Source organism: Pithys albifrons, chromosome 5 (genome assembly GCF_047495875.1).
Source record: "Pithys albifrons albifrons isolate INPA30051 chromosome 5, PitAlb_v1, whole genome shotgun sequence".
NCBI classification, from domain to species: Eukaryota; Metazoa; Chordata; class Aves; order Passeriformes; family Thamnophilidae; genus Pithys; species Pithys albifrons.
Window position 1 is genome coordinate 51,112,571 of NC_092462.1, and position 71,189 is coordinate 51,183,759.

Below are 71,189 nucleotides of genomic sequence, written 5' to 3' on the forward strand. Positions count from 1 at the left end.
CAAGCACTAATGTAATACAGAACATTTTCTGCCTATCTATAATAATCTGCTACAGTATTTGTCTGTGGTATTTTTAAAAATATATTCTTTTCACATTACATTTTTAATGTTTTAACTACTTTTCAGAATGTTATTTATTTAGAAATCTTGCTTATCGACAGACATTTAAGCAACTTAAAAATGTGGGCTAATGTATTCACCAATGGTTACAGTCCACTGCAAGAATTCTGCAGACATTAGAACAGAGCACGTTTTTTTCCAAAACATGTTCAGTATAGCACTTCAATAATTTTCAGTCTGAAAGAGTTAATTCATTTTCTATTTAATTCACTCCAGCTCCCATTTCCACAATTAACATTACTTACCCTCCACCCACCAAACACATACCTCACCAACAAAGCTCCATTCTGAGATTACACCATTACACTTAGCAGTAAAACTTAAGTTTTCAGAGGACAAATACGTTTGTACCTACAAGGCTGAACACCATATTAGGACATAGTTAAACAGAGGCACTGATCTTCAGTATGTGAATAAAAAAAATATGAGTTTTCCTAGGGGTGGGAAGAAGGAATTACCCAACTATCAGAATATTGCTACAAGAAAGAGGATGACATACTACCTAGTTTTATGCATTATAATAAAATACCATTTCTTACTGGTTTTTTTTTCCTTTTCCAATCATCATTTCTCATTTCTGGATAAGTTTTTTAAATTGTGTTCATCTTTTCCTATTCCCAAGTGCTTAACATCTTGGGTCTTTTCCTTCCTTGTGTTCTTTTCATTTTACCACACACTTTGAGTTTATTTTCCTTTCCTTCAGCAAAGCCTGGCTAAGTACAGTTTCTATAGTCCTTAGAATCGTTTAGAGCTCCTGGCACATTTTATTTTCCTCAAAGGACATGCATTTCAAAATCCATTGTGTTTTGAAGCCTGGATTCCCATTTCCTTTTTTTTACGTCACAAATATTTATGTCTCACTAACAAAAAAGGAAAAATTATTTAAGGTACACAACCCTTCTATATAAAAAAAAATCTTCTTGGTACATCTCGATTTCTCATTTACATTATGCAGGTACACTGCAGGAGAGATGTTAGTGGCACCCTCTATACGGATCTAGAAATAAGAATGGAAGCAGCACAATACTTAAGCTAGAAGAAAAAAAGCACATTGCCATTTTATATTCACTTTTGCAAGCCTTTAGGAATGCACGGAAGTGCATGTTTTGTACAGGAATCAATATTTATCAATTGTTTTACCAAGCCAATATACCTTAAGAACATATGACAGTAAAAGGAAACACTTTGCTTTCAAATCTTAAATAATATCCTTCTGTGGTTTCTTCTGTAAGGAACACATCTAAACTTTAGAAAAAGGATTACTTCATTTAGATTTTTCAAATATAACCACACTTTCAATGCACAAAGGCCCAAAAACTCTTTGCATGATGCCTGTATTTGATGTACTCATTATTATTAGAGGTACTTCCATAATGTGTACTTTTTTTGTCTGTTACAGAAAACAGAAAAAGCAGCTGAAATCATAAAAAGGAGAACACAAAACTCCAATCAGTGTACAATCTAGACAAAACATACCTAAAAACCTTTCCTGTACTCTCCTATCAAAGAGGGGGCCGTAAAAGTCTCTTAATAAAAACTGAGACTGCAGATACAGCTGAGAAAACTACTCTGCCATGAATCAGAAAATTCTGTTTTGGCTAATATGGTTTGTAGCTTTTAAAACAGCAATCATTGTTATGAACTATAAATGATCAAGAAGGACATTACAAAATCGAGACCAAGAATAGAATTTAGCTCTGCTATTAAAAACATATGATGCTCATAATGGCTTGCTCTTCTAAAAGAGTCACTTTTAAAAAGCAATAAAATCTGTGTGAAAATTCAAGGACAGAAAAAGACAGCCTAAAAAAAGAAGATGAAGGATGGAAACTTGTCATTAAGAAATGTGTTCTCCTGTTCCATGAGCCCCCCCCACTGCTTCTAGCCTAGAACACAAAACAGCAAACAGTCCCTTTAACACAGTGGCCCACTGGAGTATTTACTGCTACCATATCCTTTACATGCTTTAGAAAGTGGAGGGGGAGAGGGAGACCACATCAAATACTGAATTCCAGCATATAAAGGAGGAAATTTAGACTTGAAATTCATTCCTGGGAGAAGATAATCACTTCAAAATCTTATCTTTTACAGAAAAAATAAATTCTATAGAAAAGCATACTATTAGCATCCAGCCAACTTGGACTTAAAATATATTATGATCATTCAGTATATTGGAACACGAAGACAATTTTTATAAAGACCTCAAGTTTTACAGAATTATGAGACATTGCACAGCATGTAAACAACCTTTCACAAAGCAGAGAGGGCAATATTATTTTGAACACAATTTGAAAATATAGAACTTGCGAGGCCAGTCTACAAAAATAAATTATTTTAAACCACCACACCTTTATTGAAAAAGTCCTAGATAATAACTTTATGGTTAGGTAAATCCCTACTGCTTTTGCCTAAAATCAATCCAAAAGAATCATTACATAATTGCATTTGTGACAAAGAAAAAATCCACTCCTCCACACTTTGTAAGTTTTCTTTAATTCTATAATGTAAATGTACTTGCTAATAATTTCCCCAAAAAACATTAAAACAAAAGTAAACTAAGTTCTGGACCCACATCACCTCAAGTTTCTGACGATAAATGCAGTTAAAGAAAAAAGCAGTAAAAATGTCAAATCTGTTAAAAGCAGTCTGCAAATTATAACATATAAATTAAAATGTAACAGCTTGGAATTACTTTGCCTTTCCAACCTGACAGGTTCCACCAATCAGCACTTTCATCCATCTGCACAGCATGTAAACTTACAAGGTACTGACAAAACCAATCTGCAATGCCTGTACATCACCATCCAGGTCACTTTAAAAAATGGAACTGGGTCCTCAAACTCTTTGACTGTAATGTACCCAAAAACATTCAAATTCTGGCTTCTTAAATTTAACATATTATGTTGCTATAATCCATAATGTAACTGGTAGACAAGGAACTGTATTCTATCTTGGAATACAAAAAAAAGGGGTTGGATGGGTATTCTTCTGTCTGAAATAAGGAAAATAGGATCAGAATTCAGATGAATTACATCTCTGATAAACAAAACACCCATTTCTATAGGCTTTTGGAGCAGATGTCCTATAAGAATGTAAACTCATGCCTCCTCTTGAAAACGATACAGGAACACTTTGCTATGGAGGTAACATTTACTAACCTTGCAGGGAAACCTGCAAGTGCATCTGACAGCATTCATCAGTAACTCCAGCACACAAGCCACTTAAATCACATTGGCTGTCTTCACTAACCTCCGCAGGAACAACATTTTCACAGTTTTACTTCTCTTCAGGTTTTTAAGATTTCTGGAATAACTGGCTTATTAACATGTTTATTCAAATTCAAAATTCATATAAATATTCTACGAAGAAGAAAACAGGTTATGCATTACCAGATTCCAGTACTCTTCATGAGTAAGAGTAATACCAGCAGAGTGCATACTGAGATGAGATGAATTTTACATGGCAGGACAAGAAGAAAAGTAAATATTTATAATGTGCAAAAATAAACCTTATTTGCTACAGAAGACTTCCAAATTACCTTTAAACTGCATTTCAAATCATCAGGTTTAAATATACTAACTAGTTTTACAATAAAAGAAAACCAGATAAAGAAGTCTTCTTTTGAATTAGCCGTAATAAGGTACTGTGCTATAAAGAAGCCACCTGTGAATTATGGACACGGGTACTGAAGAGATCCTTTCACCCACAATTACTGTATGGGAAATCCCATCTGTAACTTGGAATGTTTTTCTACTTAAAATGACCAGCATGCAAAGTGCTTTGCAGTTGCCAAAAAGGCATGCTATTTTAAATTCTCATAATTCACTGGTAAGTGACATTTAGTATGAAAAAAACATTCTAAAAAGCTTTTAGTCAAATCTGGACATATTGGTCTTCACAATTATCTGCTGCAATGTTTATAATTTAATCTTAAATTGATTTTTGAAGACTTGTGTTTCATATCAGCATTTCTTCTTTCAGCAAGTCAGTTATTATTCAGCAACTGAATTACTAGGATGGTCTTATTTACTACCTCTCACCCATAAGCAAATCTTATATTACGTTAAAGTGCATAAAGAATTTGCCTGTGTCATTTATATACAGTCATTCCACTTATATTTCAACTTGCGTGCTCAGTACTCATGGCCTTATTAACAAAGACTGGGTCTCAAAGAACCTGGTACAACTTGGGTACCTACTGCAGAAAGCCTTGAGGCCAATTATATATAATGCCAGAATTTCACATTTCAAAGTAATAAACTAAGCACTTATCTCAGTATCGTTGAGGACCACTGGTAGAATAACCTTACTTTCCCAAACAAGTACAGTCAACTTTTAAAAAACACAGACTAAGGTGGTTTTGATTTCAGATAACAAATAATATCTAGAGGTAAATAAATTAAAAATACAATGTATTCATTTGTTTAATTATAAATAGTTCATTTTTTACTATTGTATATTCCAACTACATCTCTCGCATCTTCTAGGAAAGACCATATCTGGCAAGAGAGCCTATTAAAATATAAAGAGCCAAAAATGCCAAGTAACTTTTAATAAGCACTACCATAAATATCTCCCAGATTACATCTGAAGATACTTACAAATAAGAAAATAGGTGTCAAAGTAGGGAAAAAAGAGTAAAACCTAAAAAGAGGAAGTGCATCGAAATTCGTACACAGTAATTTTTCACAGTAACTTAATATACTCTGGCTAAACCCATATGGCTGGCTCCACTGAGGTGAAAAACCTTATTTTTCTGAAGTGCAGTTGGTAATCTTGGTAATCATAATGGTGGCAAAAAGCAGATTTCCAGATCATGGTACTTGAGAGAAGGACAGTGCCTGTTTGAAAGAATTTATCTCATAGAAAAGAAAAACTGTGAAACAATTGTAGAATTTAAATATTACAATTAGTTTGAGGTTGGCAGGTTCCACTGGAACAAACTCTTTCTAGCTAATCTTAATATCTCCCAAGAACCTTTAATGATATCTTGAAAGAAACTAAAGAAGTGCAAACTGACTGCAGCAAAGGGACACAAACGGAAAAACTAAGTGTGTTGTGTAGTTTCAGGCAGCTGTATTTGCCTAACTAAACGTCCAGTCTTAACTTCTGGATCACAGTAAATATCTCAGACAGACCCTCCTGTGGAATTTAACTCAAGTAGCTTTTTAAAACTGATTTTGACATGGAAATTTCTGTCTGCTAGTCTAGCATTCTTCCAGAAACAGAAGCAATGCTAACAGTCCAGGAAGCCTACAGCAAAACTAAGCAAGGTACGGCGCTGAGGTCACTGCAATTTCAGAAGCTTTTCAGCCCTTTATGTGACTTCTTTCCAAAAGAGTAGCAACCTGAAGATTTCTCCTGTTCAAGTCTATAGTATCTCCAAATCCACGTGACGAACATCAGGATTTCGTTGCTGAAATAAAATTTTAAAAAAAGTATTAAAAATAGTTACATTTTTGCACATATTACACCAATAATATATTTCGGGCATGATGTTCAGAACCGGATAACAAATCCCTTCTTTGGGTAACAGGAACTATTTTAAAATGAAGATGACCTTCAACAACCATTGCCCGTACTATAAGCCTTTTTTTGAAGGCTAAGTCATATTTTTATTTGGCAAATATTTTACAGCATCACAGATAAGTTAGTTTTTATGCTTTATGACATATGAAGCAGCTCTTGATTTTAAAAAAGCAGTTAGTTTTTACAGAAAAGTGTCCAAATAAACATATATATATATATACATATCTCACTTCCTTAATGTTTTAACAGATACTTTCCTGAATAACAGGTGATATTGCTAAAATAATTGTTCTTTGCCACTAAAGCTATTTTTATAGTTTTAAAATACTGTTTCTATTAAGAAATATGCATTTTCTGATACTGTAGAAATATGTTATCATCATTATGCGGATTGTATAATCCATGAGAAAGTCACTGACTTCAAAGTCATCCAGCATGTGAACCTGACTGGAGTATTTAGCAAAGCATATTCAACACCAGCACAATGACTGAAATCCCTACCTATACCAAAAACAACAGTTTTCATGCTTGTATAATAATTAGTCATGATCCTACTCCTCAAGAACCACAAAGAACTGATTCTGCTGGTGCAATTAAATTCAAAAATAATATTTTCATTTTTAAACAGCACAACCCTAGGGACAGAAACTAAAACTAGAATATTTATCAAATATAATAAGCAAGGACAAACATGCTCTGGAGAGGTGTCTCAAGGCCAGAAAAAGCAGTCATGGCAGGACTATTTGTCTGGTAGTCAGTATACTTGTAGTTCTGAATTCATGCCAGAAAGCTGATTGACAGCCACAACATACTTGTAACATAAAAAATGGAAAAAATCCTTTGCTGCATCAGCCAAAGGATATTTAAATTGAAGAATGAAAAAAAAAGTAATTATAAGGAAGTTAAGAGACTTGTAAAATAAGTAAATACTGCACTGCTTCAACAAAAGCAAAAGATGTTAACACTCCCACCACACAGATACATTCGATTAAATGCTAAGCACCAGATTAAAAAAGAAATTGAAATTTGCTTTTTTGCAGCCAAAACAGAATTCAACAGGCTATTGACATTTTGAGAATACAGTAACAAAGACGCAATCGGGTCTATTTAATGAAAATATTTTTCCATGTTGGCATGAAATGGAACAAAATACACAACAAGTGGATCAGTGGCAAAGTGAGGGTTTGCTGGTGGTCAGAACTTAGTTAATAATATTATAGGAACAAAGTCTGCATTAGGAATATCAACACCTTCCCTCTCTCATATTTACAAATGAAATTCCAAAAAAGTAGATGCAATGATATTGTTTAAAATATAACACAGAAATAAGCACTCCCTATCAAATTTCACCTTCAGGTCCTTTTCAAGTCTGTCTACTTCAGCTCCCAGCGTGTCAATTATATTCTCACCATGCTTAAGCATGAAGGCTTCTAATTCTTCAAGGGTTTTTACTTGCTGAATTTCCTAGGAAGAAATTAAATGTAAAAGATTGAGATGAGAAAAAGAAAATAAAGGAATAACACTCCAGAGGATCTTGACATATTTCAATAGGAGGGAAAAAACCCAACTAAAAAAAACACTTCAGATTTTGCCACTTCCTTTCAAAATATCATCTGTTCTTATGTCTCAAAGACACAGAAGAGTACCATCTATTCAATAAAAACAGCTGGCTCTACTAATACACCTGCATTTTATATAAATCCTTCTTATATCTTTAATCTATTGCCTCCTTAACTTTCCAAATAAATTTAGAGAATTTCATTCATTTTCTAGACGTTTCTGGGGTATTCATTGCTCACAGCAAGGCAGAGCAAGGTACCCCTGTGTTATTCTTTCCCATTTTCATACATTCTTGCTATTCCATTACACTACAGACTCTGGGCATCACATAATCAACTCGTCTGAAAATCAAAAAGGATTACTACAAATGCTGCTGTTAGTACAGCTCCTCTATAATATCAAAAACTTGAAGATACTTGACAGGAACTCAGACTAGGAGACTCACAGCATATGAAACTGAAGGAACGAAGTTAAGGAAGACAGGATATTATACTACACCCTCCAAAAAAACACAGACATCACCAGCATCAAAACAGATATTACAGTATTGCCACAGAATCATATAATGGTTTGAGGTGGAAGGACCTTAAAGATCATCTAGTTGCATCCCTGCTGCCATGGGCAGGAACACCTTCCACTACACCAGGTTGCTCAAGGCCCCATTCAATCTGGCCTTAAGCACTTCCAGTGATGGGGCATCCGCAACTTCTCCAGGCAGCCTGCTCCACTGTTTCACCACTCTCACAGTAAAGAAATTCTTCTTATATCTAATTTAAATCTATCATAGCTTGATATGAGCCATGAGCTTTCCTTAGAAATCTCACCCTAGGCTGGCCCTGTAGTATCTCAGCCATAGTTTAGGCAATACAGCTGCAGTATGTTTAGGATAAATAGTTTGTTGCAAACAGACACATTAACTGCTAAATAGATGATAGTTCTTCTTGTGTGTACAATTACAACACAACACCAATTTTTTCCCCCTACCCACTACTCTAAAAGCAAAGAGGAATAACATAACTGAGCAAGCTTAAAAGATATCTCGACCACAACAACCAACAACTACAATCACATCAAGTCTAACAAGAAAAAGAAATGAGATAATCTGAATGACAGTATTTCAACCAATATTTTAAAACTGTAGAAGAATAATGTTGACAGCAATGCTAGTTGAATGGGCTAGTTATTCGAACAAGTGCAGATCAAACAGCAAGCATGACATCTGCCTTTCTGACTTCAGAGGGCAGAGTCCTACTGAAAGCAGCAATCCTTCAACAAGGGTTTCATAGCTGACACAAAGTTACTACATGAAATTACAATGACCTGTGTAAGAAACAGTTGCCAAACTAGAAACACTCGGAAAGATCTTTCCCAACAATACTAGAACAGGAAGAACTAGTGAAGGTTGTATGTAATCGTGAAAGGGAATAGCAGGTAAAGAACAGGAGCTAACAAAGACTTTGAAAAGACTAGCTGACTAAACAATGGCAACAGCAAAGCAACTGGCAATAGAAAACCAAGCAAACCTGCAGTGCCTCAGTGGTCTAAAGCTCTTCTTCTCAAAAAATACATTAAATTGAAATCCAATATATGAATAGATCAGATATTGCACTATATATACATACAATACATCCTTATTTTGACATGAACATGTTTTAAAAACTTGGATATTAACTAATGGTTTAAAAAATTGCAGTGAAAAATTTAAAGGTAAACTCAGGTAACTTTTAAGTTGGGTCGAACAGATATAAAATGCAGACACTTGACATCTACATTTCATTTTGAAAGGGTAGCTGAGAAAGAAATCTTGTAGGTACACAAGCAAACATATATTAGGAAGGTATCAGTGAAAACTGGTAAGCAGGCAAAACATTTTGCTCACAACTCCTTTTAATTTAGATAAATTATTATTTACTTCACAGTTCACAGCTTTGCCATATAAATACAGCTGAGAGCAGTTTTCCATCTCTGTATTAAAAAGAGGGATTAAGAAAAGCTACTCTGAACTACACTGAGAGACTGACACTTACTTAAAGATGATTAATTGTTAAACATCATCAAAATGCTAAATCATGTAAGCAATCTATATTCAAGCTAAGTCTGAAAGACCAGACCTGTAAACCCTAACAGTGCATCATCAACAGCCAAGGCAAATGGCTTTGCCAAAAAACCAAGGTTTATTTGCAGGTAACAGGCTTTCTAGTTTTAACTGTAGATCTTTTAATTCAATAAAAAAATTTATTGGAAAAATTATATTCTCTTTTTTTTTTTTACAAGTCTGCATTTTCTAACAAATAATGAATTAAAAAAAATCTGACCCTCTCCTACCCGGCCCTACTCAGCCCAAAAAAGGTGCTGTAGCAGCAGCAGATTCCATGCACAGACATTTAAAAAACTAACACAAAGTAAGAACATCTGCAACTCTTCAAAATAAAAAAGTGACCTATATCTCACCTACTTGAAAATCTTGGATTTAGAGATACTTGAAATTGGAAGTAAGCATCAAATACTGGACTTACAAAATAGTTTTTTTAAAACATACTTGTAGCAGCTGTTCAATGTCTTGTTTTTCCAGGTAAGACCGCGTAACAACACGTCCATCAAAGTCTACTTCTGCCTTGAATCTTACTTTACTCATTCCCATGTCTGTGGCTTTAACATCATGAATTGCTCTGAAACACATAATTTTTTAAATAAAATGTAAAACAATATAAACCAAACCACAAGCTAGTTTGACTTCTGATGTTAACAATATTGTCACAGGAAAATGATCCTGTAATTTTAAAAGGCCCCTGTCTTTGAAAATATATCCTTGTTTTGCCACCACATATTTCCATTAAATACTGATTTACATTTAACTGGTAAAATGTACCAATTCCACAGGTTTCTGCAACACCAACACATCTATAAATGGATCACTGCAATATAACACAGAGTACAAGAAGCATCACAGACTGAGAACTAGACTAACAGTATGTTTTTAAAAAAACCCAAATCCTACAACTAAAAATGTGAGAACTTCCCTATTCTCTGTTAAAAGTTTAAGTTCAACTTACTTGCTACTGCACAGAGTTTTTGTGTGTACACATGACACTATGTAACCATGTTTAGTACCCTCAATTCTGAGATAAGGAACAATAATGTATTGTTAATTACTGAACCATTGAAATTATAGAAGTGTCCCTTCCTGCAGTTGGTAAAGGCAGGACCTTTTGAAAAAAATTTCAAAGATACATTTGATATAAGAAAAAGTTATGGATATTGTGTTTGGAATTAATTTTTGATTGTAGTGAATTGTTGATCATGACTTAACAAAATACACCCATCTGTAAATGCTGAAATTGTATATTTATTTAAAGGTTCCTAAAAATACTAAAATATGAATGCTGTAACATGTTTGTATTATGGTCCTTTGAAAAATTCTGGTTTTCTATAGCAAAGTTTTGTTCCAGCTTCTTAGATAAACTCAGTGATGTGTGAATATAGGTAGTAAACAAAAACCTCCATATTTTTCAGGGATAAGAAGGAAACTCAAGACCAAGATATATTGTGATACATTTGAACAGCGAAATAAACATAAAATAAAATACTCATTTTTTTTCTAATTAGATTGACAAAAACTTTTTTCTTTAAAGCTAAGAGAATTTAAAACTGCCGCTGCAGAGTAAGTGACTAAAAGGTGACTAAAATAAGGTATATAAATCACACAAGTTTCAGATTTTTGACATGTTTGTCTCTGACATGTCCAAAACAAAGTAAGTATAAAATATTCCAGAGACTTTCAGTTTTATTAGCAAAAAAATTGCAATCTTGACAATTTGTTCAATTCTAACACAAAATTTGAAGTGAACTGCATTGATGAATCTGAAGTACCAAACTTAACCTCCGTTCATTTTGCTGAGTTGTGCAATTTCACAGAATCCTTAACATTAGCATGCCCTTGCCTTAAACAAATTTACTCCTTCCAACTAGAAATGTTTCTTTTCATCTGAATGTTTATAAATCAGAACTAATTTCACAGTTGGTGCAGGAAGAAAGAAGGCATGTGTCTTGCAAGGTGCCTGCTAGAATGAACTGATGAGAAAAAACAAGAGAGAAGAAATTTTAAGATGAAGAACCACAGGAAATTTTTATGGAATACTCTTGCAATACTCAGGGTAAAGGAGAGGAAAGCACACTAAAAAACATCATGAACTAAATATACAGACACCAAAAAACAGATCTTCGTAAATATTTAAGCAGATCAAAAAAACCTATCAGCTTCCTGATAACAATATAGACTTTCCAGCTCCATTCAAATTTACACAGCTATTCTGTGGAAAGGTACCAAATCAAAATAGTATTGCCTGGAGTAACCTAGCTGGCATCAAACTACCTCATCACAAAGACAGTATTTAAGATAACAGATGTGGTTACTGAATAGAAATTGAAGCCATGTGATTCAAAAACATTGAAGACATATCAAGTGCCTTCAAGAGCTAAGCAAGAGGATAACAAGTGGTATTTGATATTCTCATTAAGCAGTAACCTGGTAAAATGCAGTGAAATGACACATATTCTGCTACAGTGAAGGGAAAAAGTCTACTGCATATAATCTGTCCAAGAAAGGCAAGACTGAGTCAAGAGGAGAAAAATCAGTAATCATTCAAAAATACAAATGTGTATGCTGAAACTTAAGCTAGAAAGCTTGCTTATGGAAGCTTCTGGGAGGTTAGTAGACAGCATCAACTTAAACTAGGGAAAAAAATCAAGTTTCACATTAAAGAAAACTTTGTCAGAGAACATCAAGTTACTGGGTTTGAGCAATCAGTTGTAACATTGTTTTTCCTCCTAATTCAGAGTGACAGATTTTCCACTGTAACAGCAAGAGCTGTTAAAAGGAATTAAAATTAAAGATGAAACCACAAATAATAGTTTATGCCTAGAAATCTGTGATTACATTGCATAAAAACAGAATCAGGACAGTCCGTACAACATCACATATTTTATTTCACAGTTCTGAAAGGCTGATCTCCCACACTCCAGGTTAAGTTGAACACAAGAAAGATTTATGCACAAAAGGTGTGAATGAGACTTAAGAATGGAATGTTTGTATATCAAAAATAAAATAACATCATCTTCCAGATCAGAACAACTCTGAAAGCCCATTCTGGATCACAACTTAGATATGTGCTATAACTAGAAAAAAAAAAAAAAGAAAAATGAAAAGGGAAATAAATAGCCATGAGCCTAAAAGAGAAATTATGAAGTCCAACAAACTGATAGACAAAACATAATAAAAAGTCATTGAAAGCAATACAAACCAACTGTTTTTAAGAGACTGGAAATTCATGTGACGAATGGCATACAGAAACGGGCAACTGTGCAGCTACCACGTGAGCTCTGGGAGATGGTTTACAGAATCACAGATTATGCCAAATTGGAAGGGACCCACAAGGATCATCAAGTCCATTTCCTGGGCCTGCATAGGACCATCCCCAAGAGCTCATACCACATACCTGAGAGTATCATCCCAACATTTCTTAAACTCCACCAGGCTTGGTGCTGAGATCACTGCCCTGGGGAGCCTCTTCAAGTGCCAAACCACCCTCTGGGTGAAGAACCTTTTTCTAATATGCAACCCAAACCTCCCCTGACAACTTCAGGCCATTTCTTCAGGTCCTGTCACTGGTCACCAGAGAGAAGAGATCAGTGCCTGCCCCTCCTCTTCCCCTCATAAGGAAGTTGTGGACTGCAATGAGGTCTCCTCTCAGTCTCTTCTCCAGGCTGAACAGACCAAGTGACCTCAAACCCTCCTCATAAGGCCTCCCCTCAAGATCCTTCAGCATCTTTGTAGCCCTCTCTAAAAGCTTAGTATCTATGTTGCAGTGCCCAAAACTGCACACAATATCAAGGAGAGGCCACACCAGTGCAGAGCAGAGCAGGACAATCCCCTTCCTTGACTGGCTGGCGATGCTGTGCCTGATGCTCCCCAGGACACGGTTGGCCCTCCTGGCTGCCAAGGCACTGCTGATTCATATTCAACTTGCCATTGACCAGGACCCTCAGGTCAATTTCCATGGCACTGCTTTCCAGCATCTCATTCTCTAGTCTGTCTGTACATCCAGGGTTGTCCCATCCAGGTGCAGAATCCAGCACTTCCTCTTGTTTACCTTCATATGGTTGGTGATTGCCCAGATCTCTAATTTGTTGAGGTGTCTCTGCGTGGCCTCCCTACCTTTGAGGAAGTCAACAGCACCTCCCAGAACTGCATCCAAGTCATTTATGAAGATGTTGAAGAGCACAGGGCCCAAGATGGAGCCCTGTGGAACCGCGCGAGTGACAGGTCACCAGCCTGAAGTCACCCCACTCACTATTATCCTCTGTGCTTGACCCATGAGCCAATTACTCACCCACCCCATGATGTGTTTATCCAGCTATGGTGGACAGGTTGTCCAGAAGGATCCTGTGAGAGACAGTACTGAAAACTTTACTAAAACCCAAAAAGATTATAACAACTGGCTTCCCTTGATCAAGTAGGTGGACTACCTTCTCATAGAAGGAAATCAGCATGGATAAGCAGGACTTTTCTCTCATGAAGCCATGCTGACTCTGACCAATGACTGCATTGTTTTTCAGTACTTCCCAGACTGATCTTCTCCATAACTGTACCAGGCACTGAAGTAAGACTGGCAAGCCTGCAGTTATCACAACCCCTCTTCTTGCCCTTCTTGAAAATTAGGACAATGTTCACCAGCTTCCAGTCAGCTAGGACTTCTCTGGATTCCTAAGAATGCTCAAAAAATCATCAAGAGAGGTTGTGCAATGACATCAGCCCACTTTTTGAGGATACTCGGATGAATCCCATCAGGCCCCGTAGATCTACAGGGATCCAGCTGGAGCAGCAAATCCTGCACAATTTCAGTTGGGAGTTGATCATTCTCACAGTCATGGTCCTCCAGCTCTGGGCACTGAAACTCTCTTGGTCCATCATCCATGTTGAAGACAGAGGCAAAGAAAGCGTCAAAGACCTCTGACTTGTCCCTGTCCCTGTTTGTAAGGTGACCATCCTCCTCCTATAACAGGCCAGTGATATTTCTATACTGCCTATTGTCATTAATGTATTCTAAAAAACTCTTTATTGTCTTCCACATTTCTGGCCAGCTTCAACTACAGCTGAACTTTGACTGCACAGATTTTCTCTCTACAACACAACCTGACAACTGAAGGAAAAATAGTGACAAAGGTGGGGAGAAGCATTATATGTTAACAACATTAATCCTGGTCATTAAGGTTTTAGGGAATGCAGGTCTTGTCACAAAATCCTGTAAAAAAAAATTTAAAAATTAAGATTTGGTTGAAAAAAATACCAGCATCTCAGAGATTATTTTAGTAATACAGCAGTTAATATTGTCAGATAAATCAAAGAGTTTATAATCACAATGTTCACTAGAATGCTAGGTTAAGTGCTGGTGATGCTGATGGGGGCTGGAGGAAGTAAATATCAGAGCCCCTGGATCCTTTGGTCAACTTGGATCTTAGATCCCTTCTGACAAATATTAAATATATTCCCCTAATATATTCCCCTTCCTGTTTGGCAAAATGTATCTGAAAATAAACATTACAAACCCTGCCTGGAAGAAGAACATGGGAGGACGATCCTGGAAAGCAGCAATTGCAAAATGCATTGCATTGAGAACTCAAGAGTTTGCTGGCTGAAAACCCTGAAAGGCTGAAATAAAATGAGCAAGTAATAGTCGCATCTTTAAAAATACTAAAGCAGACCAGTATTCAGGAGCTTTTTCTTTTATATTTGGTGTTAGTAGGATATGTAAGAGTATGGTATGCTGCTAAACAGCTTCATTTAATAAAATGGGAGAGTCTGAATGTTCAAGAAAATGATGACACTCTTATGAGTCCAAAGCTTATGTTGATGTAAATGTACAAGTTGCCTTTTGAAGAAATACTTGATGTTAAAAGACTTCCTCATTTCACAGGAAAAAGCTGAAAACAAACAAACCTAAAAACGTCACTAATCGAAGGCTGGAATAAGAAATAAAAAGTTAGAGCATCTTTTTCCCTAAATTTTACTTAGTAACAAGCAAGGGTAGTGTAAGTTCACATCATAGAGAACTCTAGATCAAGACCACATGTTTTATTAGAAGATGTAAGTTAACTAACATAAAGATACTAGGCTTGTTATATGAACTTGGTCAAAGACAGTTGGCACTGAAAGAAATCAAAGCTGGTAACGTAATGGATCTAAGAAAGACAAAGTGCATACAGAAGGTATGAGAAGTACCTAAACATGTTTCAGCTTCTAAGCTCAAGAAAAGAACATGCAGTTTCTCGTGAAGTTTTAATTTCTTTTATTTTTCATGCTTTTCTAAGGTACTTGTTTAAAAAAAAAAGCCTACAGCAAGAAGGAGATGAACTGGTCTGTTTTGCTGAGAAGTTAAAGCCACCTACAAGATGGAATACAATATAAAATGGTGCCTGGCCTAGAAGAAATTTTATTACTTCAGCTTGAGACAAGCAAAAGCCTCCTATGCACTTTGGAAAGAAGAACTACAGAAGTAACATGCAAATAATCATGTGAACTCACCTACTCTAACCAAGCACCACTGACAAATGCTTCTCCATTCAGTCTAATGCAGGGTCACCACAAATACTTTAAAAGAATTTAGTTATTGACAAATGAAAATTTTAACACAATTCTAGTTCCAAATAGGAATCTTGTTTAGTTTCTGGAATGAAGGGCATGTTGTCCAGACCTCTCGCTTGCCAGTGAGATGATGCAGTACTTTGTTTCTTTCTGGTATTAAGTAATGGGCTTGGGGTTTTTTCCTCCACACCTCAGAAACAACTACAAATAAAAAAAGCACTAAAATACTTCAGCTGATTTATACAGTAATATACTCCTGAACGAAGATTAAAAAGAAAACAAAAAGGGGTTTGCTTCTAAATCAAGGTTGGTAGGGTTAAAGCTAAAACAGCTCCCTGAAAAGCACTGAAGCCAGATTTCAGAATTACAATGAGCTGTAACTTTACTAAAAATTGTAGAATTGCAAAGAAAGAGAAATTAGCATTGAGTTAATTTTTTAAGCATCTAATATGCAGAATCTATTACATCATAATACCACTGCAGCAATTCCTGCCAATTGCTACAGATTTCCAGACACTGAATATTAACAGTAACAGAATTTAAATATTTCAGTGCTAATAAACTATAAAAGCAACACAACAGTATCATTTAAGTGTTTGCATTTCATGCATTTGAAAACAGTTTTCAATTTCTGATGACTTTCTCATTAAATCACTGTCAGTTCCTGTATTTAATGTAACTCTTAAAACGTATCTGCAAGATTATTTCAGCTGTGGAATATCCAAGAGGTATGAGTATTCATTTACTGAAAGTTTTAGCATGGAAATAGAAGTTGGCAGTAATATTCTGAAATCTCAGTACAGAAGAATCCACACTCAAAATAATCTCATCAGACTTTTCTCATTTAAAGTGCTTGAACTACTTTTTCCAAATGTTCTTTTCTTGCTTTTTGTAGCTCAGTAGAGATCGAGCTGTCAAGATTCTTACCTCACTACAGCATCACTTTCCAGTAACTCAGTGAGTCGCTGCAGTTGTTCAGGTTCAATGGATCGTCCCAGCAGGGCTTCAGTGTTAGTGTAGATTAGAAATGCTGACACAGTTCCTAACAAAGTTCCAACACCAAGAGACCCCACACTGTCATAATATGGGTTTCCTAAACAAGATATGTCATATTAGTTTCACAGACCATTTCTGAAACATAGCAAAGAATTCCAATTTCACATGAAAAGAGGACACAATTTTGAGGGACTCTTTGGTTTTTGCTTTTTAGTGTGATTTTTTATTAGTTGGTGAGGTTTTTCTGGGTTTTTTTGGTTGGTTGGACAGTTTTTGAGTTTTTTTTTAATTCAGTGGCAATTCTTTCCTACTGAGGAAGAAGATGAAGGTGAAAAAAACCAAGTTATCTTAAGATAAAATCTTAAGTCCCTCCTGTCTCCCTGCAGGACTAATAAAGGAGTAAATTCTCAACAGTTATATGGATTTATATATTCATAGAGCTAAATTTATATACAAAGTTAAATACACCTAAATATAGGCAGTAGCACAAAAGTCAGTGTTCTTTTACAAGAAACTCAAAAAATTTTGAAGTATTAACTATTTCTGGCATACAGTACTTATATAATTCAAACTCTTATTCATTCATATTCAGATCTGTGGAGATATTACTGTATTTTTAAGCTGATGAAGGAAGTTAGAGATGAAAGAAAAAATATTACTTCTATATAAAAAATGAAACTTGCAATTAACTCATTAGAAGACACAAAGAAAAAAATTCCAGTATTTATTGTTTAACAAAGTCAATACTTAAAAAAGGATGAATAAACAATCATCCCTCTTTAGAAGACTTAACTGTGCAGCAAAGACATACTTTGAAATACTTGGCATACAGACCATCCAACCAGCATGAGTTAGCTTTGCCACACTGTTCAGGAGCAGCTTTTGTTACCTGAAGGTAACAGTAATACCACTACACATCAAAAGGAAGGAAAGAACTGCTTTCATAAATCCTCCCCACACGCACATGGAGCTGTGCACCACTTACTTACTTAGGAAGCTCAAATTATGCAATCACAACATGGCACAAAGTCATAACTCACTACAATAAATATTCCTTTAGTAAAACATAACTTAGTTTGTATGACAAAACAGCTCAAAAGGAAGTTAGACCCATCTGGCTATAGAGTACAAATATCAGGAAAAAAGTAAAGACATTTTTAAGTCAACTAATATAAACAATGCTCTGTGTTCTTATCGTTCACAGGGGGAAATCCACATCCTGCTTGCCTCTGTGCAGAATTTTACCTGTTAAAGAAGTCAGACCCATACATGTAGCAGCCACCGCCACACTCAAAACTGCTGCAGCATCCTCCAGCAATACCACATTTGTGCTAGGATCACGGCTCTGCACAACTGCACATACAACAAAAAAAAGTTAAGATTGCTTTGGAAAGCTTAGCTGTACTACATTATGCACAGTACTTAGAGTAGACTAACAGCAAGTTAAAAAAAAATTCCATAACTATATACGTGTAAACTAAATTTTGCATATGCAAACACTTCTGAAAGCATTCATAAATACAGAGAACAAGCCCAATTATGGAAGCTTCTCAAAAATGTTTGAAAAATTAAAAGGGGATATTATCCTGAAAAATGCAAGACCTTCAGCCAACTATTTAAACAGCATTACTTAAATCAAGAGGTTTTCATCTAATTTGTGAAATGCTGTTACTAGAACAGAAAACGGATCAATAAAGCAAGGGGAAAAGGGAAAGGGAAAAGATAGAAAATTGTTTCTACCATTATGCTACTGAACAGATTCTGTTTTAAATAATCACATACTTTACTGCTATGACACATACCATACTGATAAAATGAAAGGCCCTTGGCTCGAGCACTCCTGCGAATTTCATTTATAGCAACAAGAAGGGTAGCTGAAACAACAACAAAGTTGTTGCTGAAAATGGTTAGAGGCAAAAAAACCCGTTTCCATTCTGAAAAGAGGAAACTTTTCTTTATATCATAGCAACAGATCATCAAGAAAGCTCTGATTATTGATAACTTTGAATAACAAGAAGCATAGTTACTTTATTTTCTCTGTGTCTCCACACAAATCAGAACAGTTATATTCATTGATGGTTTAATAACAAAATGGCATTCCATGTCTATGTTCCAAATGATGTGCTCTTCAACTTCTTATTACATAGACAGGTTAAGGAAAAAACACTTTTCCCACTTTTTTTTTTGGTTTGATTACAAGTATTTGCAACAGAGTTCAAAACTTCACCCTGTAAGCAAGGGTCAATTATTACTGTAATTATTCACAGGGTAATCTCAAGAGATTACAAATACGTAAATAGAAATATTTCTTGAAACTGCATACCTCCTTCAGATACCAATGACCCTGCTAAAATGCAGTATGCCTGTATGGAAAAAAAATTGTTATGTTATTCGCATATTTGTACAGGTGTCTTCACCATACAGTATCCAAACATAGCATTCCAGAACCCCTGTGCCATGGAATTGTCCCTAAACAGAAGGAAACTAGCAATATTTGAATTATGCAATATATTGCAAAATAAGAATGGAGGGCCTCTTGGGAGATATGAAGGGAAGATGCAGGATTTAAAGAACAGCCCATTTTGCTGCAAGATCAACTATAGTTTAACAAAACTTTTTCTTAAAACACATCTCATTAAGGATGGTTTGAGTTAATTGTGTTGGGATTCAAATAGACTCAGGAAGTGAATTTCAGACTAAGCCATTATTTTTTATTAAGTCACTTGTTAAATACAATACCAAACAAGATTAGCTTACCCAGAGAAGAGATTCTACAGGATGAGGGTGGAGTAAACCTATGATCCCATGATACCAAGAAAGTCCTGCACCCATCATGAAAATGCCTACTCCACTAATCAGGGAGGCAATATAGCGCATGTTTGTGAAACCATACCTAGATGGAAACAAAGAAAGTGATTTAGGAACAAAGGATTCTGTATCTCTGCAAACATATCCCAACATTTCCCCCCTAATTTTCACATGTCTTAAGTTATCATCATATGACTTGGCATCTACCTATGACAAAGCTGCTAAATCTAGTCTAATCTGAAGGGTGGGGGGAAAACACTTGAAAAAGGATATCTAGCACATGCAAGAACATCAAGTACAGATATTCTCTTAAACTGTTTTTTAAACAGCTGAATTAGGTCTTGTGCAGAGACTGAGGATTTTACAACTGTAAAAATCCCAAACCAACCAAACAACAAAAAACCCAAACCCCACCAACATTCCTGTCAGTCTTACATGTTAGTGAAATGCTACTTCTAAATGAGAACTCTAGCCTTGTAGGCAGCCAATCTACATAATTTATAATGCTAACTGAAAGGGAATAAAATGTATACATCTTTCAGTAGTTCAGCTAACTACAGACATTCAACACTTGCAGGTTTTAAAAGCAGTGGAAAGACTTGAAGCAATATTAGAAGTGTACCTTTATGCCTTTTTTTGGTATTAACTGCTACTATAAACAGTACACCTCTTTAGCAACATTTAAGAAACAATATTTTATTCTACTGACTATATTGAGGAAGAAGGGAAAGAAATGAAAGAGAGGAAGGAGATACAATGGATATGTGGAGAAATTTTAAGATTTAAATTTTTCAGATTTTACTGATGCTTTTAATGAAAAGGAGTTTAACTAATTCTGTAAATTAGATGTATTTTTGAACTAGTGCTTACAGGATGAATGACTTGCCCAAACATATGAAGTGTAAACCAGGTCAACACCAAGAAAATATCATAGTGAGTATAGCTTGTAACTTTCATGAAGTTGTAAGAACTTATCAAGTAATATCCCTATTACTCAGATAAAAACAAAGAGTAGTTTAAGTGAAACACATCTCCTTGTGGTATAAGAAACTGCCTTGCAGAAAAGCACTTTGTTGAAAAAAGGAAGAGGGCAGTTTTGTTTTTTTTTTAAATCCTGTGATTCACACAGACAGTGTTTAAAAACAAAGTAGACCTATTAGCATTGCAAAAGCATACCACAAAAAAACAAAACAAACAAGAAAAAAACCCCACATATTCACCAAGCCACTGAAGCTACAACTCCAGCAACATGGAAGAAAACACTTTTCTTATTTTATCTATTGTAAAATCAGAAATAATACATTACAGAAATGGCATGAAGCAGCAGATTAAAAAGAAAAAAGTGATGTACAAGCACGAACTGATCTTATCCCTATCTATAGTTACCAAAATCTTTATTTACTCAAAAAGCTTACGGATGACTAGGGTCAGGTGTCCTTGCAGACTGACTGATGCCCAAAGCTAGCAATGCCTATTCAGGACAAAAGGAAAAACCTATGTTAAAAAAAGCTAAAAATAAAACTAAATGAGAAACATTCCACATCAACTGAACTTGAGAGATAAAGGCAGAAGAAATTTGTTGATCTGTGTGTGTGTTTTGTTACTGATATTTTATTAGAGCTGGAACATGATCCTCAAAATCTGTTATACAGATCTACCACCCTCAAGAAATTGTTATAGCTATATATAATATATATGCAATTATATTGTGTATATATAATTACTGTTAATTATAATTTTAGAATTGCAGCTAAAAGCAAATATTACATGCAATCACAAGTGCTATTCCTGTGCTTCAATGTGAAAGAATGAAATTTCTCAGAAAACAAAGCTATTTAAATAAATCCCTCTTGAAGAGAAATTATACTGAGACTGTGGTGTAACACAGTGACATAGTAACATACTACATTTAAAGCAGTTACTTTACACTGCAGTTTTTTTCAGCTTATTTTTAAGAAAGACATAAAAATATCTTGCTATCTAAGTTGCTTATTTGTGATATATTTAATTAGACATGTATTAAGCTATTGATGCAATAAGTTATAAATCTAGACTTCAATTTTGGCAAAGCATGTGTTTTGTTTTAGGCTCTGAACTACTGACACAAAAACACAAGTATTAAAATGTAGACATTTTAGTCTTAGTAGTAGCAGCAAGCTGCTTTGAGACAGCAAGGTTTCTTCTCTATTTTTCCCAAAACAACATGCTCAAATATTTGGGAAAAAAACCAATCGACTAAAAAAACAAAAAAAACTCCACACAAAATTCCCCCTCCCCACATTTTACTGGAATATTCAACTTTCATATTTAAAAAACAGAATAGGTCTTCAACATACATACTACCACTATCAAGCTTGGCTCACCTATAAACTGACACACTTGGTCAAGTGAAAAATCACACATTTCAAGCCTGGACTCCCCATATATTTTACTATTATCAGCTGAGTTAGTAGTATCCCTGTCTTCACTTTACATCTGAACAGCTGAAAGATTGTGTGAAAACATCAAACGAAATGAGTGTCCTTAACTCAGTCTTTCTGAACAGAGAAGCATACAAGGTCCAACTCAGGAAAAAAAAGTTGCCAAAACTGTGCTAATATGGTTTTCAAGATATTCAGCCTTCTCTAAGGTCTCATACATTTACATTCCTCAAATTTGGAGGAGCACAAGACTTGCATTTTATTAGTCCAAAGCTACCCAAGGACTCCTCTTGCTTGAGCTGCAGGAGGGTTTCAGCCACTCATCTTTAAGGGTTGGGGCTTTTTGTTTCCAGAGTCTTGCTCTATCAAAAACTGCAACAAGACAGATTCTTACTACAATGGGAAAAGGGAAAATTTCAAGGTCTTAAACATATGCTTCAAGCATACCATAGAAAACAGTGGAAAAAACAACATTAATTTTATCCCTGCATACTACTATTACGTGCCCAGTTCTGAGTCTGCCACACTGCTTATCAAAGTAAACAAGCCAAGTATGCGGCTACTTGTGCTGCGAGAGGCTGATAATGTAATCTAGGAATAGAAAAGGAAACCAAGATGTTCTCATCATTAGTCTACCAAGACACAACTAAGCAACAAATTCTGTCATTGTATTACAATAACTAACAGAAGTATTTCAAGTTAACATTTAACCAAAATAAGAAAGAGATACACTTTGTACATCATCTTAGTTTCAAGTCCCATTCATGATCCATGAAGTAGCTGAGTATAGTTCTGCTTACCGTAACTCCTCTTTTTCAATATATTTCTAAAAAAACTTCAAAATCTACATTATGACTTGAGCCATTTTTACCTTAACACAAATTTAAAAGCATGAAATTTTAATTTGTTATTCAAGTCCAGTAAAACTACTCTAACTATCTGTCTTTATTCCTGAAAATTATTACAAGTACTAACTTTAGCAGAATGGGAAAAAATACTCACCTGGTTACATGTGTCTGCTAAAGAATGTATGGCTTCTGAAAACATACTTGCAGAACCCGTGTAAACCCAAGCAAGTAGCTTAAAGAAAAAATTCAACCCATTTCTGAAAACAAAGAGGAGAAAGAAGCTAAAGAACAACAGAATATTTGGTGTTTACTATTTTCAATAAACCCACAAGTGCTGTATAATCAAGCATTACCTGTCAGGAAGTGATAAAACCAAATACCAGTTTAATCATTACAGACAATGCATACAGATTTTCTGCATGGCTATTGTTAAAAAAATCTTTTCAGCTAAACTTGATAAGGATACACAAATTATTTTTCCAAAATTATTAATTTCTAAGCAGTTCCAAATAAGTTACACTTCCTGAAAACACTATTATATTGATTACTCAGAACAATTAATGTCCTACCAGTGGGAAAATACAAGTCTTAACAACTTCCTTTTCTCTTTCTTTTCTCTTTCTTCAATCCTCTGCCTCCCACATGTCCCCTCCGAATACTGGAGTACAAAGTTTCTCACTTTAATCTCAGTCTGGGCCATATCCAGTAGGACACAAACATAAGACAGCAGGCAGGAGGAAGACAAGGCTGTTGTTTGATTATGCTGTAAAAATTATCTACAGAACTTTTGCATTAAGATGCCCCGTGTGACTTGTGAAGACTTTTTGTAGGCTATGGGTTTATTGGAGCAAGCATTGTGTTGTGTTGCACAAACTATCAGCACTAAAACAGAAATCTACATTCTCACTTCAAATGTTTTCAGAATCAGTAGGTTGTTACAATCATATTGCAAAGAAATTCAGACTGGAGGATTATAATATCCTCCTCTAGCTTTTTTACTATTAGTTTAGTTTATTGGCAATTTTTAAGAGTATCCAAATAAATTAAGTGTTAAAAGTAACCATTACCATCATCTTGAAGTTGCACTTTAAACAACATATGCAAAAAATTATATTTAAGTCAGAGGAAGCACAAGTCTCTTGTATCAATAGGGTCTTAGCAAATAAACAGCTTTTATAAAACAGAATTTATTTTAAAACTACAAGATTTCATGGCAAGTAAGTTTTAGCCATCATTTCCTGAGAGAAATTTAACACACTTCTCCATATTTCGTGCCAAATAGTGTCTGTGATTATTTGCTTTACATCAGCATCGAATTTTGTTTCATTCAAACCTGTAGAACATGTGAAAGGTAAAAACCTCAGAAAATATTCCCTTTTCAATTAGAGAAGAAAGGAGTTTAACAGCACAAAGAGAAAAGTGAATTCTTTTCTGTTGGTTATGTGGAAGATTGTTTAAAACGTATGAAAATCTTCTGCTTAAAAAGGGGCAAGAAAAAAGGACAGCTTTAAATACTGTCCTTTAACGTCCTTCAAAATTTTACGCTAATAAACTGTTTAGTCCAATCAACTCCAAAAATATGCTCTTCTCTCATCAGACATATATTCAACACCTGATCTCTATAGAGATGAATGTATTCACATCAAGTCTCTCCTATCAACAATGAATAAATAAATCTATTAATTTCAAAACAGAGACATAGGTATCCTTTACCTTAAATACACACACTGTTTCTATTTCCAGGACAATAAAAATAAACTGCTTTATACTTGACAAACAATATTTTTTTTTTACTTACATGCAAATAGCTACCATTACCACCTTCCCTGGTCCCTTGAAGAACATAGTTGCGGTGCTGGAGCGTGGCTACATAAAGAAGTAACAGATTATTAAATAATGAAATCTTGATCTCATGAGACACCTACCACACAAATTATTAAATAAAAAACTTTTTACTGCCCTGTATTGCAAAAGTGAAGCTACAGTCCCTGAAGACAACTAATTTACTACTGAATGTCCAGCCAAATTGCAGCTGGGTCTTAGATATTTCAAGAAATAGATGGGTATGAAATACAAAGTCTCCAGCAGAGGCCACTGCAGCCACAAGGCCAGGCATCAGCTGTGCAGCAGGTTGATTAAGAAATCATTCTATACAGCATCTAGAGAATGAATCTGCTTAAGCATAAAGGAAGGGCCAGTAGTACATACACAAAAGTATTAATCTTTTGGGGGTCTTTTTCCTTAAGAAACTTATTTAATTTCTTTAACAATATATTGGCTATAAATATTAACAAGTTACACACAAAATGATGAGTATAGATACAATTTTGATATGGCAACTGAAAAAAAAGAAACAACTCTTACTGGTCATTTACACTGTCACAGTAGGAAACCATTTAAACTGTCACTATAACATTTACTACTGCATTACAATCAGAGCAAGATCTGGTCTATTACAGTGCAAATAAATCTTCCAGTAATATCCATTAGTTAAGCTTATGCAACCATTACACAAATTTTCCTTTAAAAAGTGTCATAGTACATCTCCTGACACTTTTCTAGCCAAAAACTTGAAAATATCTTTACCTTAGTATTTCCAAAGAACTCCCTGTATTCCCATAATAGCCTTTGGTTTCTAAACAGATCTGCAATACAAAATTATTATCATGAACATGTACTAGAAACCAATAGTTTCAGGAATTGAAGAATACTTTTTTTATGTAGCAGCCAACTTTTAATATGAGCTACAAGATCTATCTTTGTGGAAAAAAATTCCTTTCTTGGTATTGTTAATCAGAAACACGTATTGTTACATGCTCAGGCAAAATGCCAAATACAATGTTATGATCCTATACATTGTTGCCATTTCCACCAGCAAAGGATGATGCACAGAGGGAAAAACTCAAAATACACTTCATCAAATTCAGGCATTTTATTTATATCCAAGAATTATTCTCCGGGTCAATAAACATTTTGATGCTACTGACTGCACTCTCAGTACAAATACAGATACCTTACCAGGGGGCTGCATTCTGGCCTTTTTACTGCAAGGGTGTTCCAGTGGCACAATTGTCTCAAAGAAATTGACAGAATCTCTAATTTTAAAGTGCACAATTGCACTAAGTACCTTGAAGCAGTAATGTCTCTCCTGTGATTTTAACTGACTAGACAGATGTAAATATGTTACAAATTTCTGATTTGTACCTGTTAACCTGTTACTGGTAATACCAGCAAGGATAACCACAATAACATTAAGCAACAAGACAATTTGGAGGTATTTCTCCCCTTCTGAAACACAAAGGCAAGCTAAATTCATTTCAGAGATAAAATAAACAAGTAATGATATGGTATAAAAATCTGGATCTGTTTTAAGTCTTTTCGAAATTCTAAATTTAAGAAAAAATGCAAAATCATTGAAAAATATAAATTATCATCTAAAAACTGAAAGCCCCCTTGACTATAGATCTCAACTGAATGTATATTCTTGCTATAGCACAGATGATAAATTGTAAGATAGTCTTTTATTATCTGCACATACAGTAACATGTTACTCTAACAAAACCTAATCATCAATTGCTAATTCAAAATGTACATGTTCTTAAGGAAATAACACACCACCTAGTGGATTTCAAACAATAATACTTTATTTACAGTTAAAGTTATTTGAAAACTCTGTACTCACTTTCTCTGTACTTGATCTCTGCCTCTTTACGTCGTTTTCTTTCTCTGGCAAGAGCCTCTGGACTACCCCAAACTTCTAGAGACCTGCATGAAGTAAAAGTAACTTAACAATGGTACTATTCGTGCGACTTCTTTCAGTTTGACTACATTACAAATGCCTTTCCTAAAGCAGAACATCAAAGTATTCTTTGTGATAAGAACCCCAGAAGACTACAGTACAGAATCAAAAGCTGGGCAAGAGAGGGGGGAGGAGGACAAGCACAAAAACATACCGTCCAATTGTATATACACAATGTAATTATTACAACAATTAGGATGCAGAATCTGTTCATATGGAAAATGGAAAACTTTATTGCCCTTTCACACTGCAAATCTGACTTTTAAAACCTCTCTCTCTCTCTTTCTCATATAATCCATTTTAAATGATCCAAACATTTTCCTTCATAAAAATGCTCTTACTTTGCCTCTACATCTGATCTCAAGTACACGGTGAAAGTCTCTGTGTCATCGTGGGGACTTCGTCGTTTAATTTTTCTCAGCTGGTCTAAATCACTAAATGAAGTGGACAAAGAGTTTAGTGCAGGAAAAGTACATATTATTCTAATTCAACTTCTATGTCTGGGTGATGTTCCACAATTTTCATATTACTAATTTGCTATACAAAAAAAGCAAAGTTGTTTTTTTGAGCTAAAGAGAACATACATACAACATAAGCAAGTGATCCCCTGGACGCTATTGAAAACCACTGTGTTTTTTACACTCAAGAGTCCAAATCATGTCCTCACACTATATATTGAAGACAAAGTAATAAAACATTAAATAATAAAACATTCAATGAATGATCTGCATGTAATTGACAACCTGCGCATGTGATAAACAAAAAGGTTCATGAATTAGCATCTCTATCTGGGTATCAGAAGTCATGTGACAGGAAAAGTTAAGAAATGTAACCCCAAAACCTACACACTCAGCACAAGCTGCAAAAGGCTGAAGGTAACAAAGCTACTTGGGGAAACAGATAAATTTTCTATGCTAAGCTACACATTAGGGTATCTACACTGAAAAATACCTACACTGATTTTAATTTTTAATACAACAGAGCATTTCATTTTTAGCCCAACCAATTACCTAGTCCTTTTTAATTCTTTTTTTCCCCTTTTTTTATCCCTTTTTGTCAGTCCAGCAAAACTTTAACTAGTTACGATAAAGATAATGCAAAGGACTAAGCATAATTTGTCACTGGATTTTCAGCAAAGATTAATTCTAGTGACATAAAAACTGGAGAGGAGCAGCAACAGCACAAAGCTGCTAAGCCTTTAGTTTTAGTATGGGTCACACACACAATTTGCATGAAATCTGACAGACATGTCAACTACAGGAATACTCAGACCTGCTGGCAGGTATGGCACACAGTAAAAAGCAGGAAATATCAATCAAGTAACAATAGGTTAGTGAACCAAATAATATTTTATTCCAAGTTACAGACCTCACATAACATGAAGTTTTCACTAATCTTTTAGAGATGTTCACATCAAACCATCATAACCTCCAAACGCTGAATCAAGAGTTATTTGACATCCCACCCACAAAGCTGCTTTAAGTGGTGGTCTCCCCACATCTAGATTTGTGGTCATGTAAGTACAAACAAATTACTTTAAGAAGCAACTACTGAAACATGCAAATGAAGTGTAAGATCCTAATCCACTGTAACACTAAAAAAGAACTAACTGCAACCAGTTACAATTATGAATACCACAAATATTTAGAAACTCCAAGTCTCCCTACAATCATAATTACTTTTGATGTACATATGGACAAATAACCAGAATTTAAATTCCAACTCAAGCCCATCATACCTGGATTTAAGACAAAACTCGTTTATTGCTCTGACTCCAGTGATGAAGTTATTCTGTGTGTATTTTGGTCCATACTCCCTTTTTTTAAGGACTGCTTTCACTTAAAAACAGAAACAGATAGGCAGGTTAAGTCACTCATGAAGACTACAGCAGAAACTTCAAAAAGGAATTCAGTCTAGTGCCATATTGTGATACCTGAAGGTGAGATCTGAAAAACAATGCTTGCCAGGGACATAGAAAACTTACAGTGAAATGACTCTCCCTCATTGTGGAAATGAGTACGAGTAGCATGATCTAACTTCAAAAATGCAGTTCAGGACTCTCAAACATCCCACATGTCTAACTGCCACTGTCAGCTACTTCTCCAACTTCAATGTCAGAGATGGTGCTTGGCTACACAGATAGCATTTAAATACTGCAATTTGGAAACTTCTGTTCTCGCAACTGAAATAGCAACAGACTGCTGCACTTCTATTTTTTCCAATACTTAACCAATTCCACCTTCTGCAATCAGATTTTTTACCTTTGCAGACTACACAGAGAAATGAGACAGACTGTATGTGTCATTGTTCTCAAGTATTACTTTCAAAATTAGTACACGTAACATTAGGCATTTATAACAATTAAAAACATATGTTCCTTATTTATAATGTTTGGTATGTCTAAAATGTACTCTTATCACATCAGATTTTCATACACAAGGAAAAGAATACCACATATATTCAGAAAAAACAGAACTTTAAATTTATGCCATTATTTTCTGCTTCTGTATACATACATCTTCATCCAATTTTCAAATACGTTACTCTGCACTCACATCCATTAAAACATTATGCTTATTGGAAGAAGAGTTACGTTTTCTGAAGGATGTAACATCACAGAACACAACAGAAAACAAAAAGCTCAAATTCTACCGGAGAGAAGACTTCACAGCACACATGAACTTCCTGCGTATCCCAGGAGTGATGTAATTTCTATAGGTAGTCCACAACTTCTCCTGAAGTCACAGGATACTTACAAAAAGATACTGCTTTTAAAGACTTTGAGAAAAGACAATGCAGAACTCAAGAAAAAATTCTGAGTTTTGAAAGCTTAATGGCAAAATATATTGCTTGACACAGAACAATGCATTAACAATTCAAGTATCAATGTTTATCATAATAACCTGATTTCTCTCACCCAGTCTGAACTTAAAAAATGTTTCAAGTACTTGAGTAATCATATTCATCCCACAATGCTCCTGAGTGAAGAAAAAAACTCAAGCGATTTCCTAAGAACAGTCCATCATTTACTAAGGTTGGAACAGGGGTCTAATTTTTAATCAAGAATGCTTTCCATCTTTTCTTACTTAAAACAGATATATGTATGTATGTACGTGTATGGCCAAACTTCGCGAACGAAGATTTGGGACAGGCTTTCCCCAGGTGGGGGTGTGCCCTTCCAGCCTGCGCAGTGGATTTTTTAGGTGAGGCACAGCGTGCACAGAACTGGCCCCACCGTTTAAGTCCCAAGGTACATCTGCCACGGCCGAGCAAGCTTGGACAGTGACAGTGAAGTCCTCAGGACTGTCTACAGCACCCGGTACTAACCGGGGCTGACCCTGCTGAGCATCCGAGATCTGATGGGATCGGATGGCAGGGAGGCATTGAACTGCCAGGGGACGGTCTCGACTGAGACTCGAACTCATGACCTTGTGATCAGAGTCCGGAGTGCTCACCATTACACCACGGGACCGCCCCAAAACAGATATATACTGAAATTTTATTACCCTTTCTGAAAAATAACTTGTGGATTTACCAAACACTTACTTATCTTTCTTTCAGAAAGACAGGTTAGTTTCACTAAGATAAATTACCATAATTGCACATTGCAGAATATCCCAACAATCCCACTCCTTGTTCAAATAACTGTACAAAACTGGCAATAAATGTGTAGGGGGAAAAAAAGTCCATCTGGTATGTCCAAGAGAAAAGCAAAGCTCAATAAAAGATGATGGAAATAAAACACTTGAAAAGCATATTTTTTAATATTAGTAATCCTTTAAAAACATTATTGTCTTAGTAATACCTGGATCAGTAAGTTTCTAAGACAGAGCAGTATCTTAAGATTAGAATTCTAGACACTATAAAAAATCCTTAACATAAACATTATTCCTTGCACATCTATAATCTACAGAGGGAAAACTCTTCTTATTGAAAAATGTATCTATTTTTACAATAATTTCACAGTAATTTCTTTTATCTACTTTTGTATTTTTCCCCCTCATGCATATATTAAGTGACAACAGACTTAAAGAACCTGACATAAAGGATCTAGACAAAAGTGTACAGAAAATATACATAGATACTGATCTCACCTTGTTACAAAATTATTATGATTTTATGTTTCTTTAAATTTGAGGAAAACTGCCACTGTGTCTGACAGATCCAATGCCAGTCAGCTCCAGGAAAGACCTGCTCCTGGCCAAGGCCAATCCCACCAGTAATGGAGGTAGCACCTCTGGGATAATGCACTTAACAAGGGAAAAAATACACCAAGTAGAGAGGCCACTCCAGCCAGGATGGAGGAGAGAGAACACACGAGAGGAACAGCTCTGCAGTCACCAAGGTCAGTGCAGAAGGAAGGGAAGGAGGTGCTCAAGGTGCTGGAACAGAGATTCCCCTGGAGCCCACGGTGAAGAACCATGGTGAGGCAGGCTGTACCCCTCGTGGAGGACCAGACCCTGGAGCAGGTGCATGCCCAAAGGAATATGTGACCCTGTGGGAAGCCCACACAGATGCAGGCTCCTGGCAGGACCTGTGGCCCCACGCAGAGAAGTCCACATTGGAACAGGTTTGCTGGCAGGATTTGCGATCCCATGGAGGACCCACGTTGGAGCAGCCTGTTCCTGAAGGACTGCACCCCATGGAAGAGCAACCCACACTGGAGCAGTCCATTAAGAACTGCAGCCTGTCAGAAGAACTCAAGCTGAAGAAGTTCATGGAGGACTGTCTCTCATGGAGAGACCCTACACTGGAGTCCTTTCCCTGAGGAGGAAAAAGCAGCAACGACAATGTGTGATGAACTATGTCCAGCTCCCATTCCTCATCCCCCTGCACCACAGGGGTAAGAAGGTAGAGAAAAACAGGAATAAAATTAAGCCTGGGATGAACAGGAGGATTGGGAGAAGGTGTTTTAAGATTTAGTTTTTATTTCTCGCTACTGTACTCTGATTGACTGGCAATAAACTAAACTAATTTTTCCCAAGTCAAGTCTCTTTTGCCCGTGACAGCAACTGATGAGTGAGCTCTCCCTGTCCTTATCTCGACTCACAAGCCTTTCATTAGATTTTCTCTCCCCTGTCCAACTGAGAAAGAGCATGATAGACCAGCACCTGAAGTCCAGCAAGTGTCAAACCCACCACATTACTACAGGCACAAACAGGAATATTACAGGACTTGGACTAGGCAGTTCATGTGGTCAAAATATATTTAGAAGCAACACTGATTAGATTAACTCAGTAATAAAGAACAGAGGAAGACTTAGAGCAAGGAACAGGGCAAGATCAAGTATTTAGCTTAGCCATGTGAAGTCTGGGATGGTGAATGGACATGCCTAAAAACATGCAAGGAGGTCAGATCATGACAACAGATGAAAAAACAAATCAGCTTTTTCTTGATGCACTCTGCAGCTTAAATGAAACAATTAAACATAGAAATGTAATTAGAAGGAATACTCCTGTATTTCATTTTTCAGGAATCATTTTCAAACAAATGGGTACCAAACTAAGCTGACATGCAAATGTGTTTTTAAAAATGTTATTCACATAACTTGTTTACACAACTGAGGAGGACCCACAGTTTCCCTAAACTGATGGTTTGTTGTTTGGTTTTTTTGCCTTTTTTTTTTACTACTAGCAAACTGCAGTAAAGCTTCAATGTAGTAAATATTTCTTTACCTTTTACTTGGATTGGCTGCTTAAGTGAAGACTGCTTTTGACCTGCATTGGAGGTTGTATCTTGTCCTGTAAAACAGAAGTAAAGCTTACAGTAAATATGGAAGTAAAGAGTTTGGTTGACATAACAAAATAAGAGTATATCTTAATACTGCTTTTCACCTTGACCATTAAAAATACATTTCGTAGATTTCCAACATTTAAAACTCACAAAAGATAGAAACAGTAAAAAAAAATTGGAAGAGCACCAACTTTCAACATCCTTCAGAAAGTAACCTGAGTTTTAAAAAAATATTTTAGCACTGACAGTTTGGGACAAGTTTTCATAGCTTACAGCTGCTGCGTGTCAGTGTGTCTCAGGGTTTTCAATCTGGGATTCAGTTTTAAGGGACTGAAGCTTCTTAATCTACAAAAGGTTAGTTCCTTAAAATACAGAATATTTAAACTAAAATTCACAACTTGTATGTAACAAGTTGGAGCTAGGCTGGTCTTGAAACTTGAAGTTATGATTTTATAAAAAAACCCATAATTTTCCATAGTTCAATGAAAATTATAAAATCCAGCAATTTGGGGGAAGTTTCTATTTAGAAACCAGAAGTACTACTTGAAAATACAAACAAATACTGCAACCTTGTCTCATACATCTCAACATAGCTTTCAGAACAAAAACCTTAGGATTCTAACACATCAAACCAACATATCCACTCTTTTGTGCCCTACAAGTCTCTAACATGTAGGGCTGCCACACATCAATAATGATTAACAAAATTAAAACTGACATCATTGAAAGTGATACACTAGAAGAATAAAGATTTTTCAAGCAGGTTAGTGTTAATTAATGTGATACTCAAAGTATTCAAAGATTGGGTATTCTTGAAGCTTGGACTACATAACTATTGCCCTGACAGCAACTGAGGACTACAGCTAATAGCAATTCAAACATACTTTCTTCAAAAAACAACACATATAAATTATATGAAGATTATCTTATTACACAACAAAAAGGCTGCACCATAAATAACGAGCATTCTTTAAACAGTCATCCCTATTGGTTACCTTTTGACTTGAAAACAAAACAAAACAAAAAGTCCCTTTGTTGTTCCTTTACTTTCTTTTCTTACGTGGTTTAAAACATCAGGCAGCTGGTCCATCAATACTTATCATAAAAAACTTCTGCTAAAATTGCTTAGCAAAAATTGAGTAGCACCTTCTTTTCAAAAAATGTGTCCAACTATTTATAACATTAAAACAGTTATCACAAACACTATTTAGCAAAAGATTAGGTCGCAAGATTTCAGAGGGGGGAAAAAAGGCACAAAAGTACTAAAATCTATATCCCATGCATAGATATCTATGTACATCCAGTACCCTTTTGAAGACTGCTATCTCAGCTAATAAAACTAAACAAAATCACAGTGCATGACTGAGTAAAAATGTATTAAATACTTCAATTCACAATCACTGTTTTTCAGACAGATAGAGGTTGATGTGATAGAACTTGAAAGACTGAACAAACATTTAAATTCTCTTTCACAACTTCCAAACATCAGAAATGTAATATTCGTAGCTGGCTACAGTTACTACCTTTTAAAGATTGTTGCAAGACTCAGGAATTTACAAGTTACTAAAGAAGGAAGGAACATCTACTACCCAACAACGAAAAGAAGGAATTTTTTCTTAGAAGGCCACTTAGTTGAAGAAAAAAAGCACAAAGCTTTCATTTTAAAAAACATCGGTTATCTCTTAAGCACAGCAGTCTTCCAAGCCTGTATCTGGGAAGTCCTACAGTTAATAAGCATCAAAAATAGAGGGACGGAGCAAGGACAAGACAGTTCTGAATTTCACATGCACCTCCCAAGCACAAGATTGACAATGGAGTTGAACAGCAAGGAGGGCCAGGTTATGTACAATGTACTAAATGTCAATATGAATGCCGCAGTTCTAACAACTGCCAGATTAGAAAGCTCCAGCAGACGAATCAGCTCAACCTTCTTGATCAGTCATTTATAGCTTGGCCTGGAAAAGACACAGTGCTCAATAATCACACTCATTCAATCTCTATCATTAGTTCACACCACACACCTGAAATGCTACAAAAAAAAATTTCAAATGAGCAAGCAAAGTGGTGAAAGATAAGTAATGCATTTCATTTCTTATTCTCTAAGTTACCTAAGCCCTTTCAACATCCCCATTTTATCATGGCCACTTTAAATTTGATTACTCTAAACTTAAGTACTTTAAATACCAGAATGTCAAAGAAATAAATTTTCCTCCTTGCTTGTGCATTTGAAATTCATATACAGATGCCCAGAACTAACAAATACTAAGAATTCTGCAACTGTAGTATCACACAATTGAAAGAAAAAAGTTATCGCCAAATACATTAAGTTTTTACATTTTCATAAGTACTTTTTATTTTAGCTTAGTAGTACCTGCTTCAACTTTATGCAGAGGTTCTTCACAGGCCGATTTATTTGTATCTTCTGATCCAAGATCTTTTTTCTGCCCATTGGATGTATAAACTCTCACTTGACTCATCAACTGCACAGGCAGGCGATTCCATGGTAGAATATAAGACAGGCTCCCGCTTTTCATTGAAACTTGCCATCCTAACAAGGGGAGGTAAAAACCTTATTTCAGACAACCATTTTGGAAGGAAAAAAGAAGGAGAAGCAAAATGGGAGTGCATGGCACGCTTTCACTGCCTCCTTGCAAACATCCACTTCCCATTTTCATTCTAACACTAGGGACTTTTTCACATACAATCCAGTATGGATTATTTCCTTCATTTCACTCTGTACAAACCACAGCTCACCAGTTAAGAAAACCTGAACTGTGTACATTATCCACTTGCTACAGAAATTATGTAGAAAAGCACACAGTACTGTATAAAACATTTTAAAGAAGCCCATTGAGAAATCACGCTAGGTAAGCAATGGTCTATTTCAAAATATTAGCCAAAAGCAGCATTGCGTGCAGTACAGACCAGTGTGTATTAGCAACCAGTTTCTTTTAGGGAGCACAAACACTTCTGTAGAGAGGGCATATAATTGCTCCAAATAGAAACGCAGTAGGGAAACCAGCTGCTTTGGAAAGCACTCACTAAAATAATAAATACATTTTTTTAAAATAATTAGGCAGTGCTGGTAAATCAAGTCATCCAAAGTATGACCACTCATATATGAGTAACACATTGCTCACAAAAAGTGTAATTTTGTATAGAACCATTTATTCTGTAAGTTCAACAGCTTTCCGGATTTTATAGTTTTCTGCAGTACCAAAGCATCTGCACGTGTGCATGCACCGATCTGAATCTTACTGAAGAACAATTTCATCAAAAAAGGGCAGACAAGCTCTTACTGACTAACAATTGTCACAAATGTGGCAAAAGCCCTGTATACTCAATTCAGCACGGGTCATTGAACTTACTGATTACAAACTTATAAAGCACTACAATAAATGTATGACAGTAGATGAGCAGTGCTGTTTCCTAAGCTTTGGTGTTACTGCAGCAGTCGAAAAGGGTAAACTTAATCAGCAGATTTAGAGGACATTTCTCCTACGAACCGACAGACACACAAGAAACCATTAAAGGGTATTTGCTGCAATTCAGCCCTCGGGGACTACTCGAAGAGGGGCAAAACTGGTCAGAATTGAAATGTCATGAGACCTGTGGCCTAAAGGAGTAGCCGGGGCTCCCTCCTCAGACCAACACAAATCTGTAAGGCCGCGCTTCATTTTATGTAATTACTGCAAACTTCAGCCCCGACCTGGGCATGACGTGCCCCCGCTTTGCGTCAGACGGGGCTGGCACGGCCCGGCCGAGGACACCTGGCGTCCGGCACTGCGCTCGCAAAAAAACTTGAGCGCTTTCCTTCCTGCTGTACAAAAATCTGTATGTTTGTCCTTCTTTTAAAAGCCGACTAGCAGAAAGCAGCCGGCGCTCCCGGCCCGCCGGTGCCCGCAGCCGGGAGCAGCGCCGCTGCCTCGGGAGGAATCGCGGCCCCCGCCGTGCGCCGGGTGAGCGCGCAGCTCCCCCACAGCTCCCCAGGAGCCTCGGCCGGGGCCCCCGCGGGACTCACCGTGGCAGGTGCGGGGTCGCGGCGCCGCCTGGCACCGCAGGTACAGGCGGTAGAGGCCGCGGCAGCCCCGCCGGTGGGCGGCCAGGGCCGGCATCATGGCGGCGGCCGCTCGGCAGCGGCCGGCAGGCGGGCGGCGATTCGCATCGGAGGAGGCCGGCGCGGTGCGGCGGGGCCCCGCGGCCCCGGGCGGCGGCGGTAGCCGGAGGCCGGCGGTGGGCGGCGCCGCGGCTCCCGGATGTGCGGGGCACGGCGGGGCCGCCGGGTGGGCGGGGACGGGAGGGGGTGGCAGGGACGGCCCGCGGCTGCGGCTGACTCACCCGCCCCGCCCGCCGCGCCTGCGCCGGGGCAGGCGCTTCCGATCCGTACCGGGCGCTGCGGCGGGCAGGGGAGTATCGCGGGCGGACGGAACGCACGTTACCTGCTGAATTGGTTAGCACGGCTAAAAAACACGTGGGACAGTGTATTTTATAGGATCACAGAATCAATTAGGTTGAACATACGTCGGAGGTCATCGAGTCCAATCTATGCGCAGTCATCACCATGTCAACTAGACCGTGGCACTATGTCCAGTCTTTCCTTAAACACCTACAGGGACGGTGACTTCACTACCTCCCTGGGCAGTGCGTTCCAATGTCTAATCACACTTCTGTGAAGAAATTCTTCCTAATGACCAACCTGAACTTCTCCGGGCACAGATTAAGACTATGCCCTGCTATCCTGTCACTTGTTGCCTGGGAGAAGAGACTGATCCCCACCTGCCTAAAGCCTCCTTCCAGGAGGCTGGGACAGTGATAAGGTGCCCTCCTGAGGCTCCTTTTCTCGAGGCTAAACAAGCCCAGCTCCCTGAGTCGCCCCTCCTGTGACTTGTGCTCCAGGCCCTTAACCAGCTTCATGGCCCTCCTCTCAACACAGGTAACATTAAAACACGTACACTAAATCGTTTGCATTATTTCTATGTGAAAATGTGCTCCCCTGCCCTAAAGTCTCTCCTAAAAAGCACTTCCCTGATCAGCACTGATAAAATGCAATCTGATTGATGTTTTTCTTGAGGGAGAGCACCCTGCGACTGACCCTGTACTCAAGGGTTGTAAGGGCTGCCTGTGCCAAGACATGACATCTCCTACTGCTCTACTCACCTACAGCTGCCTCAGGACTGTACCAGTAATCATAACCAGTCCCACTGGCATCAGATTACACACTTTTTTATAGAAGTTTTTTCCAGAATAGTTTTGATACTAGTTTACATGACTCCAAGTAACATCTCAGTCTTCTGGCCTTCATTTGCACACTGGGAGGAACATAGGAGCACACCAGAAGTTAGCTTGGCAGGGAATTTGGATAATGAATTTACCTGATAATCCACAAAGCATTTGTTCAAGTGAGGAAAGTTATTATGGTGCCCGTCGTTAACACCCCAATTAGATTTTAAACAAGGTTTGCTGGCACATCTTTACTAGCCAGCTAGTGAGTAGCATTGCCAAAACAAGTTTTCCTAGAAGCCCAGTGGCGTCAGATTGAAGTAAAATACTTGCATGAAATAATTAACACCCATCTTCCCAGTAGTCCAATTGCAGCCATACCAAATGAATCGGGAGTATTAGCAACAGATGCTGTATCATTAAGTACCAGATGTACAGAAATGGAGTTAAATACTAAATTGACTGCAAGTTGTAAAGTAGCACAGGTGAGGTCAATTCCCTTATTTTAGTTAAATATGTGATTGGTATATATTTTGCTGGCTTCTTTTTATTTTGGCAAGAGCGTAACAGAAAAAAAAAAAAGAAACGAAAAAGAAACATGAGGTTAAGAGTTCCCTGGTTTTTTCCCCTACATAAAGATGTTTGAGAGAACATAAAAATTCTTGAAATGCAGTTACTGTCTCAACTATACCCTAGAAGAGATGCCAACTTTAGATTTATCATTTCCTCTTTAAAACCAAATGGAACTACTATTACATATTCTTTTATCTGTCTGAATAACTGAATTTGCCTTGTCCGGTTTTGTTGTGGTAAATATGAAACAGGAAGGAAAATAATAAAACTGGAATGTGATAGACAGATTAATAGATACTTAATAGTGTGGTGGTCAACCAGGATTTACACAATCAACTGTTCTGCATGACCCTTTATATTGACAAACAATGAAAACTTATGGAGACGAAAAACAAGCAAAAGAGCATCAATAACAGCCTGTTCTGCCTGGGATAGCTAAGTACTTAAAGCAATTGATAATGAATTACGAAGACACGTGGCATTCAGCTGTAGCATCCTAAGAAAGAAAAATCAACCTTATTTATGAGCATCTTAACCATTAATCACTAGCAATGAATGGAGAAACACCCTAAATGATAGAGTACAATTAACTTTTTGCCTGTGGCAAAGACCACTATATATAGCCACAGCAAATTGGTGAGGTGTTGTTTTCATTCAATATAGTTGGAATTGCATCCTAAGGTTTTAAGTTTGAATTATGGTTATGCAACAGCTATTTTAAGCCCTATTTCATAAAATCAAGCCAGTTAAAAAAAAGTAAAATCTCATTTTCAAGTTTCTAAATGCTGAACTCATAAAAAAGTGCTATTTCTAGATACCATTCTTATACATGGGCATTTGTGCCATCTGAAGCTCCGTCTGGGGAACAGAGGTTGCTCATGTACCAACTGTGTGAAGATCTTGGTATATTGCTCATAAGAGGAAGGAGGCTGGCTACCGTATCAGAGTCATTTCCTCAGGCCTCCTTTTGCAAAAACTCTAGAAACTTGGTGTATACAGCATATTACCTTGGCTATAAAAATTATAAGGTTAAGTTGCCTTACTAGGTCTTCAGGAAGAACAAGGGCTGTGGTTACCACCTTTTAAGATTTAGAACCTGTTTTATGAAGACACCTGAAATGTTTACGTAGAACTGCCTGCAGATCAAAAGACAGGTGCCTGGATTGAAATATAAACCTCTGGAAACTTTTTCCCTCTTTCCTGTTTATTTAAAAGAACTAAGTAACTGACTGGATTGCTTGAGCTGATGGATTACAACAGTCCATCATGATGAAATTCTCCAATATTACTACGTAGCAAGAACTCTGTGATATGTGAAGGCTAATGAGTGGTGAAGGATTTTAGTGTTCCTTTTATAAAAAATGAAGTAATCTAAAGCCAATTTGAATATTTTTTAATCTGAAATTCATTAAATAATTCATGTTCATACAGTGGAAGAGATTTGAAACGTGCCCAGATCCACAGCAAGTGTTGATGGTAATGACTTATTATAGTTTAAATTACTCTTCAGAATTCCCATCATATCCTGCCTTGTGTGCCTCTCATACAGCATAGCAAGGGGAAAAAAGGGAGAAAAGGGACTTTTGATTTTTGTACCTTTTATGATACTGCACATATATAGCTAATACCAAGCATCTATATACTGATAGTTCAAAAAAAGTATGAATACATAAAGTGTCCAGTGATCCCAAACAGGCTTTTTCATGTAAAATATTTAAATTCACAGAAAATGAGAGAATATTTTATGGCAGGCAGGTGCATGAGGGGAACAACTCTTCCAAGCACAGAATGGTGAATCAACAGAAGTTTGCAAAACACCACTCTGAGGCATGTAGGTCTGTATTTCATGGTCATTGGGTCAAAGATCTACATAAACTAAAAGTAAATATTTTCATTTCCAGCACATGGATAGGTGTTTTCAGTTATTCACATGCAGTTCATTCATCTGAACACCAGTAGTCACCTGCACTTTCTTGAACTGGGTGCAGCAGTGCTCAACCAGCTATTTCAACCACAGCAGCAGCAGCAGCAGCAGCAGCAGCTAGTGAGTACCAATGGACTATAAATCATGAAGAGGCATTATTCTCAAGAGAAAATTAAATGGAAAATAACTCTCCTGTAGCCAACAGACTCATGAGGAGCACACTTAAATATTTAGCAGACCATCCACTAGAGGTCAGTGGTTTGGAATAAAATGAGCACGAGGAGAAAGAATTGTTTCATTTCAAATGGCCAAATCATATAAAAAAAATTTCCAGCCTTTGAGTATGGAAAAAGAACTGTTAAGGTTAGCAGCACTTACCTTCATCCTAAAGCAGAGAGCTACTTTAAATATTTAAAAACAATACTAGGTACATAATATACCGAAAAAACTACTCTTATTCTCTACAGTAATATGAAAACAGGCATAGGAATGCAGGACTGCAGGAAGTTTCTTGCATCATCAGGTCCAGTCTCCTGGTACTTCATCTGTCCTATAATCTCTTACGTGAACAAAGTAAGAACCAGCTTAAAAACAGCTTGATTCTTTTGCTCATAAGAAAAAATATTACAAGAATAAGCTAAATCAGTACTCTTGCAGTGCATAAAGGCAGGATGTTACAAGCATCCAAGAATCTTCTTTAAAAACTATTTCCCATATAAATGTGTAACACTGCAAAAAGAGAAGACTGGCAGGAGGCAGGAAGGGGATTTTTCATCAAAAAAGTGCAAAGTGTATTAAGATATCCAAATAGAGAAAAACCCCTCAAAACATTGTTTTATTTAGTCATTTATCTGCTGCTGTAAGCATTCATGCCCACTATCCATTCACAGTATATACACATCGATGCAACCAGACATCTTACCTCTGCCCCACAGTGATGTTGAAAAATTTGAGATAATTAAAAACGGGAATAGAACGACAGGATGCTCAAACACATGCACACTGAACTAATGCTGGTGCTGTAAGTAATTTTCTAAGGTTTCAATATTTCTCTGTATTATACAGTTACACAACTGAAAATGCCAGTGGACATGAAAATTCAGAAAGTCAACCTCAGATTTCCATCTGCTATTACAAAAAGGTTGTCATTAATGGGTTTGATTTAAACTTTATCATTGATCCATGATTTAGTCAGAACTTAACTGAAGTTGCTATAGCAGAAAGTATATTGAAAGGGATTGTAATAGGCAAACATCTGTCATCTCAAAACACTGTTTGGTCAGACTTTCTAGGATTAAAAAAAATTAAATCAAAAAATGTGAAAATGCTAAGCTACAAATACCATGTTCTATGCAAAAGTACATTAGGACAAAACCTCATGCGGTTGCACGTACAAAATCTTCCACCAGATTGCCAAGAAAAAAACATAGCAAAGCAACACAGAAAGAGAAAAGAAAGACAAAAAGAGGAGAAAAAGACAAGAAGCCCAGTAACAACACAGATTGATGCATTTATTTCTTTACTTTTTCACTATAGGAGCTTCAAATGTAATAGAGAACACATAATTCCACTGCAGATGTTTCTTATTTCAGGTAAACCAAGGTTAGCCTGTCAGTTTGTGTACACTGTGGCAGCACCTAATCGTGCTATTCAAATATTTTAAAAGAGAATAAATTAGAAACAATTTACAGCTTGAAAACTTAAGGACTATCCAGAGGATACTGATGGCATGAAACCATGAATGGTGAACTGGGGTTTTGGAAAGCAACAGAGCACCCAGTAGGATTTCCAGACTTCTTTTTATCAGAGCTGAATTTTTCTGAGTTCTAATAATTTTTTCCCCATTTCTTCTTCCTTCTCTTTCTATTGCATTTCTACCTTTGTGAAAACTATAGTTGACTTTGCTTTAGCCCTTGAAGATAATCCAGCCCTATGCCTTTTTTAATCTCTGATTTTCATATTAATTTTCCTGTGAAATATCTCAACTAACTGATGCACTGTTTTCATCTAACGTACTCTTCCTCTTCACAAAGATCCTTGGAAAAGGATCATGAGTGAATATTCATAGGAACATATACAGCAAATGAAAATACCATGATCTGCACTTGTTCAAGGAAACCAGTTTCCTCACCTCAGGCAGGAGTCTGGACTGTTGCAGAACTTCACTTACTTCACAAGCAAGATATCATGGTCACACACATGGAAACTGATACAGATGAACTCAAATGATCTTAAATTGAGAGTAAAGTCTTTTATGCCTCTTTAAAATACAATCCACACTACTGTTTTACAAAACTGCAACTGTATGGTGGTAGCCAGCTGTTGTAGAATAAAGCCCAGCTTGTTGGCACTGGGATTGAACAGAAGTCAGCTACTAAACATGCCATCACAAATGAGCTAAGCCTAGCCCACAATAAGAAGGTCACATGGAGTCACATTATGAAGAACATCAGTTCACAATTTTGCTTACAAGTTACAAAACAAATTATTATTATCCAATTCATTTTCAGTTCAGCAGTGGCACTTAGGTAGTGGATTGTAATCATAGTCACAAAATAATCTATTTTAAAATTAAAAGGGCAGGACTCCTGCCAAAACACAGGTACAACTTTCTCTACTAACACCTGCACTGAAAATATAGCAATAAACTGGGCACATAGGCAGATTTTTTTCCACAGAACATGGTGTTAACTACGCTAGGTATAAAGCAGAATAGTTCCAAAGACTTAAAGATAGGAATCAGCTTTCTTTTTGTTTGGACATACACCTTCATCTTCCTGTTCCTCTACAAAAAGCAAATGAGATGCCACAACAGCTCACTGCATCCTGCACTATTCTAAACACAAAAACCCAAAACTGACACCCAACATGCACATAGAACATTTAACATAGAAACCTGTTGGTCAGTAAAAATTTGCTTAGAGATTTGAACTTAAACTGTTTTGCAACACTGATAATACTTAAAATCCAGAAAAAAATATGCAATTTGATTCAAGAACAAAAACATAGCCATATCAATACAGAAAACAATTTAATTAATTTCAAAATAAATATTTGACATACAAAGCACATACAGTGAAAAAGGGTCACAATAAATTACAAATGGAGATACTTGCTCATTCACTGAGAAAAGCCCTTGATATTTCCAATTTTGTACCATCAAATTTATCATTCTTGCTGATTTAAGCACAGCACTAAACAAATATGGATCCCAGTGCTTTCTTTCACAGGTACTGGTATGGATAATTTACTGCAGTGATCCAATTTGAAAATCAGTAGGGACCAGTAAATCGCTGCATAAAAGAAAGAGCGAATGAGGTGCTTTTTTCTTAGTGTCAGCAGCCTGCGATTATTATGTTTATTAGATTTTCTTGAAAGGGTTTCACATTTTCTCAAATATGCAGGAGAACTATATTTCCCCTCTGAGCTCTTACATTAGCATTTTGGGCCTCAGTCCTTGAATACAAGTAAAAGATGAATTTTTCAATTAATTTTAAAAGTTTATACCATCTGGATGGCACAGAACTAAAGCAATGAAACTCCCTTACCTGCACAACATCTGCCATTATCAGAGCTAGAGAGAAGTCAGTAAGTAATGCTGACATTTTATGAGAAAGATTTTTGAATCTACATTTAAGATTAAATTCTATTACATTATCCATACTGATAATATATCTCTGAAATAAAGGATTGCTCGAGGTTCTGTCCTTAAAACGAGAATTAAAACAGCAAGGCCTGACTTTATAGCACAGTAGAAATTACAATACAGAGGTACACTAACCAATTTCAGTATATATAGTTTAACCACAAGTAGGTGCACCGCAGCAATTAAAAACTGTAGATAATTAAAACAGATTAGCAAACTCTATTACCATCAAGCACATTAAGTGCTTGCAATCTTATTCTGTTGCATTATTTTTCATCAGCAGGATGACAATACAAGGGACCATACATAGTTACTGCATATGGAAATCAAGTTTTGATGCCACTTCAAAAGTGCATGCTGTCTAGCTCAATGTCTTTTCTACCTTTAATCTGAGCACTGTAAGGTATAGTACTTTTTCAAGTATTTAAGCCCACAGTTAGTGTAATTCTGGGAGCAGGACCAGCAAGTCATATGTGGTATACAAACAAGTTAGTTCCCTCTGGGCACTTCTCCAACTCTCTTTGTTCTACGTCCTGCTCTGCCAGAGCTCTTGCATCCCCTCAGGCAAGTGCTCCTTCCTTTCATGTCTCCGTTCCTGTCTGTAAAATGAACAAGAACTATAGTTCCTTAATAAACAGGGGATCTGTACAGCAAATGTCGCACTACAGGTGCCTAATGACAACACAGTCCAGCACAGAATGTACAAAATAACCAGACACATTATTTGTTTGGACAGTACTATAACACATACAATTAACGTTTTGAAAACTGTTGGAAGATACAGTGGATCATGATTATAATAATTTTTTTTAAAGCATGCAACTTAAAATACTAACAGATATTGCTCCCCTTAAGTACCCATCAAAGAAGGGAGCAAAATATAAAACTGACAGCAGAGAAAAGACAATAAATATATAAAATTAAATAAAAGGAAAAAAGTAAAGGATGTATGTATTGGTGAGTTACTTTGTGTGTCCCAATGGCTTCTGATACTCAACTACACCTGACAACAGAAACTGTTACACTGGAGCATCACTTCTACTTGCTTGAGGAGGGCAATGGGGGGATCTGCCCACAGAATCTATGCAACACTTAACTTATGAAGGCTAAGATGACAAAAAGCAATGACCAGTGTGATTTATACCAGCAGAAACAGTCACCTAACATTAGGCAAGTAACCTTTCAGTAAGACAAAAACTCTTCTGCTTCACATTTGGGGTTGACAGGCATTGTATGGTCAGTTGCAAAATTTCTCTACACAGACTTCCGTCACAGGCTCTGCATCACAGCTAGTTGTTGACAGCACATCAGCATGAATATACAGCTCTCTTCATCAGAAAAACCTCAAGCTATCAGGATACAACCAGCATTTCACGTTTACAGTCACAAACCATGGCAAGGAAGCAGACACAAGGACAAAATGTTTTTGCCAGCATTGAGGAAACGGTGTTATCACTTAGAAGGCTGAAAGGCTGCAGTAAAAACCAAAGCTGATGCAGAGTACAGGTTAGTTGCCCTATTTATTTGGTTTAAACATTATTCTTACAACATTGTTCCATGTTTTCTTGGCACATCAGAGAAGTTAAGCTTTACCAGGCCACAAGTTGCTCATTTGTCAAGCAACTCCTTGCAAAGCCAAGAACACACCAGCCAAATCAAATCAAATCCCATTTATGAAACATATTCCTCCTCTTGGTCCATTTTTAAGACTTAAAAAGTTAACAAGAAATTCAGTATTCACATTTAAGTTCTACTTCATGGCACTGTCTTCCAACTCTCAGCTCACTGCATTATCATTCACTTACTCCTTTAAATCTTTTTTACCCATTAATAGAGTTGGATCTCAAGACTTAGCAGCCTTCAGTTACAGCTGGAATATATTGAATCCAGTTTAGCGTTGTCTCTAATTTGCTAACATCATACAATGAAGGAACAATAGACTGCACCCTTACCTACAGTCAGACCACAATAATTTGCTCAGAAGTAACATGTTATTTTGTTTCCATTAATTACAGATTTTTTTGCCTTCCATTCCCAGCATGGGGGACCAACTTAAATGACCAATTTAATTTTTAAATCACAGTGGTGCAAGGACCTGGAAACAGTCTGATGTCACCAGTCAAAAAACAGATTGTGTAACATGAAAGAGAGCCTAGAATCACGCTGAGGAACTGAAACAGTATTAAGTAGGTCTGGATTTTTTTCACTGATATCATTGTTGCAGTGCTTATTTTTGGGTTAGATTTTGAAGGAAAAGGTCATAAATTTTTCCAGTTTAGAAGGTAAAAAATCCCTATAAGACAATATAGGAATGCACAAGACATTATATTCCAATTCAGAAGCAGCAGTAGGAATATAAGAACATGCACACATACACACAGTACAGCATTCTGCTCAACTTCCAGGTTCAAGCATCAGTATGTTCTGTTAGAGAGAAAATAAGCTTGAAGAGCCTAGCAAGTTACATTTAACACTCCTTTTATTGCAGTAGAAATTTTAGTTTTTATAAAATCCTCAAATTACAGGATATACATATAATGAATCTCATTGCAAGTCTTTAGCAGCTGTAGAGCATTACTGCATGCACCTGCTTCTACAGTGTGCAACTGTTCTATAAATAGCTAATCATGTTCAGAGAGCAAGACAAGTAGTCAAAGAATATCATATTCAATTATCAACTCGTTCATCAATACCAAGAGGTTGAGCAAAAAAATGAAGTCAGTTTAAATACATAGCTCTGATTACACTGAAAAGTCTGAATGATACCCATATCACAAACAAGATAACTCAACAGTTACAGGAAAATACTTTGCTTCAAGACTGTTTTTGAAAAAGTTTCACGTAAGATTTCTCTGACCATGGAAGAGTAGTTCAGTTCAGTGCTACAGAATTTGACAAAAGGCCAATGAAACGCCTTTAATTTTATGCAATTAGAATACTAACATTAACTACAGAAGGTTAGGCAAATATTTTGCCTTGAATTTATGGAAGGAAGTTGTGTTCAGACAGATAATATTATTTTTCCACAACCTACTTTTCAGCTGCTGGGTAAATACATAATCAGCACTCAATTTAATATTCACTCAATTTAATATTCACTTTTGTAGTCATTACACTGGCTTCAGATCAGTCATCAGATGGATTTATGCCAAGAAATCCTACACGCATTTGTTTCAGAAGCTGCCTAAAGAGGTGCAATCCTTTATGCAAATTTCCCATCACAATGAGAGTCACAGAAACTGGAATAACAATTTATACAGAGCTAGCTACAGATTAATTTTCTAAAAAGCTAACATGCTTGAATTACTGCAGTTTCAAATTCGCGTGGACACAAAAACAAACCTGCAATGAGTCTGCAAATGTTACTTCATTTACATTGATTGGTTAATTTGAGACATAGTTAAAAGTTTAAGCATATATCTTTGGCTGAAAAGCCTACAGGTCAGCAGTTTGGCTTGGTAAAAACATCTTGTTATGACAAGAAAACTGCACAGAGTTTTCTGTGATCAGTCTTGGTATTTCTTTCAACAGCATAACGTAAGACTGTCACAAGGTAGAAACTTGGAAGAGTTCTTTTTAAGCAGTATTAATAAAAATAGTGTCTCCTTCAGAAAAGGCGTTATCTATGTCAGCTTGATAGATTTTAATCCCTTGTGTTAACTTCAAAGTGGGCCATATTTCTACATTGAGTATAGTAAATTGGACAAAGTTCTACAGATACATTTTGAAAGCAGAAGAATACTGTCCAAAGTGTACTGCATAGGTATGTGTACCAACTGCTATGCACTGGATACAGTAGCTATAGTTCCAACTAGCATAAATGAAGTGAGCGCAGACCTCTAATAGTTTTAAATCAATCTCAAACAACCCTTGATTCCTTAAAAAAAAACCCCAAAACAAAACAAAACCTGAATGACTCATCATGTTTTAGATAGGACGCAGCTATTTTTTTTCACCAATTAACAATACAGCATAGTAATTTTAAGTTTCCATTATTTGTATTTGATATGCTAAATTTCATAATATCTCCAAGAAAAGCATATACATATTTTTATACAGCCTGGAGTGAGATCAGTGTAAAACCAGAAATTTCTAATCATCAGCAGAAGTGCCAGCTGCTCATAATGTTCACAAAACACGAGTGCCTGAAATGTGGCTATGCAACAGTTGGTGCCAATCTGCTTATAAATGAAATGCTGCTGAGGCATAGTCTTCTTACAAAAACAGGGCATGAGGGCTTCATTATTAAGTGTTCAACAACAATCCTGAGCTCGGTGAAGAGAGTCCTGAAAAATCAGATTTAAAGAGTTTTAAAATCCTGCAGTGTTTATCAGAAGTATTATCTAGAGCTATCTTTTTCATTCACATCTTTTCTTACTATCACACACACACACACACTCTAGTTAACAAGTTCTTTGGACCACCTCAGTGTTGCGGTATCTTGCAAAAGCTTCAGAATTCTTGGCTTTTAAACATGAACATTTTAATTAACTTTATATATATACTGAGCTGGAAGCTACTGAACTCAAGACAGAAAAAGTCCACCTTTAAGTAAAAAAAAATCCACAAGACACCTAAAAACCCAAAAAGACTAATGTTTTTTATCACAAATAGTGTAAGAACTTAGAAGACAATTGTGTCTGTGTGCTACTTCTTGCCAATATACAATAACTGTGCACTCTAGAAGCTAGATATAAAAAATACAACCAAGATCACCAGTTTCCCTTAAAACTACAAAAACACCAGCAGAACATCTTGGATTAACTAGTTCTATTGAAAGTCAGTTCTAGTGTTACACGGCTTAGATTATTTTTAGATACCAAAGCAGTAAAGCAACTTCATAGATTTTGCTGTTATTGAAAAAAGTAAATACATGTACCAGAATGGAACAACTGATTTCTTACAAAATAGTAGGGAAAGGTGATTAAGCCTATGATTCTCAGAACTGTCTTTGCTCATCAGGGCAGCCAAAGCCACTTCCTTGGCACTTTAGTAAACCATTTTCTAAATTAGTAATGATTAGGCTGGAAAGCGTGGTCATAAAACTCTTACGCTATGCAATGCTTATTGTAAGAACACTCAGAAAACACTGACCTGAGAAAATCCTCACAGAAGTATTTATGATTTCAAAGTCTAAAGCAATATTGACTTGATCAATTTTCAAAATCAATAAGCTTGTATTTCTAATATAATTAACCTGATTTGTGAATTTAACTAAAGGAGGTAATGAGCATGTTTAAGATCATCCACAGATTTTTTTTCTGTCAATATTACCCAAGTTCTTAAGTGTGTTCATATATAGACTTAGCCTAGATAAACCTAGAAATCTAACAATAAGGATATTTTTCTGATAAGAAAGACTTTCTTCTCCCAAAGTGTAGTTTTAACTACATAAGCATGTTCTGAAAGCTCCTATTCCAGAATGGTGTTACATTTCTGATCAGTTACATGAAATGTAACTAACCTTGAACCAGCTAGGGTTTTAGCAGGGGTATTTCACATTCCAAAATTACCATTTGCAGATTTAGTACTATGTTATGCATTCATTTTAGAATGAAAAGTTTCTGACTGCCTAAGCACTACACATGTAAACACAAACTTCCAAAATCAATTTAGAACTTACCGACAGTACGGATTTCGCCGAGAAGAGTAGCGTAATGTAAGAAACCTGTAGTAAATGAAGGGCTGGAGGAGGCTCCCTTGTCCGCTGAAAGAATAGTTCAGTAGAGCTTAGCAGTGACAAAAACAAACAAACAAAACAAACAAAACTGATGCTCCCAAACCCACCTATTTTCCTAACAAAAGCAAGCAAGCAACTTGGGCTCAAAAAAGAGCTAGATTTGGGTCACACTGGTTCAGAAAATCTAAATCTGACATGAAAAAGTATATAACCATACACTTATAGATGCAGAAATCTACATTATAGAATAAAACTGCTTAATGATGCACTTACAGAAATGGTGTTCCTGTATTGATTTTTATATTTATAAAGTTTTTCATATGTCCCACTTCTGGTAGTGTGCAAAGAATCACAGACATGATTGTGGATACATGTTCACTATCAGGAAAAAGCTCGTTGGTCAAGTATGGAAACTGGCTGACATAAGTAGTTCAGTTAGAGCAAGTTTTTTTCACTCTTATCACAGCACTTTGAATATCCGGACCGTATTTCCAGTATCTTTTGCAAAACTTGTCAGAACACACTGGAGACAATTATAGATGTATTGAGACATGTCGAGTTAATACACAGTTATTTCAGTTAAACTGAAATTAGGTCTTGATATTTTACAAAGCTGTTGCTTCACATGATGGCGCTATAAAGTAGTGAAAGCGTAGTATACAAACCATAAACAGCAAAGCACAGAAGTGCCCTGAGTTTCATTTTACTGACTGATGCTACTTTAACTAACACAATATTTAAAGTTCTGCTTGAAGCTGAACATGACATTTCCAGCAAGTGGAACTCCTTCCAGTATAAGCAATACCTTTACCCAGAAAAAAAAATATGAAGTGAAAGGGAAAGTGAATGACAGGAGAGAAGAAAGAGGATATCTTCAACCTGTACACTTTACAAGCAATTTAATATGCTAGAACAATTGACAGAACAAAATTCACAATAGCTGCATTTAACTATTATATGCTTTTAATTTGGCATATAACTTTTTATAAGCCTCAATATCTACTAGATGACGTATCAAGTAGCAACATTTCACATAGTACATTCTCCACAGAGAGAGAAAAGAGAAAAAAGGAAAGTTATTCTAAAGTGACGTTCAAAGCATTTGAAAGTTTCAGATACTGGCTACAGAATGTATCTGCCAGTTGATAAGTGGCCTTAAATGAAATGAATCCTTGAGGCCTGAACCATTAAAGTGCTCAGCTGACACATCCAAAGATCAAGACAAATTATGCATTCTATCAACTTTAAAGAAGATAAAGCCTCCCTTCCGCTGCCTGTGAGAGCACTCAAGACAAATGCTCTCACTATGCTGTAACTTTTATAGAATAAAGGGTGTATTCCCCCTCCAAATATTAAAAGGCAAACTTCAGTGACTGTCAGGTAGTTATGCCTATACAACTTCAGTAGTGTTCCAACATGCTTATGCTCAAGATCCCTAAATTAATTCAATAGCTTGCACAGCAGGCAAAACCGAACAGAATGTAAAAACCCCACAAGGGTCACTACTCAGAAGTAACACAGGAGAGAATACAACCTACTCCTGTTTGCACACTTTTTGCATACTGAAACTTAATACCATTTAAATTTGTGAAATCTAATCGTCAAAAATAAGAGCTTACTTTCAGTGAAGCTGAACATCTTAAAATTCTATTAAACCAACCAAAATTAAACTGACTGAACAATGTACTGATAGAAATGCAGGCAAATGTAAGTTGCAAGCCTGAAAAACTTCAATGTGACTCAGCAATGTCACCTATGCTATGAAATGGAAGGGTTTTTTGGTGCCCAGTTATATCATAGCGAATGCTTTTTCACGTCATGATGCACCAACTGGGGAAGTCTAGGAACCAAAGAAATTTTACTTGAAATTCAAGTCTTGGTCCGCCAAAACCATACAAGTGGAGCACTATGATCCACAGAGAACTCACTTGCAAAAAGTAATCTTATGTAGCAAGTTTCTAATTATTCAAATATTTATCATCATTCTTACCTGAAGAGCATAAAAACTGTAGCTGGCATGAGGAAAATTTCATTGCAAGCAATGAATTTTAGAATATTCTGTTGATTAGCATTCAGTTTCTCTAAGAGATTTCTTAGAAAGGGCAAACTATTTGAACTTCGTGCCTTGAAAGAAGAAAAAATTATTTAGAGAAAACATACAAGTTACACCTATCTTCAATAGCACAGAGAAATCAAAATACAAACAATTGTAATTTACAACATATTTTACAACTTTACTGGTATTGAGATTATTATTCCAAAGAAAACCGTATTCTGCTTGCTAATCTCACCCTGTAGTTTGTTACCTTACTTTGGACATGGAACAATAAAATTCACAGTCTGTGGTTTAGTTTGAAAAAGACACATCTTATGTTTCAACTTAATTGTTACACGGCTTTTGTTTCCTTCAAAGAAAAGCATTTGAAGAAAAATAGTCAGTGTCAACTCCAACATTCTGAGTCATTATAGAAGGGGAAAAAATAAAAACAAACCACAAACCCCAACGAACTCAAAAATGTCTTCTCAGATTCTCTGTGCTGAGATTCCATACTACAATTCACTCTAATTCCTCCAGTGCAGCCAAACCAAACCATAGTTGCAACTTAAACCTGTTTATAAACCCCAACAATACCAACATTATTAATGATAACATCGTATCATACTTACATCAAGAACCTTCTTTGTGTATGTGGCAGCATGAAGCAAAGAGAACAGCAGAACTGGAAAAATACTCACTGAAATAAGTGATAAGGAAAATGATACACTGCACAAGTGCATAATCTCTTCTTGACATTATACTACACAAGTCATAGCTTGATGGCTCTTTGCAAGAGGTTGGCTGGAATGACCTATACTGGATGAAGATATGTGTAAGTCTAATATCTGTATTTATAGCTCTTCCTTTTGCTTCTTATAGCTCTTTGCTGCACATTTTTATTAACTTCAAAATACGGTTATCTGCAAGTATGCAAAAATATATACACCATAATATACCAGAACATCTTCCAGATGCTTCATGAAGTTGGCCAGGTCTGGGTTGGTGTGTATGGTTATGATGTTATAGGTCATTCAGGCTGAACATACTACAAACACAACAGACATCACTAAGCCAGGAATTTTGGCTAAAAGAAAAAGCAATGGCTAACTCAATAAACAAAAAAAGGACATGAATTATTACCAGTCATGGAAGGCTTGCTGTAAAATAAAGTGGAAACTGCCTATAGTAATACTCAAGGTTAGACTGGTCAGTATTACTTCTTGATAAAAGTCTCAAAATGCTTCATAATGGAGCTCTATTGCTATATAATAGAACTATATATGAAAGGGAGATAGACACCTCACCTAAAAGTGACAACAAAAGAGGTAATAGAATAGAAAGTTTTGTCAGACTTTTTTAAAATACATGAATATTATATAAGGAATCCTCCCTTCAGACCAGTTACAGCCAGGAGGCTTGTGTTAGGTGAGGGAGAATAAGATCAAGGAGACTGCAACACAGAGATAAAAGGTTTTAAGAACAACTTATATAACGAATTCTTGAAATAATGATTCTTTCTGCACAGAGGACACATGTAAGATTACTACTTAAAATGTATTAAATACATGTAGTCATAATATTTTTTATTAAAAGATGCTAGGAGATTAATTTCTTTACCAAAGAACATGCAGGTGCCAGCCATTCTGATTTCACAGAGCAAGAACACAGACATTCCTCTGGCAGAGAGATTTTAAGACTCAGACATTAGGCATACATAGTGTGCCATAAAGAAAAGTCAGTTCTTACATGTCACCTTTGACAAGCCTCAGGAGTAAGTATTTTTTACAGACTTTATGGGTTTAATAACTTATCTGAGAAAGCTCCCACTGAGTAATTGTTTCTCTATGTGATGCTACAGTCTTGCTACAGTGAGAAGTCATACATAAATCCCGTACTAGCAAAAAATGAAAATTACCAACTTCTCCAAGTATCACTTGAGGCTGGTCATAAAATCCACCAAACTTCAGTTTCAGGAAAAGATAATCTAAGTAGCCAGAAACTGCAGTGCACTATATAGAGCTGGTTAAACTGAATGTGGATGGATCAATACAGGCCTCCCATATTTTACATAAAGTATGTTCAGTGAATAGCAAACATATCAAATTAGTTCAAACTGGTTTTTCAAATCATGGCCCAGGTGATGAAAAGAATCAAGTTTGCCATATATTTAAAAACATTCCCAGGATGACTCAAGTGAAGGATACTTGTAACAGGGTAGGAATTCACAAAGATAAGGGAGTACAACAGGTAGTGGCAGCTGTCCTCCAGCAAAGCCTGGGCCAGAAACGCCCTGCTAAGCTGAAAGTGCGGTAGCCTTTGATGCAGTCGGAGGGCACTAGTAAGAGCATTTGCCAGCAAGGCACGCTGATAAAAGCTTGCTGCTTCATGCAACCTGCAAAGCATCATAGGAGACGTTACCATATGAACCAAGCTCAGAAGTCTTCCACCCCTGAGAATTGCATCACAATTACACAGTACCTGAAATACTTCTATTATCATACATAAGCGCTACCTCCAAAATACAACTCAAAAATCGTAACTCTGACTGCAAGTGCCTAAAGTAAAACCACTCAATACATTAAGCCATTTTTTAAACCAATCTAAAATCTGTAAGTTGTTCTGGGAGAAACCACCCAAGTAAGCTGAATAACAGCAAATTACCCTTACATGAACAATTCTGTGCAAAGGGAGTCTAACTCCTTTGTAAATTTTTAGTGCTTTATAGTATTATTATAGTACGTACCCTAGGAGAGGCAGGACAAACAAAGCTGAGCAGTAAACTGTGAACAAGCGGGAAATCCACATTGCTGTATCCAACTTGTTAGCCATCAGAAATTGCTACATTGGAAAAGAAAAAAACACAAAGCCCAACCCCAACATAAGTCGGTACATTAATATTTGCATACAATGAGCATTCTTCCCTGCTGTATTAAATTGCAAGGCTTTCTCCAGCCTTGAATATAAGCAAATTGTAGCTTGAAGCAGAAAGCTTCGTTTTGTTCTATAATACTTTACTCATATGATGCTACTAGCCAGATCAAAAATAGCTCTGCTTCCTCAGAACCAAGAGGCTCCTTTGTACACTACAACCAAATACAGTGATGAGAACTTCTGGGAAAGTAATGTTTCTATCCAAACAGATCTCATTAAGCCAGCTTCATAAGTAGTACCACATAAGGTCTCTAGACCTGACTGACTTTTGCACATACTGCTTCAAGGTACCATTTAGAATACACTGCACAGCCCTTGGGCTGAATCTCCATAATTCTTAGCGAGGGAAAAAAAAAATAAAGGGCCAGATAAAGTTAGCATAACTGCATGCTTATAATTGCAAAGAAAGTGGCATCATTTTGGCCTACATATTCTTGGCCTCGAAAAAGCAAAAGCTTTTTACAGTAGTCTTGCACCTGTCTTGTCACTGAGCTCTCCTTAACCACAGCCCTCCTCAGTCCTGATAAAACCCCAGTACCATAAGGTCTCTAATGAAACATAGCATACTTTTGGCTATTATATACCTCGAACATGTGTTTCCTTGCACCTAAAACCAGCTCAAATTTTTTCATGAATTTGAATCAGCTTTCAAGGATTCCTGTTTTCCTCTATATTCCTATTGCCTCTCTATAGAAATGACCAGAAACTAACATAACAAACCTGCAAGCACCTTCATATCATGATCTAAAGCCTTACTCGCGCAATATAACCACAGAAACGGCTTGAAGCTGAGTCAGAGAAGGACTAGGCTAGGTATCAGAAAAAGGTTTTTCACCCAGAGGGTGGCTGGGCACTGAACAGGCTCCCCTGGAAAGTGGTCACAGCACCAAGCCTGACAGAGCTGCAGAAGCATTTGGAAAATGCTCTCAGGCACATGGTGTGATTGTTGGGGTGTCCTGTGTAGGGCCAAGAGCTGGACTCGATGATCCTGATGGGTGCCTTCCAATTCAGCACATTCTATGAAATACAGATGCTGCCACACTGAGTTAGTTTTGACTGAGACATGTGCAGGGGCGCCGGCACACCAACCGCACACTTCCAATCAGGAAGCGAGAGCTGCCCCGCCCTGCCCGCACCGGGCGAGCAGCGCCACGCTGCGATTCCAGCGGGACCCCCGCGCCGCTGCGGCCGGCCCAGGACCCTCAGACTTGGGAGCTGCTTACCACGGCCCCGCCTGCCACGGGCCCGTTCTGCGCCGAGTCCGCCATGGCCGCACCTGCGGGGAGAGAAGCGCCTCAGTGTGCGGGGCGGTGCGGGGCAGGGCCGACCGCGCCGCCGCCTCCCGAGCCCCCGCTCCCGGCCCGGCCGCGACCCACCGCAAGCGCCACACCGCGCACGGCACACGCTCCGCCGGATCCTGCCCCCGGATGCGAAAGGACGACACTTCCCATGCGCCGCGGCGCTGCCGGGCAATGTAGGCGGGGGCTGGGCCGCTCCCGGCGGAACGAGACACCCCTGGCATGTCCAGACAGGTTCGCGGCGCTTCTGGGACTGCGGCCGCCAGGGCGAGCCCGAGGGGGAGGACGGTGGCTCCTTTCCCCGCTGTCCACAGCAGCCCCGACAGCTGATGCTCAGCTCGGCCTGCAGGGTCTGTATCAGGGGCACGTCTGTGTGGTGACAGCAACAGCAACAATATTAATGCTCTCTTCGGCCCCAGGCTTGGAGTGTTTGCTCACTGAGGGCCAGCCTGGCTTTCCAGAGCCGTCTGTCGAGGCTTATCGCTGTGCATCAGCCACGGAAACGGGAATCGTAAGGCCACGGGCCCCAGGCACGGCTCCCCGCGGCTCCCGATGCGCGGGAGCACAGCGGTACCACAAAAACTGTGGCTGTGTCCGTGTGTTGTAGCGGCATGGGTTCCCGATAATGTAAAATGGGGGGAACCTCTTTAAAGTCACCCGTGCCTAAAGATTAGTACCATCAGGGGTATTATATTAAAATGCAGCAGCTTTGTAACAAGTTTCTGAAATGTTTGGTCAGTAATCATTAAGCTGTAAAACTCAGGAGCTTCAATCAAGTACTGGTATATCTGTAATATTGACAGGAGGACCAAGCTACATAGCACAAAGCAGAAGAAGCCTGCTGCTAACTCTGCAACATGTAGCCTATGTAATTTGCAAGGTCTTGCGAAGGGTTAATCCTCCATTAATCTGTCTCTTGTCTTTATTTTTTTTTAATTATTTGTGCCGGATAGCTGTGTGAACATGTTTCTGTTCTCAGCTGAAAGTCTGTAACTCGTCTAAAGTGGCATCAAAGTCAAAGAAAACAAAATGCGGGCCTCCAGACTCACACCTTTGACTTTTAGCTCCTAAAGCCTCACGTAGTTTGTACTTGTGGCTTTCTCTCAAGGACGTGCCGCAGGTTCCCCCTTCTGGCCACATGGGTTCCAGGACGGCAATCTGCTCCCGTTTCTGATCGTTACCAGATGATTTCAATTACTCTTGAGCAGCAAGAAAGACATGTTCTTGTGCCCAAGGATTTTGGAATCAACATCCGCAATCAGCCTCATATCAGGCTTATGATGATTAAACTTCAAGAGTGATTTGAACACAATCAGGAAGAGCGTGTAATGATGGGAATGAAGCAAAAGGAGAGTCAGCTGATAGGGATTCTAATACCATAACAATTACAAGTAATCTAAGACTTCAGGCTAATAACACTTTTTAAATTGAAGATGCAGAACCTAATTTTCCACTTCTTTCCCAACCATTCATCTCTCAAAAAAGTGACTGAGAAGTAGGCAGAAGAGCTACCTGCTATTTTGGGATGATTTTTCTACAAGTGGAGACTAGTAAACAGCATTAGAGAATTAGGACTCTGTGTGTCTGCTGTGCATTCTCAGGTGTGTAATAAAAAGACTGACAAACATTTATGCTAAACCAAAATAAAGTCTTCAAATATAGCCCGAGTAAATTTAAGTTGAACAACTATTGGATTATTTTATTGCAAAATGAGATATTGATATATCAAGGAGACTTATTTAGGGGCAACAGAAATGTGGAAATACACATTGCAGACCACAGGATGTTTAGTTGAAAAATCACAAGGGAAAAATAAACTAGTCCATCTTCAAGATTATTTGTATTTCTTAAATGGACCTAGGATGACAAATCCATGTCTTTAGCAGGAATACTCATTTATTTCTTAGTACTTATAATTTAGGAAGAACTTAATGCACATAGATGCAAAGTATTTATTTTTAGAATCTGGTTTGCTATTGGTCATACCATTAGCAGTTGTCTTTCACAAATTTGCCTTAATTTCATTTAAATAGAATGCTAAACCATTGTTTATTCCCAAAAGTTAATGGCTTAAAAAGTGTCATACTTTGGAATACTTACTAAGAAGTATCCGTCTTCATCCTTTGCAACCAGTCCCCCTTTTCTTCCTATTAATCTTTCTTTTCCTGACTTTCCCCTTCTCTTTTATTCTGTGCTGGTTGTTGCTTTTTGTTCAATACTCTCTCCTGTTGAGCAACTCAGACCACATTTGTGTTGACTTAACTTGAGGGAAGACATTAAATGATACCTTAAGAAATCAAGTGTCAGCTATTGGTTTCTCCCTTTCCCAGTTCTCTTCTGCTATGATATTGCTGATTGAACAGAGAGGAGGAGCTGAAATTGATCTGTGTGTTATTAATTATTTTGTTTCCAACAGTTGTAAGGATTCCATAGTTCTTCCATAGTTCTGTAAGTTCTTCTATACCATCAAGGCATCAGTTTTCTTTTCACTGGTGATTGATAGTTCAGATACTTAGAAGAGTGTTCCTGTAATTGCTGAGAACTTACCTCCCTCATTAGCAATATAGTTCCGTTTCTCCTCTGTGGCAGTGCTGCACAATCAGCATGGTCATAGCTGAAACTGTAACTAACACATCTTTGTTTTCTGCCAGTAAATTTATAAGCCTATCAGAGAATTAGTGACAGTGATGATACCTGGGATTGCTTTGTTTTAATTAAAAAATTATGCATGCAAAGCAATATATTTTGATCTTTTATGTCCAGTTGTATACACCTACTTCCACTAATGTACTCAATGTCTCAAGGGGAAAAAACCCCACCTTATTATGTCTGCAAAATAATTCACATATTTTAGAATTATATGGAAGAAAGTAGGCGATGCTTTGCATTTGTTTAGCAAGGCTGAGACTGAGAGGCGGAGACTCTCCAGAAGCAGCACAAGTTTACTAATGCTCATAGTCACCTCGAGTCAGATGTTCAATGAAGACTTTAGGTCAAAAAGGTTAGTAATTTGCTTGTAGGCACATGAGCAGTAGTATGGCTGGGCTATAAAAGGAATATACAACTCCAGAGTCCCCATTGCCACCTTTTTTCTTAGTCACTATGTGTTTTCCTATGAAATCATATGCAAAACTTCATATATAATTTGAAGCCAGTTTGAATATCCGAAGAAGGCTCTTAGGATGTTTCAAATTAATCACTGAGGACCTTATTACAGACACAATGGAAATACTTTGTAATTCTTATTCAAAGCATTTTGACAGCCATAATATTTTATAGAACAAGTATTTATATGTTGTTTTAAATTTGAACTTTTTATTGTCTTTTTAGTACCTTCACCATCAGAAGCTGCCATCTTTCGTAGTCTCCAGTGGCTTCAGTTCTCAATCATTTTAACAGAAGCGGATGTAGCATTGTTTTGGTGGTGTTTATCACCTTATAGCAACTGGCACTTGCGGTTAAGATAATGATTTCTTTATTTTGTCCTTGATTTGAAAGAAGGTACTGTTGCTAACATCTGTATAGTTTTCATTTATTTCTAATAAAAGAGAGAACATTCCTCCAAGGTCGATCAGATTGCAGTGCCTCATAGCCAAACTAGCCTCATTATTTATATCAGTAGTGTATAATGCAAAGCTAAAATAAAGTTTTATGCAAAGCTGTAATGAACAATTTCGTTCTTGTTTGTGGTTATCTCAAGCTGGCTGTCCAAATCTCAAGAAATAATCAAGGACATTGGGTAAATGCCTGTTACATTTTTCAGAAAAAGAAACAGAAGTCTTCTGTCTCTCTTCACCAGATTGCTTTGTGATTTTTGCTAGATGGTCTGTAGCAATATCAAATATGTTCTTTCTTGTCCCTTGCAGCTGTAGTTTCCATTTACTCACCCTTCCTGGAAGCAATACCCTTTTAATTACCAAATGTGTGCCAAGGCAGTGAAAAAGAGAAACCACAACCTTTTGGAAGATGTGCAAAATAGATGTGCAAAATTCCTTCCAGTTGCTTTCTGTGTCAGCATTTTTGTAACTCTCAACATTTTGTTATATCCCTATGTTATAAGGTAAATGATACAGAAGCTGCAAGCATAAGCTTAAGACTTTACAAAGAAATATGATAAATTTATATGTATCTTTTGTGAGAATAGAGGTATGACACAAGGATTGGCATGTGATTGAATCAGAGGGCAGCCTTGCCAGTGTATTTTATTTGCAATGTTGTTGTAGTTTGGGATTATTATGTAAATTCTCTTCCCTGCCACTTAACTGCCCAGGCAGCGGTTAACAAAATAAGCAGTTAACTGTTGATCGCTTGGGTGGGGGCAGGTTTGTCTCTTTTGGGGGTTTTTTTGGATATTCTTCCCAGTCTTGGCTCGGCGGACCACGGTAGTGGGGTCTCCAAGGAGGCAGCTGCCCTGCTGGTTACTGCTGGGGTTTTCCTGGCTGTCTTGCTGCTGCCTACCCCAGACTACTTTTGGTGCCGCGCTGCTGCTGCTGCCTGCCTTGGATTTGCTGCTGGTTGCTCGTACCTTTCTGCTTCTTGGACGGGGAACACAGGGGAAGCGACTGAGTCCATCTGAAAGCTCACTGCTCGTCTGTCTCGCTGGAGAGGGACTGAAACTCACTCTGCAGCCAGCCGGGCTGTGACATGGACACTTAAGTATAACCTTTCCTCCCGGAGGAAAACCTGCTGGGTTTTGTTGTTGTTTTGTTTTTTTTTCTTTCTCTTGTGGTGTTGGGGAAGTGGGTTGCACTAGTCTGTTTACATGTATATATATATATATATATATAGCAGTTATCCTTCTTGTATTAAAATTCCTTTTCTTAAATTTGATAAAGAGTGGTGTGATTATCGTGGAGGAGGCCCCTCCCCTGCTTGTGGGTAAAACATTTTGGTTTTTTCCCCTCAAACCGAGACAAATGTCCAGCCCATTAAGGACCTGAAAAATACTAGAAATTTAGGAATGAAAAGAAAGATCAGCAAGTGTTATTTTAGTAAATTAATTAAAGGAACATTAGGAAGATTTTAGAAATCGTGAGCAAGAGACCATATCAACAAATGGAGGAACACAGTGAATTATAAATGTAAACTTTTGACTATCTGTAGTGTTTGATTATAAATACTATAGGAAGAAAGATTGATAAGCATCCTCTGCAAGCTCAGAGAAGTATCTGAAAGTGTACAGATCAATGTTGAACTCAGTACTCAGTTGTTGGTAAATGGCTCCCTTATCTCATAATAGTCACAAGGCTATATACAGAGGGAATAAAAAGAGGACAAGGGACAAACCCCCAAAGCTGTGAACTTTCTCAAGGAGAATTTCCATTATGATGCAAGAAGTGTTAGCTCTATGTATGCATAGGAACATGAAAAGAAATATTCCCTTTTCAAAATAGTCTGTTATATGATCTGAGTAAAAACCCCACAAAGATTGATGACAGTAGCACTTGATGTGGTTCTGGACTAATAACTGAAAACTGATGACAATATAATCTGTGGTCTAGTCTTTTTTAGCACAGATACTACATTTCTGCCTCTCATTCAGTGCAAGCAGAAATTTGCAGATAAATAATTAGGGTTGCAAGCTGTTTAACCTGAATAAAAATGAACCACCAGGAAATTTTCTGCTTTTATCTGAAGGTGACACAAGTCAAAGACTTCCCTTGATGTAAGTGTACCAGACAATATTTCAGGAATCTCACCTCTTTCATGTACAAAACTTTCTCACACAATTGCAACAAACAAATCTTTTAATACATAGTCCAGGTCCTAATTTTTCAAAAGCAATCTGTGGTGCAAATCAGTAACTTTCTGCATTCTTTGTGAGATCCTATTCAGAAGTTCAGCCAGAGAAAACTGGATGAGTGATTACAGGATAGGAATATGTGGAGGTATTTTTCACATTTGGTATTCGATATTAAATTTTTAAGCACAGTGGACTGACATGTCCACTTACATGTTCTACAGCCATTTTATTGCTTATTTTGAAATAGGAATATTTTTATTCATTGGTGTTTATTCCCTCACAGCATATCCAATTCCAGAAATTGCTGGCAAGTGTTCCAAGGGTTCCAGTTTATAAAATTAATCCCTCTTAGTCTTTATTTTATTCTATATAATTAGATTAATTTGGATTTCAAATCACTGCAAAAAAAAGTACATGCATATTTTATCCAACTGTTTTTTGTGGCCATTGATAATATATAAGAGCGTAAAACTTAGAAAATATAAAGAATACATGGAAAGATAATCAGGTTAATTAGATTTGTCCTTCCAAACAGTCATAGGTAAAGTCCATCCATTTAAATGTGATTTAATCATGTGCTGAAGTGGCATGAAATTGAATGAAATCAAGCTGTCCATATCCCAGAAGATGTTCTTACTGAGATATAAAAATCCTCAAGGATACCAGTTAGTCAGATAGCCTACTGATAAGTCAAGGGTAAGTTTTTTGCTCAGTCATAATGCTTCTTACTTACATATTGACCACAGTGACTGGTAATGGAAACGTATTATGTGAGGCTCATAACTTTTTATTGAATTCAGCCTTCCATGCTGTGACTTTTGCAGAAGTGACCTATCTTACATTTCTTCTTTAGCAATCTGCTTTCTTATCTATAACCAGTACTAATTACTCTATTATGAAGGTAAAATACAGGGGGGTTAGGATTCAAGAGTGTGGGGATTTGGACAACCACCAGAGAACTAGAACTCCAAATAAGTCACTCCCCTTTTGTTTTTCCTCCCCCCACCTGCTCCAGTAATGAAGGGGCAATATGGCAATAAAGTAAATAACAGTAATTGCAATGATGCAGAGGAAACATCCATCTACCTCTGCAACTCAGACAAGGGAAAACAGTTCCACCTCTGGTGCTTAAAGTGACACTCCATCAAAAATTACATATGAGGTAGAATACATAATTGGTCACCTCCACCTAATGCCAAACCTCACTGCCTTTCCCTGTAACTAAGACATTATCCACCCCTTATTCTATACCATCTACATCATGCCCAAATTTAAGCCTTTCAATTATATACATATGAACACACAGATATAACTACACAAAGGTATAGTTTCAGTAGTCACTGACCATCCCCCTAAGATGCTTTGAGTTCATTTCGTCCATGACTGGTGTAAGCAGAGCAGTCCATACTCATTTGTCCATGGTGTGTACAGTAGACAATGGCAGTGTTATTCAGCAACCAGTATTATATATGCAATTCAACATTACAGACAGTTCTCATTCAAAATCGGATCCCCCTTAGGAACACATCATGTTTTCCCATCTTTCTGCATTACCCACCAAGTGCACTCAAGTCCTTGAGCAAAAACAATCACATGGATGTGTTTGCCTTTGCCTGAGGCAGGACTAATCCAAACTGTCTTTCCTAACATATTTCTCATATGCACCACAAGGACATTGTCTGTCCACGGTACATGAGGGTTCTGATGGGGCAGGGCCATCTCACTTGATAGAGTGTTGCCTGTTAACTAACCAGGTGGCCTTCAGTAAATGCAGACACCAATGTTTGAAGGTCTCACCACCCATTGCCTTCAATATGTTTTTTAACAGTCCACTGTAGCATTTAACTTTCCCGGAGGCAGGTGCTTAATAGGGAATATGAGATACCCACTCAGTGCTGTGCTCTCTGGCCCAGTGTCTATGAGGATATTTTTGAAATGAGTCCCATTGTCCAACTCAGTGCCTTCTGGGACACCACATCACCACAGGACTTGCTTTTCAAGGCCCAGGATGGTGTTCCAGGCAGTGGCTTGAGGCCCAGGATGTATCTCCAGCCATCCAGTGGTTGTTTCCATCATTGTAAGCACAAAGCACTTGCCTTGGCAGGTTTGCAGGAGGGTGATGTAATCAGTCTGCCAGGCCTCCCCATATTTCTATTTCAACCATTATCTACCATACCACAGGGGCTTTACCGGCTTGTCCTGCTTGATTGTGGTGCACACTTCAGTTATGGATAACCTAGGAGGTGCTGTCCATGGTTAAATCCACCCCTCGACCCCGAGCCCATCTGTATCTTGCATCTCTTTCCTGATGACCTGAGACATTGGCCCTCTGAGACAGAAATAACTCTCTTGTGTGGCTAGTCCAGATCTACCTAAGACATTTTAATCTTGACAGCTGGATTTACCTGTCCATCGTTGTGATGCTTCTCATTAGTCCGACTCTTGGGTACCTGTGCACTTACCTACATGACGTACTTTCACATTCAACTTCTCTACCTGGACAGCGATGACTCATCACAGTTTAGCAGCCGAGATGGATTTCCCTCTTCACTGCCAGTTGGTCTCTTCCATCATTCCAGCCACCTCCACAAAGTGTTTGCTACCACCCACAAGTCAATGTAGAGATAGAGTGTTGGCCATTTCTCTTGTTCAGTGATATCTAAAGCCTGCTGGACAGCTTTTGGTTCTGCAACCTGACTTGATCCACCTTGTCCCTCAACAGCTTCTGTGGCTCACCACTTGGGACTCCTTATGGCAGCATTCCTTTTCTGATTTGTCCTTAGGATATGGCAGTAACCGTCAGTGAATAAAGTGTGTCACCTTCCATTTTCTGGTAGCTGATTATACAGTGGGGCCTCCTCAGCACATGTCACTCAGCCCTCTTCCTCTTCTGCTGATAGTATGAAATTTTCATCTTCAGGCTAGTTTGTGATGATTTCCAAGATCCCTGGGTGATTGGGGTTTCCTATTTGAGCTCACTGTGTGATCAGAGGGATCTACTTACTCCATATAGCATCAGTGGCATGACCTGTGAAAGGAACTTTTCCTTTGAGCATCCAACCCAGCACTGGCCATCAGGATGCCAGGAGGAGCTGTTCTTCGGTGATGATCACTTCTGAGGCAGCTTGAATCCCTTCATAAGCTGCTAAGATCTCTTTTTCAGTTGGGCTGTAGCTGACCTCAGATCCTTTGTGTCCCTGACTCTGAACCCCAGAGGTCATCCCCGGGTGTTCCCAGGTACTTTTTGCCAGAGGCTCCAGGAAGGACCATTCTCCTTGGCTGTGGGTGTAGAGCATCTTTTGTACATCCTGTCCAGTCATGACTGACCCAAGGGCTACCGCGTGAGCAATTCGTGGTTCAATCTGTTCAAAAGCTTTGTTGTTGTTCAGGGCCCCACTTGAAATTGGTTTTCTTCCATGTCACAAAGTAGAGAGGGCTTACAATCTGACTGTACTCTGGGACATGCATTCTCCAAAAGCCCATGGTGCCTAGAAAAGCCTGTGTTTCTTTCTTGCTGGTCAGTGGAGATATAGATGCAATTTTGTTAAACCCATCCATAGGGATCTGGCAACATCCATCTTCCACTTCACTCCTAGAAACTGGATTTCCTGGGCAGGTCCCTTGACCTTAGCTTGATTAATGGCAAAACCAGCTTTCAGGAGAATCTGGATTATCTTCTTCCCCTGTTGTGTTTTTCCTTATGATGATGTCATCAATATACTGTAGGTGTTCTGGAGCCTCAGCCTTTTCCGCTGCAGCCTGGATCAGTCCATGCATGGCAAATGGTGGGGCTATATTTCCATCCCTGGGGCTCCAACCTGCTGGGGGTCCCAGGGCTGCTACGTCTCTCCAGCACTCTATCTACCCTGCAGCTTTTAAGGGGGCCTGTCCATCCCTCTCTGCATCTCAGACAAGGAAAGACAGTTCCTTATCCAGTGCTTAAAGAGACAGTCCATCAAAAATTACATATGGGATAGAAAACCTAATTGTCACACCCACCTAATGCTAACCTCATCTCCTTTCTCTGTAACTGGAAAAAGAGGTATCTTGCATTTACTTGAAGGAAATTGTAAGCAATCTAGAGAGCATCACAAGTGAAATGAAGAGTTAAACACAGAGTAAGATTATAGACAAGGATGACAGCTTCTGAAATTTGATAGTCAATTTATTATCAATCAGTGAATTGAAGAGAAACACAGGGAATAGAGAGCATGCCTATAGGAAACTATACTCACTCTTAGTTCTTTCCCTAAGGTTTAGTGAGACTTTTGGTGAGTTATACCATTTCTTCTTGATGATTGAGATTTTGATGAGTTGCACAGTTCTGAAAAGTAAGCAAATTTTCCTAATCAGAGATACAACTGTGATTTAACAAAAAAAAAAATTCTTCTTTAAGATTACTTTACATTACAGTTTGTCCAAGACCACTAGAAATAGTTCCTGTCTGGCACCTTTATTTTATTCTTCATGGATGGCTTTAGAGAGAGGGTTTTTATTAAAAACCTTGAAATATTAAAAAATCTGGCAAGCTTGTTACATGATCCCTTCAGCATCTTGTGTCTGCAGCAAGAAACAATGTGCAAATGTAAAGTTCAAAGTAATTCTGATAGGAGCTGGAAAAAAAATTTGAAAATTCAAGGACTGCATGGGTACTATCCCAAGAAAGAAGCTTAAAGAAAAAGAAATGCAGCCAATGTTCACTATAATTCCTGATAGCCCATTGTAGAGGTAGAAGCTATGAGAAGATCCTCAGCAGGGAAATTCATGAAGCATGAGGTAGGAAACATGACCAAGAGTCATTCACTCTAAGGATTTTAAGCAGCATTCTAGCATTAAGACTGTCAGGGTGGACCTAAGTAAAGCTGAAGATACAGAGCTACCAAAGCATGGATATGAGCTGCCAAAATGATAGGCAATGTGAGGGACAAACATGGTCTTCTGAGCAATAAGAAGAAATAGAGAAATATTATTGCCGTTTTATGTGACACTGATGAAACCTCGTCTAGAACACACTGCACAGTTCTGGTGACATAAGTTGAAAAATAAGGAAATGACACAGGTTGTAGAGAGTTATATTCTTCAGAGAAATAGCAAATTTTATTAAAAGACAGTAGAAGAGAATTACTCTGTATTAGTTAGGTAACAATAGGACAGGCATGCAATTATTTAAGTTGTAGTTGATATAAAAATAAATGGGTATAAATTGCTAATCATGTATTTAGAGTAGAAATAAGAAGAATCTGTAATAGCCTTCCAGTGAAAACAGTGGAATTAAAACATCTAAATACTCTTAAAATTGAGTTTCCTAAGTTTATACAGTTTGACAAACCGGATGGTTCCTTCTGTGATTTTAAGGAGAAAGTCTCTTTGAACCATCCTTGAAGGCTTTGTGTTAATTGTATCTGTTCTTTGGGAGGGCATGAAACAGCATCAGACATGATTGTTCCTACTGTTTTGTTTTAAAGGGCACTATGACCATATTCATAAGAATATTTCAGTGATTAGTGTATCCTTTCAGATCTGCTCCTAATAAGTGCTGATAAAATGAAATTCTAAATAATTAATTATTTTTCATAGCACAGTGTTTCTTCATTATGCATATTTATTCTTTTGTTATTTTTTTGTTAACAATCTCCCTAAAGATCCCCTCCCCCTTCAAGCTGGAAACAAAATCATCTTAGAAGCATCTAGAAAACAAGTCACAAGGCAGGTGAAATGTCTGTCACTACTGTCTTCAAGCACAAGCTAAATTTCATCTGAATTTCCAAACACCAATCTCTCAAACTTCATTGACTTTTCCAGTCTTTGGCCTCCTTTTGGACCTATTTTGGGCACCATCCATGCCAAGCAAGTTCATCACCAAGCGATAATCCCAAGATCAGCTTTTCCTCAGTACCCTATTGATGCTTTGAACCTAAGGTACAGCTGAGGTAACAGCCTTAAATATGAACAGAGTGCAGGTCACAGAGCTTGTCCTCTTGAAATCCACATCAAAGATGTGACACTTTTGGTCAGGATGCCAAACATTCACTCAATTAACATGGTGGAGTTGTCCATGACCCAGATAAGGATATTGTCAGAACTGTAGAGTTCAGAACATGGTAACCATAAAAAGTCTGACTACCCAAATGAATCACAGTCCTTTGTAAAACCTGCTTCCTCAAGAGTATTTTCCAGTGAAGCCCTTCACTCAAGGGAAAAAACTAAAGATGTTTTTCCAGAACAAATATGAATATTGACAACATTTTCTACTCTAATGATCTCACTATCCTATAGTGGCAGTGTACACTTCTAGCTATTAAATACAATTTGTTTTTTAAAACAGTTTTAAACCAGAGGTGCTTCAGGCATAAACCATAAAATTCATTTTTTTCACCTGTGAGCATCACCTCATGCAATGAAATAAAACCTGTGTCAATCAAATATTGATTAGTCTTGGCTTATAACGATAAGCATGGTGCTTATCAGAGGATTTATCACTCAGCAAAAAGAAATGGAAAATAATAATTCAAAAGTGAAACATGTATGAGTAAAAAAAGAATACAAATAAGAACATGTAGATGTAACTGTGACTTCTGATAACTGTTAAATTTATGAGTGAATCATCAGATTTCAATTCCTAAAGTATTTTTACCTCTAATTAGAATATAAAGTTGCCTTGTGCTACATGAAAAAAAAATCAGCATAAGAAAATAAACAGCTTTTTGTCCTGTTTCATTTGGTCAAATACATGCTTGTCATGAGGACACAAATGTCTTTCATATCCTCTTATTGGGGGGATATAAATCAGAGGGATTCTATGTACCAGCGTATGGCCTAGAGAAGAGATGAAATGCTGCAAAACTAATAAAAATGAGAATGGGGGGACTAAATAGTAGCTAAAGGGAAAGGCATGGTTAATAGTCAAATATGTTATGGCAAAAGAATAAACTGTGGTTTCTCACCTCTTCTGAAGATTCCATGTCTTGCTCAATAAGGGGTAGCAGGGCCAGAAGACAGATCTGTTTTCATTATGCCCCTGTCAGTGTTGGAAAACCCAACAATTGGTTCTGTTGTGATAAGAACATCATATCAGATGGAATTCAAGTCTTCCTCTCACTAAACCCTAGTGAGTGAACAGTCTGAGCAGCATAACCTCCATGATATAGCAAATCAGTAGTAAACTTATTTCTGAAATATATTTTGTAATTCTAGAATTAATAAGAACTCTTACATAGTAAATGGGTGGTGAACTTAGGTGAATTTCTTGTTTCTGTAGTTTTTTCAGGGTTAAATTTAATGAAGATTTAAAACATTATGATGTTTTTATTCTGCGTATATTTTATTCTGTTCAGTTTGTATTCTGTGTGTACTGAAAAAGTAACTTCCTACCATGCATTTCAAGTAAGTTCATTATTTTAATCCAGATTTCTAATTATCAAGAAACTGAATTGTGTCTACTCATTTTTTGAAAACTAAATAGACCAATACATTTGTACTTTCTCAGTAAACACTTAGAGGTGTGCTTACTTTACTTGATACAACCCCACTTACTTCAGTTAGGGCCTCAGACTGCAGAAGTCCAAAAAGGAAAAAAGCCACCAAGATTTCTTTCATTCCGAGCAAGTGCAGCGTTCAGCAAAGTTTCAATAGCCTCATTTGAGGCCTTTAGAAGTGGTGATACTAAAAGCAGTAAAGCATAGAATGATGATGACCACAAAACAGTATGTTCATCATTTATTGTATAATTATTTCATAGAATTTCATTAGAGATCCTTGAACTAAGATTCTTCTTGTTTAAAGTATAAACCAATCTGTCCCTGCTAAAAAGGTCACTAGAAATGAATAGTGAATAATATTTATGACAAGAATGATAGTTAGGAGAAGATTTAATATGTTGAAGGACTTTTTCAATGGTGTTGGCATCCCAGTATTTCTGGCATCTGCAGATGCAGAATTGCATGATATCTTGAAGGAATGGTATTTCTCAAAGAACAGCGAAGTTTACTAGGAACCAGAAATATTGGGGGGGTGGGGGGCGGGGATTTCTTCTTAAACTCTTAAGAGAACTTTCATGCTATTTATCTATTCTTTTCGAAATGGAACACTCATGCCATCTAATCATGACTTCCTCAGATTCTGCAAGACCAATAAAAGGGGCACATTGATATCCAGTGAATAGAAATATAATATTGCATTCTGAATTTGATCTGTTCTATGTGTTCTTTATATTCAACCCATAATATTCAATGATTGTTTTCATGAACCTAGCTTGTTCAGTTGATAGTCATCTGATTTTGTTTTGCTCTGGAAATCCGTGTGAATAGTTTTTCTTTCCTGTTGGAGTATTAAGCCATCTAGTTTGAGAAATACTTTAAATGATGCCTACCATATGTATTAGCTATACACAAATAGAGATGGTGTTTAAATTTCCATTAGCTGCTAAAAGCTTCTTCAGTGCTGCTATCTGCAGGGATCCATTTGAGTAAAGGCATTAATATGTGGTACCAAAACAGAGCTTTATTTTATGAAGAATAAAGTTCCTAAGGCTAATACCAAACAGGTGACTTGGGGTTAATCTTTCATGGGATCTCTCCTCTAGAGATCTACTGTGTCATCTTTTTTTAAAACTATGAGTGAAAATCCGTTTGGTGGTTTCATGTGTTTTCCTTGTACATATTTGTTCAGGTAACAATATTTCTGCACAATTCAGTATGTTTATCAATCTTAAAGTAAAAGTAAGTAGAAAGACAAATATTTTTTCTAGGTGAAATGAAGTTTGAGTTAGAGTTTAAACCAGCCAAGAATCCATGTATGAGGAGGCTCAATTTCACACTTTTTGTGCTGCTGACTTGAATCATTAGGTGAGCATAAATGACAGAACCCCTGTTAATGAGGCTACTGAATGATGTCCTTACAAAATGTGATGGCAGTCTTAATTTAAAGACCTATCTGCAAGATAATTTTCCTACCTATTTCAGGAAGTCATGGACTCCTGGCCTCTCTCTGCAATCCATCTCACATAGTCATCCGGCAGTCCCTAGATAAGGGACGTTATTATTATTAAAGATAGTATGTGTTGGACCAGCATAGAAAGTATAGATATGAAAGATAAATATTCATGTGAGGAATCCACAGCACCATTTCTCATTGCACCAGAAATCCAGAGTAGTCTCAGTGATGCCACTGAGACATTGATAGAGAGGCACCTTCTGACTTACCCTGGACAAATATGGTTCTTGTCCGTTACTGAAACTAGGAAGCCATAGAGATAACACAAGTCCTGTATTTTGACCCTTTTTCTCCCTGTTCTTGCCATGCATTAGGCTCAGGAACATTGACGGAACATTTTAACTGGGGAAATCAACGCTATCAACTCGATGCAGTTCCTATGGGTTTTGGAAGAAATTTCCCACCATAAGGAAAATTTCTTGTTTAAGATTCAAATTGATCTTGATAGGTGAATGATTACTGTACTAAAGATATTTCTGCTGCAATTTTTTTTTTACAAAAACTATAACTAAATTAAACTTACTCATACCTGCACTCTGATTTCATCAGAATGGAGTTAGTTTCTCTTGGATGTTCGATTGCATAGTTGGAAATTTGGTCCCAGGCTTTTACCTAATAACCTTTCAAGATTCTCTCTAAATTAAACAGTCAGGTAAGAAGCATTTACTTCTTTCAGGTGTTTATATGATAA

General features: G+C 37.3%; 2 protein-coding genes across 3 annotated transcripts; both read right to left on the minus strand.

Moving 5' to 3' along the window:
* Positions 1-314: 314 nt before the first annotated feature.
* SLC30A9 (solute carrier family 30 member 9) lies at positions 315-36,724 on the minus strand. The gene is made up of 18 exons (XM_071556568.1): positions 36,476-36,724; positions 34,826-35,002; positions 32,397-32,462; positions 28,460-28,559; positions 27,063-27,155; positions 26,605-26,687; positions 25,509-25,567; positions 24,721-24,788; positions 23,077-23,179; positions 21,070-21,125; positions 19,604-19,739; positions 19,170-19,209; positions 18,649-18,720; positions 18,092-18,199; positions 16,778-16,943; positions 9,749-9,878; positions 7,000-7,113; positions 315-5,536 (listed from the first exon to the last, which is right to left on the minus strand). The coding sequence occupies exons 1-18, from the start codon at positions 36,570-36,572 to the stop codon at positions 5,492-5,494; spliced, it is 1,713 nt and encodes a 570-aa protein (XP_071412669.1). The 5' UTR covers positions 36,573-36,724; the 3' UTR covers positions 315-5,491.
* A 6,461-nt stretch (positions 36,725-43,185) lies between these two features.
* On the minus strand, positions 43,186-55,896 carry TMEM33 (transmembrane protein 33). 2 transcript variants are annotated; one of them, XM_071556569.1, is made up of 8 exons: positions 55,843-55,896; positions 55,690-55,742; positions 54,279-54,373; positions 53,740-53,927; positions 52,165-52,232; positions 51,488-51,621; positions 49,441-49,524; positions 43,186-48,103 (listed from the first exon to the last, which is right to left on the minus strand). In XM_071556569.1, exons 2-8 carry the CDS (start codon positions 55,732-55,734, stop codon positions 47,974-47,976), a joined length of 744 nt encoding a protein of 247 aa, XP_071412670.1. In that variant the 5' UTR covers positions 55,735-55,742; positions 55,843-55,896; the 3' UTR covers positions 43,186-47,973. The 2 variants fall into 2 exon arrangements, with proteins under 2 accessions (XP_071412670.1, XP_071412671.1); XM_071556570.1 differs by having other exon boundaries at positions 55,690-55,888.
* Positions 55,897-71,189: the final 15,293 nt, after the last annotated feature.

Bases quoted from the DNA above. Each gene is read 5' to 3' on its own strand.
- TMEM33 (XM_071556569.1), bottom strand. From the start codon at position 55,734: ATGGCGGACTCGGCGCAGAACGGGCCCGTGGCAGGCGGGGCCGTG. The intron at 53,928-54,278 runs GTACGTACTATA...GATGCTTTGCAG, and splicing joins TTTGTCCTGCCTCTCCTAGG to GTTGCATGAAGCAGCAAGCT. The intron at 51,622-52,164 runs GTAAGTATGATA...TCTTCTTTCAAG, and splicing joins ACACAAAGAAGGTTCTTGAT to GCACGAAGTTCAAATAGTTT.
- SLC30A9 (XM_071556568.1), bottom strand. From the start codon at position 36,572: ATGATGCCGGCCCTGGCCGCCCACCGGCGGGGCTGCCGCGGCCTCTAC. The intron at 19,740-21,069 runs GTAAGCTTTTTG...GTTTCCATCTAG, and splicing joins ACACCTGACCCTAGTCATCC to GTATGGTTTCACAAACATGC. The intron at 9,879-16,777 runs GTAAGAATCTTG...TATGTGTTTCAG, and splicing joins GAAAGTGATGCTGTAGTGAG to AGCAATTCATGATGTTAAAG.